The sequence below is a fragment of the Coturnix japonica genome, chromosome 1 (genome assembly GCF_054131305.1).
Source record: "Coturnix japonica strain WE chromosome 1, WE-NBRP24, whole genome shotgun sequence".
In the NCBI taxonomy this organism is placed as follows: domain Eukaryota; kingdom Metazoa; phylum Chordata; class Aves; order Galliformes; family Phasianidae; genus Coturnix; species Coturnix japonica.
The window spans coordinates 3,091,239-3,163,327 of record NC_140663.1 but is presented as its reverse complement, the minus strand read 5'-3'; the positions used below and the strand labels follow the sequence as shown (position 1 = coordinate 3,163,327).

Below are 72,089 nucleotides of genomic sequence, written 5' to 3'. Positions count from 1 at the left end.
TTCTGTTTTCTATGGTGTTTTCTGGCCTATGACTCAGACGCATAATTTCCATTAAATGTAATGTGACTGAAACCCTTCATAGCCCACTGCACCGTGCTTCTCACCTACACTAAGTGCCCTTATTTGTGCTGCACAAAAATATTTACAGAAAAATACTAGGCTAGCTTCATAGGTTACACGTGTCTTTGCTCAGTGAAATTAGAGTCATAGTAAAAGAGGATCTCAGGAGACTCTCTCCTCCATGATCTATCCTAGGGTAGGAAAGGCCCTAACTATTTCAGTTCTGTTACACTGTCAAGCAACCATCAGAAATGTCACGTCTGAGGTCTGCCTTAAACTTCATGTCTCTTTAAGTTGTACACTTCTGGATCTTGTCTAAAAGAGCCAGCATCTAATAGGTTCTAGTAAAGTTCCAAAGTATGCACACACACCCATACATGCGTACACACACATAGTAATTCTTGCTGTCTGAAAGCCAGGTTCAGACATTAAAGTCTTTTCTTTTTTTATTTTCTCTGTCATGGAAAAGATGAGTTTATCACTCATCCTGTGCTTGGGCCTGAATCTGCACTCCCCAAAACTGGCACAATACTGCTATAATCTTAGTGTTTTATTTGGAGTTACACCAGCATGAAAATAGAGAAAATGAGAGAAAAGTAATGCTCCACTAAGCATGAAACAGAAGAGGTTTATTTTAGTTCTCTTCATTCCCAGGCTTTTCAGCTGGGAATATTATTTTTTTCTCTTTACTTCCTGTGGTGCAACATGAGACTGCTTTAAAAACTCCCCTTTTCTTTTGCAAGTTCTGCCTTGCAGCATCCAGAACCCTTGGAGCAGACTCACAGAAAATGCATTCCTCAAGGACTCCTCACAAGAAAGATTGATTTCAGGTTGGTTTTCAACTTCACCATAAATTGTGAGATGGGAATACAAACAACATTGACTTAATCTTGTCACTTAAGGCAGAAAAGATCAAATAAAAGTGAACAATCTGAGTTTACTGTAAGCATCCAAGATTGGTTTTATGGACTCATTGGGCCCATATCCTGCAGGATCTGGGAGCTGTACCTATGTGTCTTTTACATAAACCCAGCTCTGATTTATCCAACCTGTTTGGACCCAATGCAGCTCATGGCAGCTCAGTCTGCCAGCAGATACACAGGGCAGTGCTCAATCAGAGCATTGGTTGGTATACTGTGTGTTAGGAATCCTGAGAATGGCTGCTTTCACCTTCTTCCAACTGCACCCCTTCATCATTGAAGGCTTTGCTAGTGTGGCTGAGCTATACCTATTTTGTGGACCGTATGCAGCAATAGAGGTGACTCAGGCCTAGCAAGTATTAGGCAAACCTTTGCTATTTAGCTGTGAAGACCCTTTCTAGTAATCCTGTTTTGTAGGATTTATTGCTCTTGTGATTATTTTATCATGTTTCACTCTTCTGTGTATTACCCAGCGTAGTCCACTAATGGTTAAAATCCATCTCATCATCTCAAAACAAAAGGACCAGTTGATAGTAGCTGCAAAAGCAAAATAGTAGGAGGAGCTGGAGAGTGACCACATCCAGAGTTGCAAGACAAGCTTAAAGGATAGACAAAATCCAAACCTTTTGAATTTTCACATCTGGCAGTTGTGAATCCAAAGCCTGGTGCTCCTGGGGAGCTCACTACTGGGATGAGCATCTAACACCGGCCAAGGAGATCGGGAACTGCAGCCCTCCCACCTCATTTCAGTTCTAACACACGCAGCGGGCACAGGAAATTGCTGCTCAAGAACACAAACCAAAGCCTACACTGATCTTTAGTTTCATTTTCGTCCCCAAAGGTGGATGATTCTCATTAGAAGAAGGCACCACTGCAGGGAGCTGAGATGGAAGGAGCCCTGGAGGTTATTCTCCCCATCCATTCACAAGGCAGGATCAGCCCTATCCAAGACTGTCACAGTAAATGTTTTGTCTGAATTATTTTGAAAAGAAATGCAATAAAGGAGTTCCCAGCCCTTTTCCATGAGAGTTACACCATATTAACCCTGGCATTAATTAGCTTTTTCAATGTCTAAACGAACAATACAAGATGAAAAGTTGGTTTCTCAGTCAAAAAGCCTACAGATGTTTCTGTGTAAATATTCTCACAAAACATATTACTGTTAGTGCTACTATTATTTTATTAGAAATGTTTCATTTGCAGTACAATATCAACATCTCAGGGTAAGGACAAAACTGAATCAAACCATCAAGTCAAACCACTGGTCAAAGTCATCAGTCTAACCACAGCCATCAGACAAACCTATCATTTAGGGCTTCCTGGAACACCCTAAACAACCAGAGAGAAAAACAGAGAGAGGCTGCTGGGGATCTCTTTCTTAAAGGTCAGTGATTTGGAAGGGGATTAGAAATTAAACCACTGTCTAACCAGATAGCCCCTCCTGAAACTTCAGTCCAAGATGTCTTGTTCTCAACAGACATGGAGAATTATACGCCTCTTCTCTGTCACCACTACTGACGTATTTGAAAGCTCTTGGTGTATCCTGTTTTGATTCTCATTTCTCTAGATCTAGACATCCCTAATTGCTTTCATCTTTTGCCATGGCCGTGTTCTCTACACCCTGATCCTTGTTGCCACCTTCTGGGCCTCCTTCTCAAGAAATCTCAGAGCCCATCTGTCACTGCAGTAAGTGAGAAGATGACCTCTAGTTGGTCCGGCCTTTAAATACAGGCTATTCAAGCTGTACTCAAACAGCATGCCTTCCATTTTAATAGAATCTGTGCTCAGTGGGTCTTGTCTTGTATTTAACCTGCTTGTGCTTTTACTATTGAAGTAACAAATGAAACTTCAGTTAAAAGTACAAAAGTATTCCCTAATAATTTTCTTTCCTCCTTAGTTCCTTTTCCCCTGATTTTGTTTCTATTTTTCTTTTTGTTATTGTTTGTTTGTTTTGTTATAATATCTCAGGATAATTTAGAAAACACATAGGAACACAAGGGGGACAACAGCCACCAGGATTTATTTCCTGCAGTGTCACCCCTTTAATTAGCCCAGAGAATCCAGCTGTGCTTCTCTTGCTGTCTGTTTCTTCCTGTTTCCACCAGAAAAACTCATTCCTGAAGCAGAGTTATAAAAACACACGGTCACTCCTGGCCCTGTGAAATTGATGCTTTTCACCATTTCTGCATATTCTAGCAAATTTTGTAGTGAAACTTGCTGTTTAGCTGTGGGAAAGTGTGGTAAAACCAGAAGGATTCACTTTTAAAATGTTCACAGTTCGGACACGCAGATCTAAACAATGTCAGTATGAGGAAGCCGCTATGTTTTTTGAAGGTGTGAGGTGAAATGGGCTGAGCAAAGCTTGTTAACAAGTCTTAAAATGGAAAACGTCATTGAGATGTAGATAGTCACTCTTCTCTTGAAAAGTAAGTCCACGGGAAGTAGATTAAAATCAAGCCAAAATATATCATCTTGTCAATGAAAAGAATGCATTTTCCCTGCAATTTGTATTGACAAAGCTGTATTGGGGTAATTAGATTAGTACTCAACAATGCTGTAGATCTTATAACCTTTCCTTGAGTTCTCCAGTTGTGGTTGGTTTTTTTTTTTTCCCCTCTTAAAAAAATGAAAGCATAAAGTTAGGGAAGGATGCTATATCTTGTATGACTCCAGATAGCAGCTGGAAAATAGATACATTCCTACTCACAGGAAACCTTTCTTCAGAAAGCCTTTTGAGCTCAACTTCCTTTCCCATATTGGTACAGGGAGGTGGTGGAGTCCCAGGAGGTGTTCAAGAAAAGGGCAGATGTGGCACTGAAGGATGTGGTTAGTGAGCATGGTGAGGATGGGTCAGCGGATTGTCCAGATGATCCTAGTGGTCTTTTTCAACCTTAATGAGTCTATAATTCTGTGATAACTTGGTCTTTTTTTTTCCTCCCCAAACCTAATCACTGCTCAAATAAAACCACTGCGCCTCTCCAAACTTTGTGTTACTCATACCCTCAGGACATCAGGGCTATAGCAACACTCCTATTAAAAAGTCAGCTGAATAATACATTAGGGAGATCTTCTTTGTAAACATATCTTTCATGTCTTGTGTTTATTTGCAAAAAATAAAAAAATAAAATGAAACAGATAGTTTTGCTTTACAGCTCAAGAGAAAAATGCAGAGGAGGATGACAAGGAAGATCAAGAAGTGTGGAACAGCAGCCCGAGGAATACCAAATAAATAAGCTCAGACCCATTTCCAGTCTGAGGAGGTGGCTGATAGAGCATGAGAAAGGTCTATGGCGCTTGTGTCTCTCTTCTAAATGGTTTTCAGTTGGTTGAAATCAAACTGGCAGACAGCAAGGATAGTTCCCATTGCAATTCTCCTGTCTCTGCATATGTTGAAAAATGAAAGTGAGTAAGCTCAAAGGGTGGTCTACTGCCTGCAGGCTTCATGTTCACCAGTATATTCTCATGCCACATTCTAAGGTATAAAATGCTATTCCTCAGGTTCCTGCTTTGAGATATCACTCTAGCAGGCAGAGGGTGGTAAAGACAAACCCAACAGAGCTCTTGTTAGACCTTGGAGAAATTTGCTGTGCTGTTGAAGGGAAGAAGACTACAGCTTTCCTGAGCTGGATGCCATATTACCCACACTGTACTGCTGTGAAACAGCTTCAAGCTGTACCAGCTTCAGCCCTGCTTCATGGAACAGGTAGGTACAGGGAGTGGTTACTGAGAAGTAGTCCCAAAAACCCCTTCAGCAGCTCTTGTCTGCTCTCAGTCTTCTTGTCTACACTCAGTCTGCCAGCATCTGGACAGCCTACAGTTTCCCCAGTCTAAAACAATTCCCCCACCAACATCAAATGCTTCATTTCTTTGAAGGGGAGTGAGGGCAGTCAGTGTTCTGGGGAGACGGGGAAACCAATGTACTTGACTGGAATGTGGGAGGTGGCAAATCGTGAGAGATCACTGGTAGAAATTACTAGAGAAAGCACAAAAGAAGGCAGGATCTTATCACCCCAGACATCCTTAAGAGCATTTAAGAGCAGAGAACGGATCAACAAATTTTTTTGCCTCACAGAATATTTTTGCAGCAGCACTTCAGTTTATATTTGAAAAATAAATCTTACTTCTCACTGCAAGTGGAAGAGGTGTATTAATGTAAGCCTTATTCTGTACTTTCAGTGAGCAGTAGACAGCCTTTCAGTGGGGGAATAGGTATGATTCCCTTGCCAGAGAAGGTCAACTCTGAAAACTAATGATGGCACGGTATCAGAGACTGAAGGCCAGAAGTGTTGAGAAACACCTGGAGGGGAACTACCTGAAAGGAGGTTGCAGTGAGGTGAGGGGTCAGCCTCTTCACTGTCATCGTTTGACACTCAGGTAACAGTGATAAGATGATAAAGAATGGCTTTAAGTTGCCCCAGGGAAGGTTCAGGTTGGATATTAGAAAATAATTATTCTCAGAAATAGTGGTGAGGCATTGGCACAGGCTGCCCAGGAGTCACCATCCTTGAAGGAGTTCAAGAAAAGGACAGATATGGCACTGAGGGACATTGTTAATGGGCACGGTGGGGATGGGTTGACGGTTGACTAGATGATCTTAGCTGTCTTTTCTATTCTTAATTATTCTATGATTTTAATGAAGGACACAGAACATGTTTCTATTTCCTTATTTATTTATTATTTTCAGGGGCATGCTCATAAACCAACCATTAATTGACCAAATACCCCTGGGAAAAAGCAAAGGCTTGTTTTATTTACCTAAACATAGATGGCTGGTACAATCTGAGATACCCAACATACCTGAGACATTCAGATAAAGCTGGCTGTACAGGACTCATGCCTTTTCAGATCTGTGGCCAGAGGCTGAGTGTGATAGTGTGATACTCAGACACATCTAAAATGCCACTAGACACCTACAACAGAGCGACTGCATGGCACCCTCCAAGTCCATGTACCCTGCTACAAAATCAGCTCCGTTTTCTGTAGAGAATGTGACATTTAAGCATTTAAGTGCAATCCAGCAAGTGATAAGCCTGCAAATGCCAAGAGAAGTTAAAGAGCAGTCTGGCACTTCACAGCCAACCAGATAGTCCCCAGAATACCATATTTTACTGACTCTGATTTTAAGTTTTTCTTTAGCAAACGTAGCATGTCTGAATACAGATTATCACAAAGATCAAGATGTTCAGATCTGAAAATACCTCATGGCAACTGTCTGCTTTAACCTTTGCATATTTTGCATTTTTTTTCCCTTATGATCATATTCCACCCACCATAGAATTTAAGCACCAGAAGGCAATACTTCTATAGAAGATATTTTTTAGAACAAAATATCTGCTCTAAAATGTAGTTGGGAATTATTAGAAGGTATCCTGAAATAAATTGTCTTCATTAGAGCCATGCTAATTCAGAAAATCATAACATTTTGAATCAAGGAAGTATGTGCAAATAACATATGTCTCATAACTAGGAGATGAGCCCAAGACTAAAGGCTTGAGTCTGGAGCTGGATCCTACATCTTGCAAAGTGTCAGAAGCTCCAGGCTTGGGATCCTACTGAATAAAACATCAGAAACAAATCAGAATTAAGAAGAACAGCAGCAAAGAAAGATCCCAGCACCGAGGGTCACTCACAAGTCTGCCAGGTGGAGAGACATCGGGAGATGGTGACCATACATTCAGAAGATACAATAATTGTGTGCAGATATAATAGATACAGAACCATTCAGTGGGCCTTTGACTATATACAACTGGCATTTATCTGACAGCTGTTCATAATACCAGTCATATTTACCAGGGACAGTGCAGTACAGTGAGCACAACTCCACGTGAATAGCCACATCTTCACAGGAATGTGTTTATCTGTAAAGTTGAGAGGACATTAAATCCCTCCCCTTTTTTTTCCCTCTATTAGCATGTGGTCAGAACAGATGTTCTTATCTCACATAGATTTGCATACCATAGATTTACACCAGTATGCATCTGTTTGTGAGAGATATTTATACCCAAAGGAAATGGTGCTTTGGGTTGTAGAAATGACAGCGCATGTTGGGGAGGAAAAAAACACAAAAGTGAGTTAAACTTGTTGTAGTTGGTGTCAACTTGGCATCTGCAGCTTACTCTTCAAGAAAAGCTTGGAACAGAAGAGGGTGGAAAGAAAGTTTTCAGAGGCTGAGAAGGCATAATCTACAGCAAAAATTGTACTGAATTGGAGTACTTGAATCTGTGGGGTTTGCTTGTTTTTGTATAATCTGATGCCCCACTGTTCTTGTACTTACAAAGACTGGGCAGTCATCTCTTGCATGATGTCTTCATGACACTTGTGATTTTTTATGACAGGATCAGAAGTCAGAGGTTTCAGTTTCACTGTGAGGGATCCGGGTTGGATATGAAAGAAAAATTATCCTTCAAGTGGTAAACACAATGAGATGTGAGATGTTGAAATATCTTACAGGCTATGTAGATCAAGCTCAGTTTGAGTAAGTGTCAAGAAGGTGAGCAATCAATGATAGTCACAGTGCAAACCATCCTACTTTATAAGAGACATCCTCATTCAGTTAACTAAATTGCATTTTAAACTCACAGACTACTACTAGATCCCCAGCAGCAGTCATGGCGCCTCAACAGACTACACAGAGTAGAGTAACTGAAGTTAGAATAATCCTTCTCACTTGAATCTATCAAGGCAAAGCAGAATTTCCATTATTAGCAAAACTCCAGCAATCATTAGACAATACTGAAAAGCTGTGACAAAGATTTGAGCCTTCAAGTACTTTCTTTTCTGTTGTGTTCTTTGATGCTAAGCACGTATAACCCCAGTTCAATTCCCACAGATTCTTCTGACTAAGCAAACAGTGTAATAAAGCTGCAAGCCAGTAGCTGTACTCTGCCTGGACATGAAATAAAAACGAAGCCACCGTGGTAGGAAAGAATAGCATCACCTGAGTTCCCCTATGCTCAGTGGAGCCCTGTAGCAGATGCTTTCCCCTTCAATAGACTAATTATGTGCTTCTGCTCACTAGGGTGCTCCCTCGTGTCCCAAACTTAAAAGAATTTGAGGATCTGCAGCATGTTTTCTGCCTTACCCACTGTCCTCAGCATCTTTTGTGTTTGAGTGTTGTCCTTCAGACTTGATCCTGAGCCTATGCAAGCCCTCAGAGTCCATGAAGGGACAGACACTGACTTTAGGAGGACCTTAACTTGCTCCAAATGACTTCCACGGTGGCAATGACTATAAAAGGACTTTCTCTTTGGAAGGCATCACTAGATCAGTAAAGACACAACCATCCTCAGCACCAAGGACCTACCTACATTCCCACATCCAAAGAAGTATCCAGGGTCCTAAATTACAACCATATTATCATCCATTAGAAGCAGTGGGAATATGAAACCTCAACAGGAGTTGAATGTCCAGCATCCCTCATGGAGCTGATTCCTCAGTCAGTATCACCACTATGGCTAACTTTGTGTCAGGAGGCTAATTTACCACTTCTCAGTTCCTTCTAGGCATTTTCATTATCCTTACCTCTAATTAGCTAGGAAAGCTAAAATAAAATGTGCAGTAAATTATGGTTTCTCTTAAGACTATGTACTGTAATAATGGCAATTAATTTGAACAGGCTATCTAAAAGCTATTGTATTGAGCTTAGCACAAGCCCAATGGACATGCAAAAGCCTTATATAATTTCGTACTCTTTGCACTATAATCAATTAACTGCTAATTTAACAACAAAGTTCACTTGCAGTGCCCCAGTTAGACATCATTACTGAACATTTTGCCATCGCTTACTGGATTAATGTAACTAATCAAACAATCAATCAAACTAATCAACCATGGCACTTGAAAGGAGCTGTGCAAATCTCTCTATAAATTGTTTGAAATCAAAACCTACCTGTTCAATAGCATTCTTCTACCACATTTGGGTTTTTTTTTCTTCTGTCCTGAGAGATCAAAACCAAAAATCTGTCCACAAATTCCAATAATAAATTACTATCAGAAACACTGGCTTTTTCATACTCAGAGAGAGCTCACTTGCTCAAAGTTGGCAGGGTTTTGGGTGGGTGACAGTTTCACAACAAGGGTTTGTTCAAAAAATCCCCACCAAATTTTCCATCAGTGTTGAAATCTAAATCCCTTTAGCTTCACCTGTACATCTACTTAGAGGACCTCTCTTCATACAGGAGCTCAACTTCATCTATAACTGGGAACTCCAGTTATTAATAGCAATTAGCATTGCTATTTTCTACCTGCAGCAGTTGAGAGTATGAGCTCTACATTTGTGCATAAGCAAAAAAGCTCACTGGGGATATTTAAGATTCCTCCTTGGAGTTGCACCAGGAAGTGTTTGCATGTCCAGTGACCCTGTTGGCTATGTTGACATTCAATCAAATCCATTATGACAAAGAATAAACCCAAATCTATTTCCTTCAACCCTAGAAAGCAGTAAACCAACGGCCTGTAGAAAACCAGATAAGAAAAACATAATTTGACAACACAGCATTAAACAGCATTCTAGATATTCTCATGTCCTAAGTGATTTCCACCAAGGTTCACAGGGTTCAGATTTGTATCCAGATAAGGTGATCACAGTGAAACTGAAACTCTGTATGATATCTAGCTTTTACAAATGTCAACAGTGTTGCCTGAATTATTGAAGTATCTGATACAAATGGCAGAAGCCAACATGCCCATTATCGTGTTTTCCAGGTACAGTCCAAGAATACCCACAAAAAGGCTGACTTACATACTGTCCACCAGGAGGCAGTCATTAAACCTTGATTTTTCATTTCACCCTCCCCGCTGTGTTGAACATTAGTTACTCTACTCATTGGATCATAGAATACTCCAAGTTGCAGAGAACTCATAAGAGTTATCAAGTCCAACCCCCATCTCCACAAAGCAGCATCCAAGAATGCTTCTTAAACTCTGGAAACCTCAGTGCCATGACAACTTCCTCATGACCCTTCCCTACTCTTTTCTTTGTGTCGAATTGAGCGTGTAGGGATTCAAAGTTAAAGCCACACACACATGCAAAGATGATCCCTTTGGCTATTCTGTCATCTCAGTTTGATCTCTGAATTGCCCAGGAAGACTGACTGACACCTGGCTGTGTCTTACTCCAGCAGGTTGGACAGAGTGAACCAGACTGTCCACTTCTATTCTGCTTTGCATTCAGTGCGCTCACCACATAGGTTGTCACTGCCTGAGACCAGATTAACATGGTCATATGTCACAAGAATTAAAATAAAACCTACTTGTGTACAAATGAAGGCACTTCCTGCCTTCTTTTCAGTCTCACATGTATTGCCACCCTCTGCTTATTATAGTGCCCAGTGCCTGGCCACAAGTGATCGCTTCCCCTTTCCTCCTTTATGTTGCTGAGCATTGCTCAAGTGCAGAAAACCAGCCCCCACCCAAATCGATCATATCTGAACAAAGTGGTCACGTGGGTTATTTGAGCAGGGGACGCAAATGCTTGTTAATGGGCTCAGAGCAGCCTGAGGATGAACAGGCAAATAGATCGGCACAGTAATAAATATCCTTTGTTGTTAATAAAACTTAGACTGCAAGAGGAAGGTCAGACTCAGGCCATGGCTAGTGAGTGGACTGTAGCACCAGATAGATGTACAACTCCTCCAATATGTTGGCGACACCTCTTTGTGGTCAGATGGAGACTCAGTGCTGTCTTCTGTCTTCTCCACAGCCCACAGTTCTCAGCAAGAACAACAAAAAACCAAAATTGCATCAGTTATTTTTATGTGACAAACACATGCCTATGCAACATCAATCTGGGCCAGTGCTGTAGTTTCCAAGTTTCTACCTAAAGTGCTCCACTTATTCCAGATTATGTCCTCAAATACACATATCCATCTTCCAAAACCTTGCCTACACTGCAAAGTACTCATAAAATCATAAAATAACTTGCAAAGGAAAGGACTCTAAACAAAAAGATTACCTAGCCCAAATCTTGTGCACTAAACAGGGATACTTACCCTAGATCAGATCACTCAGAGCCCCATACAGCCTGGCCCTGGATGTTTCCAGGGACTGAAGATTCACCACATCTCTGGGCAGCCTGTGTCAGCACCTCACCACCCTCATCATAAAACACCTTTTCCTTATATCCAGTCTAAATCTCCCTTTTATTTTTAGTTTGAAACCATTTCCCCTTGTCCTATCATGCCAGACCTTACTGAAGAGTCTGTCCCTTTCTTTGCTGTAGTCCCTCTTTGGATACCAGAAGGCTGCTCTCAGCTCTCCCCAGAACCTTCTCTTCTCCAGGCTGAAGAGCCCCAGTTCTCTTAGCCAGTCCTCATGGAGGAGGTGTTCTATTTTGTGGCCCTCCTCAGGCCATGCTCCATGTCTCTCAAACAGACACATGTATAAATACTCATACAGGCAGACAGGACACAAAAGTGTTCTGTTGCTGCATCATTCCTTTGTTATCTGGACATCTGTGTTTATATCTCTAAATTGCTGCCACTTCCCGTTTGCCCTGCTGGCCAACTTATTGGACACAGATGCACACACCTAGGGATACATCCTAGTTTTCCTGGGCTTGTTGTTTACATACATCTACTCTTTTGGTATCCTTCATAAATAATGTCCTTACTGTAGCCCAGCATTTCTGCAGATTACGCATATGCAGAGGTGTTTGAATGAATGAATATCTTTGCTTTTGTTTTTTATATACGTTCAGATTAACTCCATGCAGTTTTAGATTTCTGGCTTTTAGAAGGCACACTTTATTCCTCTTAACCTGAGATCTTAGCCTGCATCTTGCTTCTTAATAAACCCAAAGCACAAACCAGTTCATTTAATTTCTGGTTCCAACCTTCTTCTACAATCACGTTCCTGTCCCCAGAGACTCTGAAGCAATAATTCATTTCACTGACATTGAACTAAAAGCATGAAAGCATTTTCATTGATCCAAATGTTTAAAACGATTCAAGGTGTGCCTAACATTGTTTAAATGGGCACAAACCTACTCAAATCAATGAACTCCTTCTGATTTGCAAGGGGTTGTCACTTTAACAGTACCATCTCAACAAAAGGTCTGCAAATTGGACAGGACTCCATTAAAGTCAAACTATGCATGAATTTCAGAAGCCAAGATTAATAGGCTAAAGGGAATGTATTGACTTATCACAGTTATTATTTAGCATTCATCCTACACTAGCATTTTGACATGTACCAAAATGCTAGTGTAAATATCATGCTAAAACTTGTCCACATCTGTAAAGGTAACAGCTGGGGCAGAGGGCACTGGTAGAATGAAATAAGAAGAGCATCTGCATAGTCTTCTATGCTAAGTGTTTTGACGTTATGATGAGTGAGGGCCCTGAATACTGCATGACCTTCCAGTTGCAATAGGGAGCTGATTCCTCATTACGGACACAGAACGGCTTAAAAAATAACCTGAATTGAGAGCTTGTGCAGTGACATTTTTAAACAGGCGCTGACTTTTAGGGAAAGCCCACAGTGAATATTGAACAAGCCCCTGCATTTCCTTGGTTAGGTGTGTAGGACTTGAATTTCCTTTCTCAGACACATGCAGTGACCTTTATGATCGTTTTTAATGCTGGTTCTTAAGCATTATCCATTTGGGGACTTCAAGAGAATTAAATATTATTTGTTGATAATAAATGGAGACCTGGATTGCTTCACCTGGAAAAGGTCTTTTGATGCTACTGTGCATGGAAGAGTGCTCAGCAATTGCAGGAGAATATCTGTGCACAAACTAGTTGCTTTATTCAACTGCTACTTCAGAGATGCTTAGAGCAGCACCTTCATGCCTTACACAGAGCTTGGTTTAAGTCCAAAACTGCAGGGCTGTACTGAAATATAAAACACAAATCCTATTTATTATTACTTAAGTCCCACTTAAGCCCTCAGAATGGACTTCGGGTACAGCTAGAGTGCTGCATTTGCCTCCTATGTGGGAAATCTTCTAAGAGACAGTCATATAATTTCTGGGTATGATTGAGCTTTTCCTTATATATTCTAAGGGGGCACGGTGGATATGTCCCTAAGGGAGCATGATGTGGGCACAGTGGTGATGAGTTGAAGGTTGGGCTAGATGATCTTAGCAGTCTTTTACAACCTTAGTGATTCTAGGATTCAAAAGGAAGTCACAGGCCTTGAAAAACCACTTTGGATCAGATAGCAGAAAAGCAATGGTAGTTTTGCTCTTTCTGTCTTTTGTTCTTCCTTTCATTAGCAAGCACTACCAAGCAGGTTTTCAGCCATCTAATGCTTTGTAAGAACTCTCTCTAAGAAGTGAATGAATCTGTAGGTAAAAAGATTCATTAATAATCATGTCTGGAAAGCAAAGTGTTCAATGTGGCACTGAGTGACATGATTATTGGATATGGTGGTGATGGATTGATGGTTGGATCTCAGAACTCTTTTCCAGCCTTAATGATTCTATGAAATCAACACCACCAGAGACAAAATAGCCCCAGCTATTGTCTTTTCACTCTTCAACTCTTGAAGGCATCATTGTGCTTTTACTTCTATAGGGATAAAGACAACCTATGAAGAAGACTGTGATCTAATGCACAGATGTTGACTTCTTGGTACAAGCAATCAGCATTTCCTCCCCCACATCTCTATTCTCACAGAGCAACTCCTTGAAATAGCTATAAGAGCTGGTTTCAGGTGAATTCAGGTATTTCTTCACTATACTGCAAGGCAGGCAGCATCCCTGGCATCCTTGAAACTAACATCCCCTGTGTTAACATCAACACAAAGCAAGCATCCTTACAATGTGTTGTCCCAAATCACCCCTACCTCAGTGAGCATGCACTATTCCTGTCTCCTCCATCACAGCCCTATCAACTTCTCACACTCAGATGAGTTCCTGAAAGCCATCTACAGCACTACTTTGTCCTTAAATTCTTCCTCCTGTTCTCCTCTGGTGTTCTAACTTGAGAATATTACTGTCTACCCTCTCAGACCCCCTGAGCACATCATTCACAAGGACCACAGAGAGGAATGTTTCTTACAGCTTATTGGAGTCATCTTCAGTCATTCCTAGTCAAAAGCCATTGTGAACAGTGAGTACATATCCAAACCACAGCCATGAAATTCTTGGTAATCTCCTTTCTATTTCTTCCCTCATAAAAAACATATTTTTCTCTTGCTAGAAGTATTGCAGACACTTGGCTATTTAAGAGGGTTAAAAAGAACCACTGAATGTGTCCACTAATAGAAACACGGGATTGTTATTATCAAGTTCCTCCTACTGATCTTATCTGAGATCTTGCTGCCATCTACCTTGGGCAGTTGGTTTTCAAAGGTAGACTGACACCATATGGCCTTGCTCTCTTCCATACTGCATAGAATAGAGTCCATCATGTCTGCTGTCACTGATGGAACAAGTACCCTGGATACTCCTCCAGCGAACTGAGGCTACTGTAAAAAATAATAATAATAATATATTTTTTAAAATCACCATTTTGAGATTTCTTTGGCCCTAACAGAAAGGATGTGACAGCAGTTCCCTTAATCAGAGCCTGACTTGTTTCCATCAGCCACTGCTGATGGTAAATGTGCTCACATTATACAATTTCATTGCACTGAGAAGAAAATGTTTTGACCTTTCACCTTAACCACTAAAAGAAAGCAAGCCAGCAAACCTTCTCTTCACCCAAAACATTCACCACAAGGAGGTCAGGTGTGAGATGTCTCTGTCAGCAGCCTCTGTTCACCCCAACTTACATTAATTGTAGTGGGGAAGACAGCTTTCTGGGAAATTTTGAAGGAGCACGTACACCACAGTGCTCATCATTAGCAACATTTCAACACCAGCTGCTGGCTTTCTTATTATGAATAGGTCAGTTCAAAAGAATTAGCAGGTCCACCCAGCAAGAGAAATGCAGAGTATTTGAAGAAATGAAACAAAGACTTCACAAATCATCTTTTTCTCATATCTGCTCATGCTCAGGCTACAGAAATAAAAAATATAGAAAAGGCTATTTTGTTTTCTTTTTTTCTTAAACCAGACCAGCTATTTCCTTGTCTGTGTCTTCACCATATTGATCTACCTCTGACATTAATTAATATCAAGCCTCGGAAAAGATTCTCCAGTGGGACAAGACTCTGTCTTCTTCCCTACCATGCCTTACTCACCTGTTCTCTCCCCATGTCTTCCAGGAACAAAAGACTCCTTGAGACAAGGTGTTTGGGAACTGATAAAGTTGGGATGTATCTTGCGTATGTTCAAGCCACTCACTTGAAAAAATGACTTTTAGACTCATGTTTGGAAATAGAGTTTTGCTGCTATTTTGCATGAAACACAAACTCTTTAAGGACCAGGTCCTTTTCAGTCTTGAGATCACTGTCAGTGTAAGTAATTAGAGAAAGAGCAATAGCTGAAAATAGCTTCCCACCAACAGGATGATGATCATTGAAGCATAGAATCCTAGAATCGTAGAGCAGCCTGGATTGAAAAGGACCATAATGATCGTCTAGTTTCAACCCCTTCTACATGCAGGGTTGCCAAACACCAGACTGATCCGATCTCTCTCCAGCAGTGTGGAATCTTCATCCACGTCCTTCTCCAAATGAGAACAACTATGCATTGGAAAATTCTCATTGAGAAGCAAAGTTACCAGGCAAAGCCTCTTGGTTCTCATTATTATGAGACAGCATTTTGTTTAAGGCCCAAATCTGTATTAAACTCACAGTGTCTTATTTCTCTTTCAGGTACACCATTGGAATTCATGACTGTCAACTGTAATAGGTAATACAAAAAGAACTTCTGGATTCCTGGAATAAAGGCTCAGTCTGTAATGAATCCAAGAGCACTATTAGATGAAATGCAAGAATCCTTACCTGCTAGGCTGCTGAAGCCCATCCATTTGAAGGAGATAATTATAATTCCAAGGTAAACACCTGCCCCAGCTTAGCAGGCTTCATATAATCTTCTAGATAGGATGCTTATTCCATATTTAATTAATGCTGCACCTAAAATCTTGGTACAGACATCAGCCATAGGAGGACACCATGGAGTTAAACTCCATGATCCTCATGGGTCTCTTCCAACTCAGGATATTCTATATGGTTCTTTGCTTGAGCTGTCAGTAGCACGGCAAAAAAACAGGCTTCCAGGTCTAAGAGTGGGAAAGCTTCTATGCTCAAAACAAGAAGCTTTGCACAGCAACAGCAGAAGACTGATCAGCCTTTCAGTTATCTTCTCTACAGAATATTCTCTAGGAAAGTGTCAATTTCTATGGTAAAAACCAATGCAATATACAAAGATAAATGTTGGGTGTACTTGAAATCCTACTCACTTCTTACATTCTCTGATATGTCTGCATACTAAGTTCTGCTCATTCTGCTGCATTTAAATGAGAACTCCTTTAACTGGGATCACAGTTAATACAGAAGATATATAAATACATTATTTGATTGTTCAGATAGATTGTGAAGTCTCCATCCTCAGGGAAATTCAAAAGCCACACGGGCAACCAGATCTAGGTGGCCCTGCTTGAGCACTGGTCTTGAACAAGATGATTTACAGGGGTCCTTTCCAACCTCAATCATCCTGTGGTTCTGTCACTTTGGAAATGACTACTATTGACTTCTGATTTACACTTGGAATTACTTAATGTTATAAAAGGAGTTCCATAGATTTGTTTTTCTTTTCTTTACAGCTTGTATGGGATAATGCATATCTGCAATCAACTCACGTACAAGGAATAAAACTCAGACTGTACCCACCAGAAAGATTCTCCTATAGTTACCCAACCTTTTCTGGTGAAGCGCCTGGGATGTGCACCGTCACACAGCATTTTGCAAGTGGTTTGATTTGCTCACTGTATTTCCTGTTCTCTTCTGAGGAATCCAGGGAGCTCCCAGGCTGGAAATGTGCGGCAGCAAGGCAGGCAGACCTTGTTTGGGGAGCGGTGGACTGTATGGCAGAAGGGATGAAGTGACCTCTCTTATCCTTTCCAAACCTGTTTCTTAGGACTGTGATAAGTGACTGAAACGTGGACCTCGTGTAATGCACACTTTAAGCACAAATGGAAACAGTGAGTGAGGAAACAAAAAAGATTTATTCTACTTTTCATACTGGAAATGACTTAGCCTTGTATATTTTCTTCCTCTTTTTTTCTTCTTTTTTTTTCCTAGCATAGTACCTCATTAACAAAGTTTCAATGAATTCAAAGCAAAGGAAAAGAGGAACAGTTTGCTCTCTTGCAGCAGTTACTAAACGTGTCCCCTATTTACTTTTTTCCCCACATTTCCTTTAGATTAACAAAGAGCTGTAAATAAACACCCTTACAAGCTAAACAGCAGACGCCAAGTATTTTGAGAATGAAACTCAACAGAAAGGCCCATTCCCTGGGCAAAACACTCAATCAGTTTAATTTTTTGTTCTTACTGAAAATGTGGGTGGTTTTCAAATACAGGAAAGAAAACATGATGGCTTGTGGTGATACTTTCCACCAGAAAGATGCAGCTTTAAGGGCTTTTGGTTTCCAAATACCTACACCCACAGGAGTGGCCTTGTCTGTTGTAGAAGGCCATGCTTGATTAGTTGTACAAGTCAAATTAAATGGCAATAATAGCACACAGCAGTTGATGCGTGTTGCAATGGAAGCTTTGTGTCAGCTGGGTAATTAATATGGCAGCTGCCTCCCAGACTATGGCACTGTGGTTTTTAAATATGCAAAATGCTGCTGTGTAAAAGAAGGGAAAAAAATCTGTTCTCCACATCCCTGGCAGGTAGAGCAAGTAACAGGCTTAAATCACTTCAAGGACGGTTTAGTTTATATGTGAAAATACTGAACTCAACTCTTTACAAGTGTAGATAGTGGCAGGACAAGGGGAAATGGCTTGAAGTTGAAAGAAGGAAGATTTAGGCTGGATATTAGGGTCAAGTTTTTTACTGTAAGAGTGGTGAGGTGCAGAAACAGGCTGCTCAGAGAGGCTGTGGATGCCCTGTCCTTGGAGGTGTTTAAGTCCAGGTAGAATGAGGCCCTGGGCAGCCTGGTCTGGTATTAAATGTAGAGGCTGGTGGTCCTGCCTATGGCAGGAGGGTTGAAGTTTCATGATCCTTGAGGTCCCTTCCAACCCAGATCATTCTGTGATTCTGCGTGAAGGAAATACTTTCTGGCATTGAAGGACATCTCTGGGGTAGACTGTCAGGGTCAGGATGAACAAGATGAGACAATGCAAGCCCATACAAAGAGCATGCTGAGTTTTTCTTGAACCAGAGGATAGATGTCCTATCAAGAAATTTACCTGCCTTTAAGATCTTGTTGCACAGCCAAATGTCTTGCTGGAAGCTAAAGTCTTTTTCTGTCCTTACTTTAGAGATGGGTGGCCCAAACTGTGAGTCTAAATGTCCATAGAATCTCCTGAAATAATGACTCTCATGAAACCAACCGTTGGGTCATCTCAAGTAGGAACCTGGGTAATATCTTCCTTTTCCACCACAGAATTAGCAGAACCATCTCAGCCTTCCAAAGTGAACACTTATAGCTCTGATAACTTAAGGAACATACTGGGCAAAACTCATATCCTCAAGTTCCAAAAGAGATGTACTAAATGAGTACTTTTGGTCTTCAACAAGCACATTTCATCCTCATTTCATCTAAATAACTGGTTCAGTGTTGAGTCTGGAAGAGACACATCTCAAACACCCATGGCCAAGAACATAACAATGGGATAAATGAAGAACCACTGAATCATTTGAGTTGATAGGGACCCTTACAGGTCATCTAGTCCAACTCCACTGCAGTGTACAGGGTCATCTACAGCTAGATCAGGTTGCTCAGAGCCACATCCAGCCTGACCTTGGATGTCTCCAGTTGTGGGACATCCACCACCTCTCTGACCAACCTGTGCCAATGCCCCACCACCCTTATCTTAAAAACTTTTTCCTTATATCATGTCACAGAATCATAGAATAGCCTGGGTGGAAAAGGACCTCAGAGATCTTCTAGTTTCAGCTCCCCTTGCCAGGGGATGGGGCATCCACAACCTCTTAGGCAACCTGTTGCAGTGCATCACCGCCCACTAAATATCCAGTATTAATCTTCCCTCTTTTAGTTTGAAACTATTTCCCTTTGTCCCATCACAACAGACTCTGTTAAAGTCTGCCCCTTTCGTTCTTGTAGCCTCCCTTCAGATACTGAAAGGCCACTCTCAGGTCTCCCCTGACCCTTCTCCAGGCTGCACAGCCCCAACTCTCTCAGCCTGCCCTCATAGGAGAGGTGTTCCATCCTTCAGCTCATTTTGGTGGCATGCCACCTGGTCCATGTCTCCTCTGTGTAGAGGGCTCCACATCTGGATGCAGTACTCCAGGTGAGTAGAGGAGCAGAGGAGCAGCATCACCTCCTTCACCTTGTTGGCCTCATTTCTTTTGATGCAACCCAGGATACGGTTGCCTTTCTGGGCTGTGGTTGCTGCCAATGTAGTTTATGAAAGAGGATCACTTGCAGGGCTAGGCAAAACACTCACCCGGGGATGGAACCCATCGGTGAGCAGCCCAGGAGGAGGCAAAGGGGTGGGGAAGCGGGTGGCTCCGAGGGGGAGGAGGAAGAAGCAGCCAGGGCAGTTCCGGCAGCGGGGCGGGGGCGGCTGCGGCACAACGGAGGTGAACTGCGTTTAAACAGTGCCAAGCCGAACTGAACCGAGCCGGGCTGAACCGAGCTGCTCCGAGCTGTGCCGATCCGATCTGTACGGAGCCGACATTGACTGCGAGGACGGCAGGTATGCGGGGCTGGGTGAGGATGCGGTGTAAGGGATGCTTGCTGCTCGGAGCTCTGTTTCAGCTCTCAGTTCTCATTGTGTCGCAGGGTTTTAAAGCCGTCTTTTGCAAGTGTTTGTGGTTTCAGAATCACATTTTCCTGCCTTTAAAAAAAGTGTTGTTTTCTCCCTGGTGACATCGTTTGATACAAAGAAGAGGGGGGAAAAAAGAAAAACAACGAAAACTGATTGTAACCAGAGTGCTATTCAACATCATGCAAACAATTTGGGGGAAGATAGGGGGGGAAATACTTTCTCCTGCTAGGTTCCTTGATGTATTTAGGTGTTTCATGGCTACAGCAGCACGTAGTAAGATGGAGAGATAGTTCAGTTTTACAGCCATTAATATATCTCATTATCTGGGTAAATCATTTTGGATCAAATCTGTAATATTCAACAGACCAGCACTGAGTTAACTTTGAAAGAAGACTGGAGCAGTAAAGACAAATGAGCCTTCTCCATCCCTCCTCTGCTGCACAGTGCTGTGAGCTTCATTTCCTCCTGAAGGAGGGGGCTCAAAAGCTCAGCCTGGTTGCTCGGCTTTGGTTTTGTTCCCTGCATGGATGCTGAATGATAATGGAGTTAAACTCTTGGGTGTAATCAGATCCTTTTTAATGAAACCTTGTAAATGTGTTGCAGCCAACTTTCCAGCTATACTTTTCCCCAGCCTCCAGTAATGTGATACTTTCAGGAACAGAAAGCTTTTTATGGGCCCTTTTTAAAATCTTCTCCAATGAAGTAATAGTGGCAAAGAAAATGACTCCAGCAGCTGAAAGACTCTTAATTGAGTCATGCTAATAGCAGGTTATTTAGTAAGGTTGCCAGGGCAGGAAGAGATACAGTTTCACTGAACTTGCTATTAAAAAGAAAAAAAGAAGTGTTGGAGAAGGAAGAAGCAGAACTATGTGCAGTGAATAGGGCTATGTTCTGACTTTCATATTTTTAATCAGACAAATCCTTGAGATCCTGAGGCTCCCCTCCCCTCCCATCTCCTCTCTTCTTTCCTACCCTCCCCTTCTCTCCCCTTCTCTCCTCTCCTTTCTTCTTTTTCCTTTCTTTTCTAGAAAAGGACTCCACATCCCAGCTGATCCCATGCAGCATTTTGGGGTTTCCAGGAAATGCATACTAGGGGCCCAATGGAAGGACCAAACAGGATATACCTGTACCAAGGAGTTACCTGTTCCTCCTGTTTGCAGTGGGACAAAGCTGCATTCAGCTGAAGGTGTCTGAGGGCCTCCTAAGGCAGCCTATTGCTGAACACACAACATCACTTAAATCTGGATCTCAGTCTAGGCTTTGGGTTGTCACTCCTGTTACTTTTTTGGTGTCTAGGCTAATCATGAGACTTTGGCATCCACCAGTCCTCACTTTCTCTGAGCTCCTTAAGCCATGCTGCACTCATTGGTTTCCTCTCATGACTTTCTGGCCAACCCCTAGGGCACATGATGAATGAAGCAAGTCATGTTTCTGAACTGAAAGTCTGACCACTTTAAGATGATGCCCCAGTTGCACAGACACAAGCAATGGAAAGCTCTTAAGACTTTCTCCCCTGCTCTACATGCCCTTTGGGATTTTTTTTCCAAAGCCCTACCAAAGATTTAGATCTCCCTCTTGAACCTCCATACTGTATCTCAGCACTCTCCTTTTGCTCAGGCTGTTTCTGTACCCGCTTTGACTGTTACACAGCCAGGGCAAAGATAACTCTTTTTTTTTTTCTTTCTGCCACAACCGTGCTTCCTTTCAAAGAAAGTCACTCAGTTGGCTCTCTGAGCTTCTCACGGATGCACTGTGCACCTCAGCAGCACATCAGATGTACAGGGCCTCAAAAGAAAAGCTTAGGAGGAGAGACGAGCAAGGAGGGGTGGAAGGAAGGAGAGCTTCAACCGCTTAGTTTCCCAGCATGTCGAGTTCTTATTTTTCCTCCTTTGGATCTTTTTCAGGTTAGTCTGTCTATTTTGTTGCAAACAGGGGGATGTGGTGAATATAACTTTTCATGGCAACTTTTTGGTTTCTTCTCTGATTGTCTGGGTTTAATTACAAAGATTAGCCAGCTCTGCAGCAGTCTGGAAAGGAGATGAAATATTAACTGCCTACCAGGATTCTGTCAGAATAGGTGATCTCTCAGAGCTGCTCTCAGCTTCTTGCATATATGTTCCATGGATATAAGTTTAAAAACTTAGCTGAAAATTCTCATTTTGCTTCCCATTTTACTGACCAAGATTTGCATAAGCAGAGTGTTGCTCTTTGCCTAAGACTTCAAAAAGTGATTACTGAAATGAAAAGAAAGTCCATACAGGGGTGTGAAACATCACTTGATGCTGTCTTCCTAAAGGTGTTCAAGGCCAGGTTGAATGGAGCCCTGGGCAACGTGATCTAGTGCCTGATTTAGTGGTTGGAGGTCCTGCATAAGGCAGAGGGTTCAAACTTGATGGCCTTTGAGGTCCCTTCCAACCCAAGCCGATCTATGATTCTTTGATTTTATGACTGTTCTATGAATATCCAAAACCTGTGTCTGTAATACCAGTCAAGACCTCAGTTCTCTGATCACAAGTACATACAGCTTAAAGCGGATTAACAGTTCCTTTGCAGAGCTATTCATGTAGAACTCGAGTTCTCAGATAGAAATGAACCATGTACTCAATGCACAACCGAAGGTAGTCTTGGGTTTGTATCTATTATGCCATGATATTCTCTACACTTCAAGCCTGTGCTTGAATCCAGACCAGAGGGACTCCTGGTAGTACGCATGACTGGAAGGAAGACATTGGCAATTGCATAGTGATTTCTGTATTACTGCTTGTTTGTGTTCATTTTGCTCATTGGATTTATCAGGCCTGTTGGAGGTTTTTAATTTGTTATCAGCTACCAGATTACATCCAACAGGAGAAGCAATTAATTAACATTGATGATGTGTGGGGAATGAACCCAAAATGCTTTTCAAATTAAGCACAGCTGTCTTTGCAGTGGATAATTTCTCTGGTTTTTGCAGTACTTTGCAACAACAACACTGCTTTTGGAACAGCCTCGTGGGGTAGAATTGTGTCATCCCATTTTGAGATAATTTTATGATTTCCAGCTATATGTAAAACTGCTTTCCTCTGTCTTAGTCTTATGGGGAAGAAATGCTGAATGGAAGAAGCATATGGAGGTAAAGGATGTATTCGGGGCTAGATGAATTCACATGGCTGTGCCTTGTCTCTCTCACCCCATAAGTGAGGTGCTGTATGCTGCAGATGTAGGGTTCACTTATCTCCAAAATGAATTTATTTATATTCATCTGAGCTGTAAAGAGCTCTGAGATTTGCAGATGATAAACTCCATGTAATGTTTTCCCAGTTTCTTTTTGTGAATGGTCATTTTCATATTACATTTGACCTGTTTGGGGATGCTTCTCAACCGCCGTATCTATTAGTCTGCATGGCTTTAATTAATAAGAAACGTATTTCCATTTCCTTATCATTATGAAGCACAAATGCCCTGCTTATCTTCAAAAGATACAACAATGTAGTCAGAGCATATGCATAGGAAATAACTAAAAGCCCTAAAAACCTGAAAAGACAAAGAAAATCCAATTGGTAAATCAGTCAGATTTTTTTTTTTTTCTGTAGGAAATATATATTTTATGAAATTATTGCTATACTGAAATCATCTCCTATAGTAAATAAGGCAGTTACAGTGGTGAAAAATTCAGATGTTTTTCATCCAGGGTTGTGAGACCACAAACCATTAAAGGAAAGAATTTGATACGACATCGACAAGAGGTGCCTATAGAGATGATTGGAGCATCCTACACTATGTATTAAAGGCATTCAAGTGTGGTAATGACAAGATTTTTGTATTTAGCAGATCATAACTATCAAGAGACATGACAGGAGAAGGGCTCTCTCCATACTTACTACCAACCTGATTGGGAGATGAAGTTGAGATAGTCAATAGATGAATAAGAAAAGTTATCCTAGTAAGTTTACAATGTGTTTAGAAAAGAGTTATAGCAGAGATAACAAAAATGTTACAGTTTTGGAAGTAGAAACAGTGAAAGAAGTTGATGTATTGAAAAGGGAAGTCTTCCAACTTTGTATTTATGGATAGACCAGGGTTCTTCATGGCATAGTGACAGGCTCCCAAGTAAGATATTAGCAGTCTGGGGTCTAGATTGGAAGCTTCAGTCTTGCAGTTTCAGTTCTTTAGGGGTGGATGTGCTCTTGGGACCAGAGGTACATGTGTGTCCATGCACTGCTGGTTTCAACAGTATTAGCTTCACTTCATATGCTCAGACTGTCCAGCTTGTACTCATTAAGACCTTAATGATCTACAGTGGCCAACCTTGTTGTATCTTTGCCAGAGCAGAAAGAAGATAAGCCCTCACTCTCAGGAGAGAATGTGTCCAGAAAAGGATAACAAAACTGATGCATTTGCTCTTGTGTGGCAAGGGTGGGACCTCAGCTGGGAAAGTGAGAAGAAATGGATCTCACTGGTTACTAGATCCTCACTGATCTTCTGGGCCAGACGGTGTATGTTAATGTTTTTGTTAAACTTTCTTAACAATGACAGCAAGGAAATACTGAATAAAATCTAGAAACACTCCAAAATAGGGAGAAAAATCAGATTTTTCCAACACCAAAAGTGACTCCTCATAACATTGAACCACAAATTCATTCTGCATTTGACTCACTGATGCACACTTATTCAAGATCACTTCAACATGAAAAGTGTGGAATGAGGCATCAGTATCTGAAATTATATTACGTGGCTTTCATTCACCTTAGGCCAAGGAAAGAAGTGAACTTAAGCTTCTCACCATCAATAACAAGTTTGCAGCCACTGTTTATTACAGCTCTTTTTATTTGGCCTTTACCTGTGCTTTAGAAGAAGTATATACCTCCCTGCTAGTAATTTGAGAATAAGTTCTGTAGATAGATAAGTTTAGAAGAAAGTCTTACAGAACTGTGTCTGTATATTGGCTAGATAGCTGACTGCAATGACAGGTGGGACTTCAGATTTATAGTCAGTTCCTAACATTTTGTTCCCATTTGACTGCCTCAGGGTAGCTCCTCTCTGAACAGGATACACAATAGGTTTCCTGTCCAGCACACCGGCCAGTTTGAATATCTTTCTGAATTGTTTGAGTACCACATGCTGTCTTTTTCCCCACTGAATATTTCTGGATGTCATATTCTTCCAAATGGTTCAACGTGATACTGCTGTGCTGTAGTGACAGTATCTAGCACAAGTTCTATCCTGAGGAGATACATCTTGAACACATGAAATCAGAGAAAGTATTTCCCTATGAATAAGGAAATCATCACAGATGTAGTCATTTACTCCCCTGGAAGATGAATGAAAGGAAAATGGGGCATAGAACATGATTCAATTCCTTACTGAATCCTCCATATTGTCAGGGGGATTTTTTTTTATCTGAGTGGTCAGGTGTTGGAACAGATTGCCCAGAGAGGCTGTGGATGCTCCATCCCTGGAGGTGTTTAAGGCTAAGTTGGAGGGGGCCCTGGGCAATCTAATCTAGTATTTGATCAAGCTGTTGGCAAACCTGCCTGTGGCAGGGGCATTGGAACTTGATGATTCTTGAGGTCCTTTCTGACCCAAGCCATTCTATGATTCTATGAACGTGCAGACACAGATCTATCTATAGAGATAGGGCTTTGCATGGAATCCTCTATTTCTCTCCTTGCATGAGGCGTGTGAAAGAAACATAGAATCATTAAGGTTGGATAAGAAGGAATCACATAACTGTAGGGGATGGAAGGGACTATAGCAGACATAACCAAAACTGTAGCTCTAAGTCAAACACAAGCACTATTCTGCCATCACATCTAGATAATTCATTCCAGAGAAGATACCCACCCAGGGCAGGAAGTGCTAGCAGGAAGTCCCCTTTATGTCACTGTACCAGATGTTTTTTTGGAATAAAATAATAAACATAGCTCTTCCCACTAAGCGTAAGGAATGCTTCTCTATTATAAACACACATGATCTGAGAAAATGTACTTAAGGCATTTGTTTCAGGAATGCATGAATCAATAGCAACATATTCTCAAAGCAAACTGTCTGTAGAACTTTTGTTACGTAGTTGTTTTGTGGAGTTATTCTGGTGTTCTGTGGGAGAAGAATCTCTTTAAGAAACGTACCCATAGCATTGGACTTGTAATAATGTTTTTCTTTGGTTTGGTAGATATATGCATTGCCTGTGATATCAGTTTATGCAGCAACTGAACACTTCAGCCCAAATTCTGTCCTCAGGAGCAACCAGACAGCAGATTCATGTGTCTTTCTGACGGTGAAATTTAGCTATTAACCTAAATAAACTGCTCCAATATGTGCCTTAAATTCTGTCTTTTTAATTCTGTTTTTTCAATGTTAGTGGCAGCAGGACTAGTTGCAAACACATGTGTAAGGCTGGAGTAACTTCATGAAGTTGGCAGACATTGCAGTTTTGCTCTGGCTCAAGTGTACTAATAATACATATATAACTTCTATTTTGCTTCAGAAGTAAACTCATGTTTGGGTAATTTTTCACTTGGATAGAAGCCTTTCATTTTGAGGAGGCCTTTGATGTAGTAATTTGAATTTGCTGTGGAGCTTCTATGTGCTGGTGAGCTTGTAGTACACACCAGAACTGCAGTGGGGGAAGAACCCATCTGAGAGAAAAGAGCTGGCATTTTGAGCTTGGTGTGCTGAGAAAAGAAAGAGCAGCTGAGGCTTAGAGGGATTTGTTCTGGCTTGTGAATGGGATTTAGGCAAGGTTGTACCCTGCTTAGCCATGGAAACCACAGAGAAAAATGCCAATGTGAGAGTCACTGTTAGTTGTCTTGAATTGCCGTGCACATGTTAAGAGCTGAATTTAGCTAGATTTCCCCTTCCCACCATCGCTTTCTGCAACAGAGCTGTAAAACTAGGTTTTTTGTTGGTTTGTTTTTTTTTTTTTATGTTTTGATTTATAATGCTGGTGAAATAGTGAAGAACATTCACCCTCTGGCTTCCACTTTCAGCTTCTCAGTCTCCTCCTTCCCTTTATACAAGTGGAAGGTGTTTCTCCAGGCAACTGTAACCCATAAAACCCATAGGAAGTTAAATAAAGACATCAGTGATTTCTGGGGGGGTTGGTGTTTGGTTTTTTCAGCTTATTGCAATTAGATGAAGCTATAGACTTATCATCATCATGTCCTCCTCCATTTACACATTTCTCTTTGCAGAACCATCTCAGGAGCAGAATCCAGCCAATTTGATTTGTCATTTTCTCTCTGCAAGGCCTTTCTACCCTCAAGGGAGTCAACAGCTCCCCCTAATTCAGTGTTATCCACAAAGTTAGTTAGTATACCTTCAAGTCTTACATCGAAATCATTTACGAAAACATCAGGTAGAACTGGCCCTAAAATGGATCCCCACTTCTGATTATTTGTTAAGGGCAAAGAGTAGAGGGAAGGGTAGCTCTAGTGTGTCAGGATCAGTGGATGGACCCACATATATGTAGCCTATGTGACCATAAACTTCTACCTGGGGAATCACAGAAGCATAAAATTATTAAGGTTGGAAAATGCCATTAATATCATCCAATCTGTCCACCTACCACCAACACTGCACACTAAAGCACATTCCGAAGTACCACATCTCTATGTTTCTAGAATACCTCCAGGGATAGACTCCACCACCTCCCTGGGCAGCCTGTTCCTTTACCTGATCATTCTTTCAGAGAAAAAATTTTTCCTAATATCCACCCTGAGACTGGGACCATGTTACTGATGTGAGCCAAATAGATTATTCCTTTTAGGAAATATCTGTATTTCTTTGAAAAAAAATCAGTAATATTGATCAGTTTCTGCCTGCACAACCTCTCTGAAAGGTCTAGTTCTGCAGCCATATATTAAACAAAAGCTATGCTTTCACCTCAGAAAAAGGGTTTATTTTACCTTTTGGACTGTGGGGAGGAAAGGGTGATACCTGATTACTGCCTTTACCACATCTTCTGTCATCTCTGCAGCAAAACACTTCCATGATTTTTCTGGATCTTTGCTGATCATAGTGCAAGGGATCTCTGTTGTATGTTTGCAATTACTGCAATGGCTAATTTATCATACAGAGGTGACATCACTTTTGAGCTAAACTCTTCTGAATTTTGAGGATGTACCAGGACTACCTCTGATTCTTCCCTTGGATATCCAAGTGCATAACTGGAAGTTTTTCTGTCAGGTGAGATGTTGATGGCTTGATGGTTGGACTGGATGTTCTTAGCAGTCTTTTTCAACCTTAAAGATTCTATGATTCTATGTGCAGGAGGAATAGGCATCTTCTTTGCACTCTGCTTGGCTTAACTTGTTTAGGAAACCTCTGCTGAGGCGTGAACACTTCATGGTTCTTAGAGATGATGAGCCACAAGATGTCTAGTGTAAGTTATCTAGTGTAAGACTGAATATTTGTTGGCTGTATGTGAGTTACTGCACTACCTTCTGAGCTCACAAAACACTACAGTCCAGTGCTAATTTGTGCTAACTAACAGGGAAAACATTGAGAGTCTGAAAGAGAAGGGAGATGGTTTCTCTCTTCACATAGCACGAAGCTGAATCCATGAAATTTTGCTTTAGCAGCCAGGACATGATTTATGGAAAAAGAAAGGAAGAAAGAAAGAAAGAAGGAAAAAACAAACCCTCCGATTCTCCACACTTAATGCTAAAATGAATTTTGGCTGACCTTTGTATTGCATTCTTCCACCCACTGCATACCTCCAGTCAGAACACTGCATTCCCCCCAGTCAAGGAAATAACTAAAGAAAGTTATACAGAAAGAAACTGTTGGATCAGAGATGAATAGGGTGGAAAGATATGGAAAGAGATAGAAGGTCTCTCAGGAACACCCATGAGGTTCAGATGATGAGGAAAGGGCATGAAACTATACGTGGAAAGAGAGCTTGCAGCCTAACTGGATTCAGAACTATCTTGTAATATAGAAACAGTTTAAATTGGGCTCTGTTATGACTGAGGATGAGGGGATGTGGCTCTGGGCAGCCTGATCTAATGGTTGGCAGCCCTGCCCACAGCAGGGGGGTTGAAACTAGATGATCTTTAAGGTCCTTTCCAACCCAGGCTATTCTATGAATACTGTGTCAAAGCTTCTATAAAAAGATATCTGGAGTCCCAAGTCATTTAAAATGGGAAAGGCGCAGGGGTTGGTCTTGTAGTTGTCTTGACAAAAGAGGGCATAAATGTGATATCTATAGAGAAGAGTCCTGAGATGGGTGGAAACAAAGGTCTCAGTAGGAGTGATTTCAGTGAAACCTTTGTGGCAGAGATTTATGGAACAGAGAAGGAAGGCAGAAGCTGGAGAGCTTCCATGTAGGAGGCATTTCTGCTTTTGAGGTATTTAGCAGGGTAAACTTGAAAATGCAAGGATGTGGAGAAGGCTGAATGGTTTGAAATACCCATTCTGGTCTAATTGTAAAGTGTGAGCTGTGCTGTGTGCTCAAGGGAGTAATGCTCAAGTTGTTACTATGCCTGAATTTCCTAAATAAACCTCCTAAAAATCCTTTGTGTCACACCCTTGTAAGGTGTGGTTGTTAGACATAGATTCCATTTGCAGTCTGAAATTCCTCTGTGTCTCATTTGGAATATGTGGTAATACCAAGCACAGAGGTAGTTTCATTCCATCAGAGGGCCAGAGAGATACATGGAGGGTGATGTAGACATAGTCTGCCAAGGGGCAGAGAGAGAAGAAAAATGCTCTTTTCCAGCCCAGTATTTCCATGAGTCCAGGTCCAAATGCATTTATAATGTTTCCAGATTAAATAAAAATATTAAATATGTCAACTGCTGATAGTCAACAGTGTTAAGCCTAGGCATGAAACCATGACTGCAGAAGGAACAATATTGGTATGTCCCATTATAGCCCTTCCCCTTCCTCTAAACCTTTTAAAGGTTTATTTTTATCTTAATGGAAAGAAAGTGACAAAGAGGTGCAGGCTGGCAGGAAGTTCAGCTCAGAGCATTAGTGGCCACACTGGAGCAAGATGGTGAAGCATTTGAGGCAAACTCTAATTGTGTCATTTAAAAACATGAAGGAAAAAAAAAAAAAAGAAAAGCAAACAGCAAGAGATCTGTTAACTGGTGTCTCAGAATCTTACACGAACTGCTGGGCAAACAGCAATGAAATGAAAGAGCAAAGATGAGGAGATATTGTACCTACATCTCAGCTCAAGATATCTTCAATTCCTTCGTTACACTAAATAGCTCTTGGCAAGTATTTGGTGTGCACTGTTTGAGAAACTAGGCACTGTTGTTTCTAGTTTGGCCTATAAGTCCTTGAAGACAGTTAAAGCCTGAAAGAGAACATAGAATTTAGAACTGCAAATAAATACAATGGGGATAATTATTTTTCAGGTGTTTCTTTGGAGTCTGTGTGACTCAAATATTGCAGAAATTGAGTGATGCTGGGAATTAAATTAATCAGAAGCTCTCTAGGATAAAAATAAAGCAATGCCAACAATTTGCTTTTAATAATCTCCACCCAAATGAAAAAATAATTCACAAAAAAGGAAAATATGTACCAAAAAGTAAAATGAAGAGTTGTGTCTCTTTCCTGTGGGACAGGTGAGGGGACAAGTCTGCTTTGTTACAAGAGCATATATGATAAACGTTCCCTAACACTGGAGTTAGTGGGTTATGACCTAACTCCGAAGACAGGAGGATATTCCCAATAGAGATCTGGCTTTTTCTTTCTGGCAAGTCTGCTCTATTTCTCTTTCCTGTTTACAGAAATATCAAGGGCTTTAGTTTTTAAAATCTTCACTCTCCAGAGAGAGAAATTCACGTTGTCTCCTGGAGAACAAAAGGTGTTTCTGAAAGAGATTGTCCTTTTGATGGAGGAATCTCAGATCTTTTTATACAATAAATAAATTAGAAAAAATAATGAAAATGTGATCAAGGAGTGTCCCTCTCAATGCTCTTTCCAGTTTTAGTGTTGCTTTCAGAGCAGTGAAAGCCAAGCAGGAAGTGTGGAGTCCCCACCCAGCTATATTTCATTGCTCTCTCAAGCTATCATAGCAGCTAGGCATGAATACACCTGCTCCTAGATTAAGCCCTGAGGTCTGGGTTCTTTTCAGCAGACATCCAAACATCAGCAGTAGGACTTCTCTGATTCTGAGCTTCATTGGGGTAGATGTGCTAGTGGGAATATAATGATACCAGGATGGAGTCAGCCTAACTTATTTTAGATGTCTTCTCCAGGATAGCATGAAGTATGTCTAGTGCCTGATTTAGTGACTGGCAACCTTGCCCATGGCAGGAGAGTTGGAACTAGATTATCTTTCAGGTCCTTTCCAACCCAAGACATTCTACCATTTTATGATGTCCTACAAGTACTTATATCTCTTTAATGGGTAAGATGGGATCTGGAGTGATGAGCACTGCAATTGTCTGCATGTATTCATGTGGATGTAACAGAGAAGCCCAACTTTCCCAGCCTATTTATCCCTATCAACATGCAGTTGCTGTGTGACTTCCCACTATGGCATTCCTAATGGATCCAGCTACAAACTCATTTGTCAAGTACAGAAAAAGAGAAGGGCTGCTTTTAGAGAAACCTGGTCCCTGCACAGATATAGCTGACACAGTGCTAGAGGAAGTTTGAGAATCTGCACTCCGAGATGGGTTGGAAAGCTGTACACAGCCTACATTTAGGTGCATTTACAACAGTTGTTAAGTGGCAACTAACGAAGCACAAACTTCCTGTTTTTAAGGTCCATCTAGATAAGCATCTGCTTCAGGTGTTGTAGATCCCATCCTAGAATCTGAGGATGACCATTGGCTTTATTAGCATCCTCCTGTTTTGTGTGATTTCCACAGAGGGATGAAAACCAACCTTTAAACAGCTACAAATCTGTGCACCCACATTAACTCCACCTTAGCTAAATCACTTCTAAAGTCTGAAAATAGACCTGAGGCTCCTGTCTTGACTTGTGCACAACAAATGCAACAGGAGGAAACCACATGAGCTCAGCAGTGTCCAAACAGCCATTTCTGAATGCTATATATAGGAGACTTGTCACTGATACACTCAGCTTGCTCTAAATACAGCATCACAAGATGGCCCACGGACATTTAAAGGGAAATCCCCTGTTCCCATGCCTGCCATGGGCCCCAGAAAAATCTAGAAGCCTCATTTCTATATGGCAAATGCTTAACCTGGTTTTGCTGCGTCTGCAAACCATGGGGAAGGGCTATTCTGGAGAGTACCACCCCTATGCTGAAGTCAGGTAGTTCCATGAAGTTTTGGGAGGCTTGTTTGTTGCCAGGAGTCTGCTACTGCATCAGCTCCATTAGAGACTGATAGCTCTGCCTTCCCTTACCCTCTCCCTCCACTACCTTTGTGAGCCTGGCTGCAAATGGGGGTCACTGACTCTGAAGAGAGGGGAAATCCAACAGCTACGCAACTTCCCAACACTTTCATCCTCTTCCCCTGACCCACACCATTGTACAAGAAATGTGTGAGAAGCTATGAATGCCACCCAGAGGGTTTCTGAATGCTTTCCTTCGCAAACAGGCTGCTGCTATCTCCACTGAAACAGAAGGTGGTACAGGCACCCAAAACAAAAGTCACATCAAGGACATAGTTTTCTTCTCAGGAAGAGTGATGGTGCATTGGCACAGGCTGCCTATGGAGGTGATGGAGTCACCATCCCTGGAGGTGTTCAAGAGAAGGGCAGATGTGGCACTGAGGGACATGGTTGGTGAGCATGGTGGGCATGGGTTGATGGTTGGATTAGATACTCTTAGCGGTCTTTTCCAACCTTAACGATTCTACATTTCTATATGCCTATTCCTAGCTGCTTACATGAGCTGTGGGATATCTGGAGGCAGGGGACAGAAGCAGAGACCCATAGCCATCTTTGTTGCCATGTACTCATGAGGATGCTTCCTGACAGCTGCAAGAAGACTGAGGTGTGTTGAGTTATGCTGACATTCAGGTCTCCACCATCCACATCCATACACTCCCTTTCCCTTCCCGTTGGTCCTCATTCAGTAAATTGCCATCTATTTCTGCATCATGTGTGCATCAGTTTTCATTCAGTGAAACACAGAAGCATCAGTTCTTCTAGAGGCAAACTGCACTTGTTTTTTTATTGGAGGAGAGGTTGCAGATGGCCCTTTACTAGTAGATGCATTTCATCCTCAATTTTCAGATGCCTTACAATAGTATCCTTTCCACTGAGAAGTTAAGCAGATACTCTCTATACCTATTGCAGCTGCTTCTAGCGTTAAATTAAACTGCTGCTATTACAGTGAGCTGTTTCTGGAGTTGAGTGTGTCATTCCTTAATTGTTTATGGCTGTGGATTTGAGCCAAGTAGCAGTTCTGTAGTAGCAAATGCTGGAGAGATGACCTGTAAAACAGATGTTTGGGCCAAAGCCAAGGTGGTTTCAGGAAAGACAATGAGAGAGAAGCAGGAAGCTGATTATCAGTCTGATTTATTAGACAGAGTGAAGAAATTAACTCCAAAGCAGAGCGCTCACACAAGGTTGGTACGACACTAAATTTGGGGTTTAGGCAGGTTTTAGCCAGCTTTTGCAAGGCTTATACGAGCAGCTGTTGGTTTCCTAGAGCTAGCACTGAGTGAGCCAAACCTACATGCTTTGCAGCTGGGAGGAAATGCTTGCCTGTTTCATGGTGGCTACCGAACATCTCGTGTGGTAGCCTAGTTTGTGTGAAATCCTAGCACACGTCTTGCAGATCTGATATAGTGCAGTGGAATTTCTGAAAGTTATCATGGCTTGGGAAACATGATCAAAAATACATCTCTGCAATGGAAGCGTTACATGTGAACTGATTGTACTCAGTCAGCCCCTTTGCTCTCAGAGAAGGAGATTCAGCATACACAACAGAGCGATCTAAAATGAGACCAGTTCACCACAGGGTGCCGGTTTCTGTCACAGGTTTCTCTCTGTTCCTTTGTCTGGAGCCCAAAAAACTGTTCACATGGAGACACCATTGCCATGGAGATCTAGGATTGAGATCTGTCCCACCTATGGTTTCACAGCATTGCAGATTGTTTGAGACTGGAAAAGAGTTCTGAAGGTCATCTTGTCCAACTCCAGTGCTCAGGCAGGGCCTCCTGGACACTGTAGACCAGAACCATGTCCAAACAACTTTTGAGTATCTCTAAGGTTGGAGGAGAAACCAGAATCTCTTCAAGAAACCTGCTCAAGAGATACAAAGCCAAAATGAAATATAGACATGGGAAGCTGGGTTTCCAGCTTAGCGTTTCTTGGTTTTAAATGTGATTTATGGATCAGATCCACAGATATGAACATGTACTATGTAGCATATCTAAACTTCAGTTTTTGTAGCAATGATATTAGTAGGACAAGGTGTCTTCACAATTTTAACTGTATAATAATAATATTCCTGTTACAGAGATTTTTTTTTTCCTTTGATCAGATTTCTGTGCTTCCGTCAATCCAGGCAGAAATGTGTAATTGTAGAGTCTTGCTCTTGGGAAGAAATAACCATTAGTATCAGTACAGGTTGGGACAGAACCTGCTGGAGAGGAGCTCTGCATAGAAAGACCTGGAGGTCCTGGTGGATGTCAGGTTGGCCATGAGTGAGCAGTGTTCCCTGGTGGCCAAGAAGGTCAAGGGGATCCTGGAGTGCATTAAGGAGTGTGGCCAGCAGGTCAAGGGAGGTGATCCTCCCCCTCTACTCTGCCCTGTTCAGTCCTCACCTTGAGTATTGCATCCAGTTCTGGGCTCCCCAGTAAAAAAAGGCAGGGATCTCCTGAAGAGAGTCCAGCAGAGGGACACAAAGATGATAAAGGGCCTGGAGCATCTCCCCTATGAGGAAAGGCTGAGCAAACTGGGTCTGTTCAGCCTTGAGAAATGAAGACTGAGGGAGGATCTTATTGATGTTCATAAGTATCTTAAGTGAGGGAGACTAAGGGACATGGCCAGTCTCTTTTCAGTAAACTGTGGGTCATGGCAAGGGAAAATGGCCATAAAGTGGAGCATGGGAAGTTCCACACCGATATGCGAAGGAACTTCTTCACGGTGAGGGTGACGGAGCACTGGAACAGGCTGTCCAGGGAGGCTGTGGATTCTCCTTCTCTGGAGATATTCAAGACCTGCCTGTACACCTACCTGTGCAGCCTGCTGTAGGGGCCTGTTTTGCAGGGGGATTGGACTCAGCGATCCCTTCCAGCCCTTACAATTCTGTGATCCTGTGAAATTTCAGCCTTTATGCCAGGGACGACTCATAGTCCATTCGTTGCTCTACTGTGCAGTGTCACAAATGTCTCTCCTCATATAGCTACCTGTACTTGAATATCTAAATATAAGTGGCTTCCAGAGAAGGTTCACAAGGCACCTGGATAACATGTGTCTGCAATACTCTTCAGAGAGATCGCATGGGAAGGAGAGTCTTCATATGTTGTCAGTGCATGGATTGTCTTTATGTAAGTTAAAAAAATGAGGGAATTGGCGACAAAGCCTCCTCTTCTCAAATTGCTATCAAAGAATAACTGCAGTTTGCTGCACAGGCACCTGTTTGCAAAAGTCTTGGAAAGAGTGGCAGTCAGAGTGCTCAACACTTGTGATTATTCAGGACAGGTTAGTTGGTGGTTCAGCCTCAGTACTAACTGTAGCTGTTTGTCTTCATTTCATAAAACAGGAAGAAGGAGAAGATCTCATCATATCCAAGAGGCAAGTGAAACAAAAACCCGCTGTGACTTGGCCATGCACTAACACAGAGTTCACAGAATCATAGAATCGTCTGAGTTCGAAGGGAGCTTTCAGGTCATACAGTTCAACACGCCTTCAATGAACAGGGACATCTATGGCTAGGAGGTTCTGATTTTACTGTTGCCCTGGACTTTTGCACTGGCACTGATGGAAACTCATCACTCCACACTGCTGGGTAAGAGAGAAGGCACTCAAGAACAAGACTACATCTTGTTTTCTCAAGTTTTCCTCTCTCTTTGATGGTCCTGTCTCCTGTTTCCCTGAACAGAGAGTAGAAGATTTAAAGTCAGCCAAGCTAGAAGAACTCTTACCCTCATTCTTACATCTAAGAAAATCCTTTCCATGTTGTCAACAACTGTGATGACCAGAGAACCCTGTCTAGCCAAAGACTGAATTTGTATATCAGGAAAAATCCCTTTACAGGTAAGAAAAAGGCATTCGCAGCAATGAATGTTGGTCGTCTGATATGTGAAACTAGAGAAGTTATCCTTGGGATGGAGCAATTCATATGTAAGAGGAAGAAGAGGCTTGGGTTGTATCCCACCCCACACATTGTTCATATTTTTTACTGTTGTAGTTGAAAAAAATACTCGGCAGATAACAGCTGCTGGTAGTTCATTTAACTTCGATGGTCCAAAGCACAGACAACTACAGTGAAGTTCAGAGTGTCTCTTGTGCTCCATTGTCTGGAAGGGGAGCCAAGAATAGTGTGCTTAGAAGTTTGTACAAAAGTTGGGTGGTAAATGCCAGTCCTTGGGTCCAGATGGCACAAAGATGAGCACCATCTACAGCAGTTAGTAATTGCTGGATTCCCTAAATCTTCTCATTTGAAGCTGTCAAAGAGCCTGCAGGGAAGACCAACCCAAAGGCTTTATGTTTCCTGGCATCTTGCTTTTTTTATGTTTCTGTTTTCAGCTGCCTAAATCCTGAGATCCCCTTTTTATTTTTATTATTATTATTATTTTGCTCCACCCTCTATACAGTATGGTTCATACAGGCTGAATTGTCTCTTTATAGCCTCACTGGTGGATATGGGTCAGCACCCAGTCTGTTGGAAGCCTAAGATTATTTCCATGCTGTATATAAATAGTATGCAGTTATTTCACGGTTTCATGTTCAACTTCCAGGCGTCCAACAGCCTTATATTCTCAAAACCCTTTCTGTTCACATAGCTTACAGCTTCGGGAACACATGACTCAACATAAATTACAGCAAAGGTTGTCCCAGCCTAGAAAGCCCTGATTTGGCTTCTGTGTATTGTTCTCATTTCTGACAGCTGATGTCGAGTCTCAAGTCCTCAGAGCTTCTATCATGGGTCTTTCCTGGCTTGCGATGACTTCAGCTCTGTGCTTAAGCTGACAGCTACGTTACATTACACTGCACACATTCAGCAGCACTCAGTCAGTCCGTCGTCTTGTGGGACACTGGAGGAAGTCAAAGAGCTTCAGCTGGATGGATAACTAACGGCTGGTCTTCTCCTGGCTGGTGAAGATAAGAGGCTGGTTTAAAACCAAGGGAATATTTAGACTCTTCCCAAATATTGCCTTGTCTTTTGTTTGACGCAGGACTTGTCATGTCTCCCTTTCTGCGTATTGGTTTATCCAACTATGACAGTGGCCCTTACCTGCCATCCCAAGGGGAGGTGATTAACCCTTACTGCGCTGTGATGGTTAAAGAAGCCGTGGAGTCAGGTGAGTGGGGAGGTGTTAAATGTGAATGTGAGCTTTTGTAGAAAACATGTTGCTTACTGTGCCACTGCTGTGTGTGTGGGAAGCACGTGGTAGATCTTTATAAGGTTTTATAAAGAGCTTTTTGTGGCTAAACATGGGGCCAGGGTGGATTCAACACCATGTGCAAGAAAATCTGATTTTAAGATGGTGCTTAACGTCTCTGTCTTCAGTGTGAGATTTTTATCAACTGAGTTGTGAGTCCCAGCATGTGACACAGCTGATGAGCTGCGCTGTACTCAGTTTCACTTTTATACAAGCAGCTGTTGTTGTTTTGTCAGTTGGGACTTCAGACAGATAAAATCTGGGTGTCCTAGAAATATCCTGGAAGAGCTGTCTTTGTTTATCACATTTGCTGAGGAACTGACAGATCCAACAACTCCCACCATTAAATAAAAGCTCTCAAACATCCCCGGGCTTTGCAGAGGGAGTTAATGCCTCTGTGTAATTGCTGTACGCTGGGAAACGTTTGAAGCTGAAACCTCATCCTAAGCTATTTTTTTCTGTCTGAATATACAGATTGTTACACACTTTTCATAACTGAGCAGTGCTGGTGTGTCCTCTTTGGGAAAAGACTTCTTACATGTCTTATGCTTGTCTTAGTATTACACATAGCCTTAGTGAGAGGATGAAAAGTTCTTCACAGCCACAGAGATCAAGACCTTCAGTGTAAGGGAATTTCTTATGCTGGCTGTTATTTACCTTAAATCTTTGATAAATTCCTAACTTGACTTCTGTGATCCTTTTATAAGTTAAATCAACTCAGAAATCCCTCCTTATTATATGAAAAGCGCTGTATCTCAAACCTCCAGGGTGTGTGGAAGTAGTTTATAAAAATAAATTTTAGACTTTTTAAATGATTCAGTATTTCCATGTTTTTAAAATTCAGCATTTAGAACACTGAACATTGGCTTTGTTGAAATTACACTTTCAATGGTTCTGGAAGATGTGATGTCTGATAAATTCAGAAGGAAAGAAAATGATGCAAGATAAGATATTGCTAAAATCTCACTTGTTACTGAAAATATGATCTATTTCAGCTCTGTGCTCAGTTTGGCTGTTTGCTTAAATGAGACCTCTGGAGGAGTTGTAACTCAAACTGAAGCCTCAGCCAGTTCAAAAGTGAATAAAGTCAGTTTGGGCAGAACAGACCTATATTAATTTGTCTTAGAGCTGAAGGTGTTTTCTGGCATCTAATGAAAAAAATATACAAACTAATGGATATAATTTCTGTGCTGTGGAGAACATTTAGTAATAGTAGTAGTAATAAAAATAAGAATAATACCCTACCGATGAGAAATGAAGTAGAATGTATTTAGAAGAACTTTCATTCATTCATGAGGACGAAATAGAGGAACAATGACATCATCCTATTAAAAGATTTCTGTTAGTTGAGGTGTAATTGCAATTTTCTGGCAGCTGCTCAGAGCACTCTGGAACAGACAGAGGATTTGACTGCTAGTCCTAATAGAACTGTTAAGGTTGGAAAAGACCACTAAGATCATCTAGACCAACCGCTGACCAGGATACCCACTAAACCAGTTCACTCAGTGCCACCACTCATCACTCATCACAGGAACTTCCCAGGATTAATTCGTCTCAGAATCACCCCTAGGAGGTATTGCTCTTAGTTTGCTGCTGGTAGAGGGTGTCTAAATCATAAAATCATAGTATGGCTTGGGTTGGAAGGAGACTAAAGGATCATCAGGTTCCAACCCCCTGTCACAGGCATGGTTGCCAGCTGCTAGATCAAGTACTAGATCAGATTGCCCAGGGCCTCCTCCAATCATGTTGATGTCTAACCTCATCTTAAGGTGGCTAAGCCAAAGTGAGGCAATGGTGGGATATGTCTCTCCTACTTCCATCCTTCTGCAAGGATATCAGTTCTTGAACAAGTTAGCTACACTCGCATTGTGGCCCAGAGGAGCAAACATGGATTTTGGTGATGGGATTCATCTCTTCTTAAGGCATACAGCTAGAATGGATTTGGTGAATCACACCTTGGAAACTCCCAGTGCTATATGCTGACTCTGGGGGCAGTTCAGTTTGCTCAGAGGTACGTGTCTGATATGCAGTGACATAAGCCCACAATGCTAAATGCCAGAAATTATCTCAACGTGACCATCCCAAGGAATTGCTCCATCAGGCTCAAAGAAGCAAAAGACACTGAGGCTCACAGGACAAATGTAAGCTGAGAAGATCTGAAACAGCTGCCTCCCTGGTTTGTTGGGTATTTTTTTGCTCACTGTTTACTCCCTAGTTCCCTGACTTCACAGCAAATCGGTGGCTCAACAGTGATGAAATTCAAAACATTTGTATTTTGATACTCTGATATGCAAATTTTTGGCAGAAGTGTCATACCCATGGAACAGTAGTGTATCAGCTCCACAGCTTGTAAGACATACAAACAACCCTGACACTGAGCCACGTTCTGTTCTACACGGGCAGTAAAACTCCACAGCAAATTATTGCCACATAACAGAGAGGTCAGAATGCAGGGCACAGCATGCCTAAATGCAGAGCTGAATACATGGAATATAATCACATAATCATGAAGGTTGGAAAAGACCTCTAAGATCATGTAGTCCAACTATCAACCCATCCTCACCATGCCCACTAACCAATGTCTCTCAGAGCTACATCTCCATATTTCTCCAGCAGCTCCCGGAGCAGTGACTGACTCCATCACCGCCCTGGGCATTCTGTGCTAATACCTCACAGGTCTTTCTGAGAAGGAAGTTTTTCTCATATCCAGTCTGAACCCTCCTGATATAACTTAAGACCATCCCCTCTCATCCTAACACTGTTACCAAGGAGAAGAGACTGACCCCCACTTCACCACAGCCTCTTTTTAGGCAGTCATAGAGTGTCATAAGGCCTCCCTTGAACCTTCTCTTCTCCAGAATAAATAATCTCAGTTCCTTCATCATAGATTCAGTCCCAAATTCATGCACTATCTGTCCTGGAACTCTTTTGGTTGATGTTTCTTTTCTGGCTTTTGCAAAGTCCCATTATAAATTGCACTAGGAAAGTAAGAAGAGAGAATGGCTTTTTTTTTGTTTGTTTCTTTGCAAAAGAGAAGTGGTAGATGATAAGTACACCTGGTTCCTAAAAGGGAAAGTTTGGCCCTCATTTCACCAGTTAAGCCTGTGAACAATGAGCTCATCACAGAATCACAAAACTGTAGGAATTGGAAGGGACCTCCAGAGATCATGAAGTCCAACTTCTCTGCCAGAGCAGTTCCCCTAAAGCAGATAAAAGAGGAAGGCAACCAGATGGATCTTCAGTATCTCCAGAGGAGAAGACTCCACAACCTCTTTGGGCAGCCTGCTACAGTGCTCCATCACTCTGACAGTAAAGAAGTTTTTCCTTTCATTAGTACAGAACTTCCTGTGTTCCAGTTTCTGCCTGTAGCCCCTTGGTCTAGTGCCGCACACCACTGAAGAGTCCACCCCCATCAACTTGACTCCGGCACTTAAGATATTTATAAGAGTTATGAGATCTCCCTCTCATCCTTCTCTTCTCCAGACTGAAGAGTCCCAGGTCTCTCAGCCTTTCCTTATACAAATGTTCCGGGCTCTTGATCATCTTTGTTGCCCTTGTCTAAACTGTCATACATGAAAAGTCAACCCCACTTAACAGATGAAGATGGATTCAGCTCAGACTGAGGTTCACTAAAATTTGGAGAAACTGAATTTGAAACTAAGGTTTAGTAGCAGAACCATTCATCATACCAGGCAGGTCAAGGGTGAGAAGTGATTTTCTGCTGTGGGGCTGACTGCTTCTCAGCCTTGTAATGGAAGGCAGTGCCATGGTTAGAGCATCCTGCAGCTCAAACCAAGTTTATGTGGCTAAAAGAAGCATAAGACTGCTGCAGAACAGGCAGATATTGGGTTGTAGAGTGAAATTTCAGCAAGCTGGTATTGCTTGAAGGATCCTGCTTGAAGGATCCTCTTTTCTGCAAAATGCTTTCTCAGATTTATCTCATCAGCATAGTTTACATCAGTATCTGTGGCAGTCATTTTCCTTCCACAGGAAACCAGTGTATAGAGTGGTTTTTGTTATGATCTCACAACCCTGATACTTGTTTCTTCCCTGATAAACGTTCTCCTATTTCCTGAGAAGACTATTGTACAATCAGGAATCACCGTTTCCTTTTTCCTCCTTCTCTTTAGCTTCCAATAACTTTGGAGTTTATTTCCTATTGTAAATCCATCTTGTAGTTGTGGGTATTATACTGTATCATGGGATTTGTCTGACTAGATGTGGATATCTACATGTGGAGTCTACATTCAGTATCTACTCAGTGGAGTCAATGCACACAAAAGTGGAAACTGATTTTCTCTAAAGCAGATGCTTGTATTTGGGCAACTGAATGCACTCTAACTCCACTGATTTATGGTGACTAAATTCCTTTCACTGGCTCTGAAGACAGCCAATATTTAGATAAAATGGATATGGTCATACACATTGTAAAAACCTTAAGTGAGATGAAACCCTTCCCAGGTTTCACTTCACACAGTAATTTCCTAAGATGCTCTAACATAATCCATTAGCCTTCCTGTCTGGAGAAAGACCTTGAAGTAAGTAGATAACATAAATGTGTCTTACGGACTGTAGATTAGTGTCGTTAGTGCAAATGAGAGCAAGCCTACTCAATCCAAACCACTTTTTGCTGACAGAAAATGGCCAAGTGTATGTGCAGAAGAAACCCACCATGTACCCACCCTGGAACAGCACTTTTGATGCCCACATCAATAACGGCAGGGTCATGCACATTGTTGTCAAAGATAAAAGTGCTGAAATGGTTTCAGAGACCACGGTGGAACTCAAGGTGCTGGCGGAGAGGTGCAAAAAGAGCAATGGGAAGACAGAAATATGGGTGAGTTCTGTTATCTCCTCTTGTGGCACGTGATGGGGAGCTGCTGTGGGGTGGGGGAATGCCTTGTGTCTATATGCCAGACAGTCAACCACAGGGCAGAAGGAGATGGCTACCATCTAAGGAATAGTGTTTTGAGCCTGCTTGCATTTGGCTTGAAAGAAAAACTTCCATGTATATCAGCAAAAAGAGCATAACACGTTCATATTATCTGCTGATGTTAGATTGAAATGTGCTCTCTCTTAGCAAGGTCTCTGTTTCACATAGGCTGTGCCCACATATTACTCTTCACTTAGCTAACTCACTGGGGAAAACTGGTAATTGAGTGGCTAAATGTGAATTATTCTATGTACTCTGGGGAAACAGCTTTAAAAATGTAATCTAATGTCAAGGAACTGATTCACAGCTGCCTGAGTTCAGAATTATGGCAGAGTTCCTTCAAAATCACTGGAGTTGTAGTGGAGTAAATTGGAAGTAACAGTCTTCATAAGGATGCTAAATGTAAGGTTGTATTCACTGACAGTCCAAGCAAGAAAACTGTTGATAAAAGTATTATCCTGTTACCATGTCATGAATAACAATAAAGTAGGAAGACATCTGGAGATAAACTGATTTCCTGGAATTGTTTTTTGTTTTGTTTCTCCTACTAGTTCTCAAGCTAAGCTGCTAAGGTTAAACAGACAGCAGAAATGTCAAAAATGCTTTGGCTACTTATAAGACTTAAGGGCAAGATCTGACAGAGAATTGCACTTTTAACACTTATCTTGGAAAGAATTAAGATATTTAGGACTGAAACAGAAAACTGAAATGTCCTGCTCAGGATCACTCCAACCCAAAGATTAATAGATGTGAAAGACTGTAGCTTGGTGAAGAAGAGAAGGGAGAAAATAACAGCTTTCTTACTTTTCTGTGCAATGGCACTGCTTCACCTGTAAGGAGGAGTAGTAACCCAGGTGTGTGGGGAAGGCACTGTTGTGGTTCTCAGGCTGAAGAAATCTCTGAAAGCTTTCTGAAAGGTGGGTCCAGATTTAAAACAGGCAGATATGCGTGAAGATTGGAATAGATGGGTATTTTGAGACTCAATTGGAGGACCGCAAAACACCTGAGAAGGTCTGTAGCATCACTTATATTGCCTGTAATGAATGTTGAAATTGTAGACCCAAGTTTCTAAAGATTTCAGCATTCTTTTAAGCACATGTGTGATGGTACTGGGTTTTCAGAGACTCTTTTACGTTCCCCTTGCACAGTCCATAGGGAATGACAAAGTTGTCTCTGTAGATATGCTGGTCCAGATCTATTGTCTTAAAACTTGCCTGTTTTTTCTGTGTTTTAGTTCCATTTATTGGTATTATCATACGGTTTTGATAAGATGTGATCTAACTTTGTGTCTCTACAGTTGTTTGTACCTCTCCATATATTCTCCCATACCAGTATGAGCAACCAAGCAATTAGCATCCATTCATTAACTGCCCTGGGAAATAGAGGTAGCTTGAGCCATATGAAGTAATTAGTTGCTTATTTGAATAGCTCTGTAATGATCACACTTCTTTTTTTTTTCTTAATTTTTCACTTATCACAACCAGCTAGAACTGAAACCTCAGGGGCGAATGCTGATGAATGCAAGATACTTCCTGGAAATCAGTGGCAAGTGATTTTGTTTGTTAATTGATAAATGTGATTTCTGGCTATGCAGACCATAGTGTATTCACTGTAAGCAATGATGGCTTTATTACTGATATATTCATAGGAACTATCACCGTGTTTTGAAATGAACACTTCAGAAATGTAATTCCTGTTGTACGGTGGGGATGAATATTATTCCTCTTTGATTTGCAAGGCAAATTTCTGGCTGTTTTGCTACTGAAACTGTATGTTTTCTCATTATACAAAGTAAGAATAGATACATAAGAAGCTGGTTCCCTTTGAAATCGTTGTTCATGAACATATGCATAAAGCGTGTACCATGCTGTGCATTCTAATGCAGTCATAAAGGATAGGATTCAACTTACAGTTGACAACACCTAAATAGACATGTAAGTTGTACAGCTAAAATCAAGAGCAGTCAAGGCAAAACAGGAGTCTAGAGAGTGATTCATCTGATCAGATGCACGTGCCTGCTGTACAGTGAGCTCAGCGTACATGTGTGTTTGTGTGCATTTATAGGTGATACAGATAGATAAACCCACGTAACTCATGTTTTTTACTGTTCTTTGGTGCTAAACAAGGTTAGAATATAATATTTAACTGATAATTACCTTTTCTTGGAAAAATTCTGGTCTGTATTTCAAAGAAGCACTAGGAATATTCAAAGGAGCTCAAAATCCCAAGTTGAAAGTAATTTTAGTGCTCCTGTAGGAATGGTAGACAAAAAAAACATCTAAACAAGCCTTATGTAGGTTTCAGATAGAAATATTTCTTAAGAATATTAATTCCCATGAGTGAATCATCAGTTTCAGACATTCAGTATTTTTATCAGTTGTATTTTCTCAAAGTACCTGCTCTGGGCATTGTACCCTAATAAATCTTCTGTTTCCTTTCCCTAGATGCAAAGGACCTAGCTGACTGTGAGAATGAAGCCTTTTTCTCCTTGCATCAGCGCAGGGGAGCCATCAAACAAGCCAAAATCCATAATGTGAAGTGCCATGAGTTCACAGCCACCTTCTTTCCACAACCTACATTCTGCTCTGTCTGTCACGAATTCGTGTGGTAAATGAAAATAGAGCCGTGCATTTTCCCCCTTCAACCTGAGGGAGCAGCTCTGCTCCTTTGTTGAATATCTGTGCTCTTATTGTCAGTAAGGGCAGCAGGACATCATCCTCGGCATCATAAATGCAGGAGTTATTGCATCATTTCAAGGTTGTGGTTCACAGTTGTAATTCCAACTGTGAAAATTCCCTTCATTTTTCTAGTGTATTTTTTATTTTTTTGGTTTTTTGTTTTGACCTGATGTACAGACATCTCTAATCTGTACTTTGCTATTTAGATGTTGCAAAGTTCAGTATGTGAATATGTATGGGAAAGTGTGTGAAAACCACAGCTGGCAATAAGAGTAAATGAAGATATTTAGATTAGAGAAACTCTCTGAAGACTGATAAAAAAACAAGGCTGTTTTATTCTGTTTCTTTCATAAGTGTTTCTCTCTTTTCTTAAGTGGAAGCTTTCAGAAAACTCAGAAGTAATCATTTCTCTGTTTATTGCAGGGGTCTGAATAAACAAGGCTACCAATGCAGACGTAAGATTTTTGTTGTTGCTGTTGATATCATTGTTTACTTGGTCCTTTCTTAAGAGACGTTTGCATTAATGACACAACACGCTTGTTCTTCCAGAATGTAATGCTGCCATTCATAAGAAGTGCATTGATAAAGTAATAGCCAAGTGTACAGGATCAGCAGTAAACAGCAGAGAAACAATGGTATGTATTACTTACCTGGCTGTTTTTAAAACAAGTGTCACTTAGATCTTTCCTACACATCTGTATAAGAGCTTCAGCTGAAGCAAAGTATGTGACTGAACTACAAGCAATGTGATCTGATCTGCATCCTTCGGTTTTTGCATGCTCTGTGGTTCTATTGACTCCTACTTGTGATTTACTCAAATGCAGCCACTGAATAAGCAGTCGTTGAATCAGGCCTGACATTTTTCTAATGTATGAAGTATAGCTCAGAGGGAAGTTATGTGCAAGAGGTGGAGAATTACTTAGAGGGAATTCTTCACTATCCTGGGTTAAGCAGGATATCTCATTGAATTTTTAGAGCAGTACTTTAATATCGCAGTATGTGCCATATGAGATTTTGAAACCAACTAGAGGTAGACCTAGCATCCCCATTATTAATTTATTTTTTCTTATTTCTGTTTGTAATAAAGTTTCTTTTTAACGGGCAAAAGCAGAACTTAAACTCTTGAAAAGACCATTACCTTCTTTCTCCTGTGTTCTGCAGCTTTAGTTTTTCTCCAGTTCCTAATACTTGTTCCTTTTCTACAGTCTTTAGAGATGAGAATCATCTCACCTGTATTCTGATGTCTCTAGTATAGATAATCACATCTAGTTTTTTCATCTACTTTAACTCCCTAAATACAAAAAGAAAAAAATAGGCTTTTTCCAGAGAGTGATTAATGAAAAAAATGTAGACATCTGTTTCAGGATGAGATTAATCAATTTGGGAAGTACTCTTGTTTTTCCATTGAGCATTAGGGGCATCTGGGTGAGTAGCTGAGGTGCAAACAGCTATCTGACTGGATAAACCAAAACCAGGGATTAAATTACCCAGTGAAGAATAAAGCAGTAGTAAATTTTCCACCTAGTGTGGTACAAACTTGAGGACTGTTAGCTTTTCATGTAGAACTGAAGTGGACAGAAGTGATTCACCAACGTGGCTTTGCTGTTGCAGTTCCACAAGGAGAGGTTCAAGATCGACATGCCTCACCGCTTCAAAGTCTACAACTACAAGAGCCCAACGTTTTGTGATCACTGTGGCACGCTGCTCTGGGGCCTTGCACGGCAAGGGCTGAAGTGTGATGGTGAGTTCCTGAGCTGAACATGGAAACAGGCTGTTGTCTTCAGAGGGCTGCAATCTAAAAAGCCAAATCTAGCTTCTCTCTGAGATATGTTTGAGATGATATCGGGGTGGTAAAGGTGTGGTCAAGAGGCCCATCCTTGGAGGAAGCTCTGTAGGAGGGCATGTGGTCCACGAGGCTGATGAGTCAGTTCTCAGAAGTACAGAAGAAAATTCAGTGCCACCTCCTCTTCACGTGGTTGGTCTCTACACTTGGCCAACAGCAGTGTGTGTTCCTACCCAGCCTGATGCTCAACCCTTTACAGCTCAGCAGTCCTCCATTGTCCTGACACCTCTTTTCTTTCTTTCAGCATGCTGCATGAATGTCCATCACAAGTGCCAGACAAAAGTAGCAAACCTTTGTGGAGTTAACCAGAAACTAATGGCAGAAGCTCTGGCATTGATAGGCAGCACTCAGCAGGTAAGTATTTTAAGCCATGGAGATGTGGAGAAAGGAAGATCAATTGACCAACGTTTAGCACAGTGCAAGAATTAAAGACATTATAGGAAACACTGTCGGTAATAAGTTTTCACAGGTTCAGATAGCTACCTCCAGTATTAATGGAAGAGAAATCCACTCAGAATTCATAGAATAGTTCATAGAATCATAGAATGGTTTGGGTTGGAAGGGACCTTAATGTTCCAATACACCTGCCATGGGCAGGGACACCTTTCAGTAGATCACATTGTCCAAAGCCCCATCCAACACAGCCTTGAACACTTCCAGAGATGGAACATCCACTGTTTCTCTGGAAAACATGTTCCAGTTTCTCACCATCTTAACTGTAAAGAATTTCTTTCTAACATCTCATCTAAATTTACACTCTAAATAAGGATTCTTGTGGTGCCTCTTAGCTCTTGAGTATCTTCAAACAGGGATAAAATTTATAGGTACCCTACCCATCATATTTTGGTTCCTCAGATATCCTAAGGCAACAACTTTTCACATACAGTAGATGTTTTTCCATCTGTAACTTCCTGAGAGTGTGTGTATCAGATTTAACTCTATATGGTCCTAATCTTTGTGCAATGAGTTGACAAACTTCCAAGTAGGATTTTCTTTTTTTGTGCTTTAGCTTCTTTATTTTCTGTCTGCTGGCTCTCTGCAGCTCCTTGCCCTGTACCTTTGAGTCACCACTGAGAGGTGAAGAAGGCAAACACTATGTACTTTCCCTAAAATACTCCTTAGTTCCAGAAATTTAGGTCATAGGAGCTTCTTGAGGGATAGCTGGAGATTTAGTAGTTGAATAACCTTCAGTACTTTTCCGTTTCTTGCTTCTGTTTCATCACTCCTGAATCCAGGCAAACTCTTACCCTCTATAGCATCCCAGGACAAGGAGTTTCTCAAAGTGACATTCAATCAGTGTACAGGGATAAGCTTGCAGCACATTCCAGCCTCCAGTGTTTTGCCAGGTTTCCCTTCATAAGGAGCTATTAGGAAGGGAGACGCTAAAATGGCCTTTCTGTGGTTAATTATGGACACAGACCACTCTACAGAATGAGGTATTTCTATATTAGCTTTACAAGCACCTGTTAGCATCCACACATACAAGAAGCTTTGGTGAAGCTTGTAGTCATCAAACCCCTAAACAGTACAGAGATGCTCTTTTCATAAGCAAAGACCTCTTCCAGATCTTGGCTTCTATGACAGTCACACTCAAGAGGAAACTGTACAGGAACTCAGAACATAACATTTAGCTCAAAAGTCATTTGCTCTTTTCTGTCATCCAGGCTCGCTGTCAGCGTGATTCTGAACAGATATCCAGGGATGGACCTCTCGAAATTGGGTTCCCAGTTCTAGTGAGGGAGGTGACGCCTCTTCAGGCAGTGCCAGCATCTACAACAGGAAAAAAAGGTAATTTACCCTAGTGGTACAGTAGGGCAGCCTTTATTCCAAAGCAGACCATGGACAAAGCTACTGAGGGCTCAGTGGCCTGTAAGGAAAGTTAAAGTCCTGGAAAGACTCCTTATTTGTCTGCTTTGTGCTCAAATCAGAGAACTCTGGATTTTAAGATCAGAAATGTCACCATCTTTCATTAAATCTATGTGTCCCATACAAAAGTTCATTTCAGAAGTTCTCATGGTTTGTGGGGCGCTGTTCTGAAACTAACTTTTTTTGCAGACTCCCACAAGCTTTTAAAATACATCTACCAGAAAGAGGAGGGAAAAAAAGAGAGGTACAACTGAATTAATATTTAAACCAAGTAAGGGATGCAACAGTAGATCTTTAGACATTGATTCAGCCACCTCCCTGGGCAGCCCATTCCAGCACTAGAGCACTCCTTCAGAGAAGGGATTTTTCCTAATATCCAACCTGAGATTTTGGTGCTGTCTATTCCATTTCCCCCTTTAGAGAAAAATCAATGGTGCCTTCATCTGTGTTCATTTTCTGAGGGCTACAAGTAGAACAGAATGTACCAGTCTGTACTGGTAAAGCCCGAATTATTTACATCTGGTTAACATGTGAGTCAATCTGATGATTAGTGTTCTTGCTAAGCAGCTTAGGACAGCACAGCAAGTACAGCAAGTACATACATTTGAGTGAGTGGGATAAATCCAGTAAGGGACAAGAATTTCATGAACATCCAAGGGAATGAAGTATTGAAGAAACTGTTAGTAATTCCTCTCCAGCACAGCTGGAATATTTCATTAAGTCTCCATAACCAGAGCATGGAGCCAATACGAAGATGATGTCCCATTTGTTTCACACACTAGTTTTGCCAAGGGTCTTGAAGAGGTCTCAGAAGAAATGGGATCCTATCAAAACAGCAACCAGCAAGAAGGAATGAAGAACAAAGGCTGCCAGAAATGAAAGATTTGGTTGTGTTTTCTACCATGAAGCGGGACAGATGAAGGACTTCATAAAGTGGGAATAATGCCACTGAAGAAAATGGAGCTATGGTGGAGCAAAATTTCCTCTGGAGAGAAAGCTGTATGCAAGCAGAGACAATCTATTCACTTGATCTGTCCACATTTTCATATATCTGAAAAGACCTTTCTAGAACTATTCAAAATACCTCATAAGCATTATGGGGATTTTCTCCTTACTTCCCAGTATTTATTTGAATTCTTTGATGTGTGTTGCAGAGCCACAGGGCATCTCCTGGGAGACTCCAGTGGAGGGCACGACAAAGAGAGAGTCTCTAATAGAAACAGACCTAGGAGGAAAACAGCTCCTGGAGCAGCAAGAGGACCAAGTGCAACTAAAACTAACCATTGAAGATTTTGTCCTGCACAAGATGTTGGGAAAGGGCAGCTTTGGCAAGGTAAGTATTAGGAGGCTGAGATCTCTTTGCTGTTCCTCTTCATGCAGCTATGCCTATCAGGTTGGCTTAGCCATCTTGGCAGGGGCAGAATCTTTAGATGGGAAAGTGAATATGAATCACCACCCTTCTCCAGAGTTAGCAAGTGCTAACTGCTTTTTTCCCATCTCTGATCTGTGCTGGAACGTAAAGCAGATTTCACAACAAGCCAAGAATTTGTACTTTTGAAACAAGGTCCACCTGTTTTCAGTATATTCATTAATCTTGATGGATGGTCAGTTGTTCCTCCTTCATGCAGATGTCTCCTGGAAGTGGACTCGTGTTATCTCAGTGCATGAAGTAATTTCAGACCACCTCTCCCTTTTGTTTTCACAGCCAGTAGGGAGAATGAGTATAATTATGTATCACGTTGCTTAGATCTCAGTCTTTTCCAAGGTGGAAACTGCCTGGAAGAAAGCCTGTTTTTTGCTAAGGGAGCTAGAGCAGTTGCTGCAACCAAATCTTAAACTGGGGAAATATCTATTGTGTTGACTTTTTGCATACATGAAAGCATTTGGCATGTCTGCATTTCGTATGTGAAGCAGAGCTGAGATGTGTAAGTTAAAACTAAGCCACGAAACTCCAAACTTCACAACCCAGACTAACCTGGTCTCAATATAGATGTCATAGAAGAATTCATAATCAAAGGAAGGGTTTTCCAGAGATCATCTAATACAACTCCTGCACAAAACAGGTCTCACCAGATGGGGCTTGTCAAGTTGAGAAGCCAAGAATCTGCATTTCTCTGCCATGCATTATGTGAGCATGGAGGGGAAGGGCTAGTTTGTGCCTTTCTGCAGCAAACTTCTCCCACAAGTTTCCATGTAGGTATCACTCCAGGTGCTGTCATCTATTTGTTGTAACATTCACTTGTCCACAAAGAGAACAAGATATGCAGATCTCCATGCTTGGAAGACTTCTCCACTTCTGGGTGGACCTGGAGAGACTCTGAGGGCTACAGCCATGAGGAATCTCCCCCTGCATCAAGTCCAACATTGCCTACCTGTGCCTTGAGAGTCACAGCATAAGTCACACTTATATTGTATTCTCTGATTTCCTTGGAAAAGCAATGCCTTGCACAGAACCACGAGTTAAAAGGGTCCCTTCAGCATCAACACTGTTAGCATTACTGGTCATTCACTGCAGAGACAGAAGGAGTCTCTAGGCTCTGTGTAGTGCTAACTACTACTGTCTAACTACTAACTACAGTCTAACTACTACTGGTGGACATCAGTTTATACATACCGGTGCAAGGCATTTGCATTTCACATGCTGACAAAGCAATATTATGTGATTTGTTACTTTAGTCAGAAAACAGGAAATGTGTCTCATGAGCATTTGCATGATGTTGGTTTCTGTTGTCAGAAGTGCTCAGCTCTCATACATGTCCTGTCCATATGAACATGTAGCTCGTGTTCTTGCAATTACCAGTTAACCATCTTTCCTCAGAGTTCAGCCTCATAGAATTATTCTTGATGTGGGGAGCGGATTCAAAGTCTACACAGTCTTCATGACAGAATCAGAACTTAAATAGCAACTTTTAAGGTCTACACTTATGAATTCCTCAGAGCCATTTTCCCATGCAGAATTATCTGCTTAGTGATGCATTTCAGATCATCTTGCTCAGCTTCCATGGCTGTTGTTGCCAGCTCAGAGAGAAGAGCATTGGCTTTTCTGAGCAACCATTTCCATTCTAGGTGTTCCTTGCTGAGCTGAAGAACACTGACCAGTATTTCGCTGTGAAAGCCCTGAAGAAGGATGTGGTTCTTATGGATGATGATGTTGAATGTACAATGGTGGAGAAGAGAGTCCTCTCTTTAGCTTGGGAGCACCCGTTCCTGACTCATGTCTTCTGTACATTTCAAACCAAGGTAAGACAAGGATTTGTCACCTTCCTCCATGGGCTGAGGGCACTTTACAGAGATCGTATGCCAAACCAAAACTCAAATAGCATTGAATATTGAAATCTGTCTGACCCTAAATGGCAATGAAGCCTGTAGCGCTGCCTGGAGTTGTAGTGGTCAAAGTGCAGGACCCAGCACATGATCTTGTTGAACTTCATCTTACTGGCCTCAGTCCAGCTATACAGACTGTCCAGATCCCCCTGTAGGACCTTCATTCCCCCAGGCAGATTGACACTTTCTGCCAGTTTGGTGTCATCTACAAACACACTGAGGGTGCATTCAATACCCTCATCCAGGTCATCAGAAAAGTTAGAGAACAGAACAAGCCCCAGGTCTCACCCCTGTGAAACAGCAATCATGACTGATGACCTAGTTGTAGGGAATGACTGACATATTGATCTCCTCAAGATGGTGCCAGCTGCCTTGGGACGGTGTCTGTTGTGGCATGTAGGAATGCCCTGCCATTCTTCCTTGAACTCTGTAGTTATAAATGATGGCCTCACATTCTTCAGTAAGAACAGGTTTGTTCTATTACGTGGCTCTGGAAGAATGACCAGAAGTTTGGTCTGATTGTTCCACAACATGGAGATAATCTCAAGCACGATCAGCAATTTGTCTGTGGTCGGTCTACCAAGAAGCCAGACAGTGTGAAAGTGGGGTGCTGTTCAGATCTACCTAGATCTCCACATGACAGAAAGCATTCCTATTTGTTTGCTTAACAGTTCTGACCTGAGGCCATCACAGGGTTAACTGCATGGTAAATTCTTGCCATCCCAGATGCCACTTCTTGAGAAATACCCACTCATCACACTCTTGTCTACTGCAGACACTGGCAGGCTTCAGAGCTTTGTGGCAGCAGACTCTTCAGAAGAGTCAACAGATAAATGTCCCAGGACAAGAGGAAGCGTGGGTTGGATCCTGTCTGCAGACATCCTCTGTGCCATTCTAACCCTTTGCCCTCTGGCAAGCTGTTGAATTTTCACTGGTTTCAAGCATGCTTTTTGCCACTTCTCATTTTTATGCTGTTCTGTAGCTTCATAGTTCTTGATATAGGGAAGTGTCTCCAATAATTGCTGCTTGTGCTTCTAGACTGCTTCTTGCTAATCATAATTACACATATAGGGCTGATCTCCAGCAGTTTTCCTCCATGGGCCATACCAGACAACTAGTCTTAGTAAGAAGTAAGTGAAACCCCTTATTTCAGGGCAGAGAACTCAGAGGGGTGCCATCTTTCTTTTCAGTAGTATTTATGTACTATTCCATAGCACTCAGTAGGCCATGAATTTCAAGTAGTAATTAAATCTAAGTCAGGTTTGTAGTCTTAGCTTCATAACTGCAGGCAACTTGGTGGCCATGCTTATATAATGGTCTTTGGAAGCAAATTAATCTGAGAGGCTGTTCACTTTTTGTTTTCCAACTGGGTAGAAGGATGCTATAAGAGTCCCCAGTTCAACTAAATGTCTGCATTAGATGGCCACTCAAATCCGTGAGCAAGCAGAACACGGCTGTTTGTTGTACTGAGTAAGTGTGCACTTCAATATATGCTTAAAGATGAATGATAAGGTGAAGTCAGTGAACTTCCCAGTTAAACCCAGGGTTCTTCCCCTTCCCAGAGCACTAATGTTCTATCTGGCCCATTCAAAAACCCATAAGATTTCTCCTGTACCAGTATGATACACATGGCTGTTGGTCCTCATCATCACCTTGTTGTTTCCTTTTTAATATCCAGCTCTTGGTTTTCTTCTAGAGATACTTACATTGGATTTTATAAATAAAAATCTTCATTCAAGTGTTAAAAGTATAAGTCAGAAGAACTACCTGGACACTGGATGATGGACACTAGACAACATAAGGAGGATATTCATACTTTTGTATAGCTTGGAGATAACTGACTTCACATGTTTAATGAACAGAGAAAATGCCACATCCGTTTTATTTTGTTCATGCATTTATACACAGAAGCTGACATTACTGAAACAGAAGTTTAAACTGGGAGCATAACTCATTGCACAGATACACTCTTTTCAGGAAACAGAGATCTTCCTGCTCTATAGGTGTACTTAGGAGGACATAGGAGACCTGGGATTTGCTTCTTCCTCTTCCATCAGTCTCCCAGGAAGCTTGTCTATCTGTCCTTCCATTATACAGGTGCTGAAACGTTACTTATCCCCTCCTAGTAATCCTTGAGCTCTATTAGTAAAAAACAACGGCACCAGTTGATTATAATGTGGCTTCACAATGTTTGTTAATGCTGTTTATAGAAATTAAAGTAATGAGGCAGAGTACATGCTTAGAGAAGAAGGAGCAGAAATTAAGAACTTGGAAGATAATCTGCTTTCTTCCGAAAACCCTGACATTAATATTTTCCTTCTTATAATTTTAATTTCCTTTTTCTCACCCCTATTATTTGTCTTATCTCATTCTCTAGGAAAATCTCTTTTTTGTGATGGAATATCTCAATGGAGGAGACCTCATGTTCCATATCCAGAGCTGTCATAAATTTGACCTTCCCAGAGCAACGTAAGATGTTATGATTACCTTTTGGCACACGCTAGAAACAAAAGAGGAAGATGAGAGCACTAGGGCTCTTAGCTTTCTAGCTCTACCACTGTCCTTTGATGGTAACCTTGGGCACAGCCCTTGACTTCTCTATGACTTACTTATTCTGCAAAGTGCTCTTAGCTGGCTTTTTAGCATGAAAGCAGAACCACTCTCAGTTCCCACTCTCTCCAAAACGAACACAACAGATACGCAGGTCATCACCCCATCTCAGTGACAGACTTGGACCTAGTCACTTCCTCTCCCAGTCGTCTTTCCCTCCCATAAAAAGCTTTTTAGAGCACATCCACGCAATTCATTTCAGTCAGATGTGAACTTGCTTTGCATTCTTGGTCAACTAGGGTAGCTATTTCTGTCTGAAAGCATTACAGATGGTGCTACACCCTCGTCAGCACTGCATCAGCCTGCAGTCTTGTCCTTCAGTTTACAGATGAGAGGCTTCCTCACATCCTGTGACCCAGCTGTCATATTTGTGTTAACCTCAAGAATAGTCCTTCAGACATTTAAATAGTCCCTCAAACATCGAATAGTCCCTCAGTCCCAGAGCCAAGAGTTGGATAGAAGCTGTGCCACAGGCTGCTTTATTTCCTGAATTAGTCCACTTAACAGAGAGGAGCTCTTTGCCTGAGATCTTACCTCTAAAAGTGTCTGCAAATAGCACTGAGAATGCCTAAAATCTGAAACATCTGAAAGTAAGTAGGAGAATTAGACTAAATGAAAAGTGTTCAGATCCTTCTGTGAAGTAAATAATATTTCAAAAGTCAACATTGAGGAATTAAATTTTATTTATTAATTAGAAAAAAAATATATACTGAAAAACTTTATTTAAATCTGTGTTCACTTTACTGGTTTCCTTATTTTTTACAAAACTATTTGAATGTTCATAACTAAGCCCTGAGGTCAGTGCAATGAAAATGACAGAGCAAAACTTTACAACAACACGGAGAGAATGTGAGATGGTGGTTACATTCCTCCTTTCTGGGCAGAGCGCCTTCATTCTGCAGTTTTGGCAGAAACTTGTTCAGAACAAAGATCTAAAACTCAGAAAGTCTCCACAGAAAGACCACCAGGCTGCTACCTATTTCACATCTTGGGTAAAACTTTGGAAACAAGTCATTAATCCAGGCAATAAAGAGATCTGCTTGACAAGCTGAGGAATCTCTGTGTTGTTCCCAAACTGAGATGTCCTCCAACCTGGCATACTTAAGGAGACATGCATATGGACAGTTACACCCCAGAAGTTTACAGGTAGCCATGTATTGTGGTTACCAAAGCCCTGAAGATGACTACACATCAAATCCTTGCCACTTCCCAAAGTAGTTTCGGTGGAAGATGGACTGCTTGCTATGTGGAATGCTTTTGGGAATCTCACATTGTCAGTCCTGTAATATCCAGCCTTCTGGAGACACTCCAGGCCTTCAAGGCTCACTGACATTTTGGCTCCTATGAAGGCAAACTTCCATCTTTTGGGGGTCTAGCTGAAAACAGCTTTGGGGAAACACGTATTCTGACTTGTTCTTTCTATCATGCAGGTTTTATGCTGCTGAAATCATAAGTGGGCTGCAGTTTCTCCATTCTAAAGGCATAATATACAGGTAATTTTACTCCTTACTGCCTGATATGTTAAACTTCTGTGCTTTCCCTGGATGTACTGATTGTAACAGAGAGACTTTCTTGGAGATATTTGCTGGCATTACACTTCTATGTAGATTTCCTTCAAAAATGACTGGCTGTTTTCTTTTGAAGAGGTTAGTTCATAAAAGGCAGATTGAAGCCCTTCCTCAGAATTCAGTCCTTTTCCAATTAATATTGAAGCAGGCTAATTGAGTCATTTACAGCAAGTCATTCATATAGCACTCAGCATAAGCCTCAGTTTAAGTTTTCCGTGTATTGAGATGGATAAGTTCAACCAAACCATGAGAAATTTGGAATATCTACTGTGCTGCTTGTTTGCTTCCTTAAGAGCTTGGATGTAATGCATAGGTGTTTTGATCTGACACACAAGGGTTGTACTTGGTACCTATAAAAAAAGATGGGGGCAAGATGGAAGCAAGAGGAACTGCAAAAATCAGGAAATGGTTGAAAGGAGAAATTGAATTTCTGGGGGGCTCTCATCTAACTTGTCTTCTTGGAAAAACTTTGTTATTACACTGAAGGCTTTTGTAAAAGTAGGAAGTAAATAGCTTGTGACAAGCAAATGAGAAAGATCACTGAATCAGTGGTGTTTCCTGAAGCCAAAATGAGCTTATTTCAATGTTTGTCACATAGTGTGAGCATTAGGAAGATGTAAAAGTGAATGGCTTATTTACAATTCACTCCCATTAAAATCAAACCTTCATTCATATAAAATCTTATTATTCATTATTAGTAATCACTGTGATAGCTGTGTATTGACTGATGATGGCGGTTGCACAAGCATGAGATCCGTTTCAATAGCATCAAGCCAGGATGATTCCTTGAGTCTCAGTGGTTCCCATACACCATGTTGGAAAGTGTGGGCAAAATGTTGGTTAGACATTAGGTAACATGTTGGTGTGAATAAGAAGCTCAGGAATCAGTGTGGCTTTGCTTTGGGAATCAGGCTTTGATAGAAAAGATTTGACCAGTCCTGCTTCTTTTTCCTTTTTTCACTGGAGACAATGAAAAGAAGGTCTGCTGAGAACTCGCAGCCATCAGTATCTCAGTCAGAGCTAACTAAGCACTTAGGAAAATGGATAGAAATCATTTCTGAAACTACACAACTTGTGATGTAGTAAAAATAATGAATCCAGCTGTTCTGTGTCCTGCACCCATGTCTGGAAATGTTGGCTTATATTTTAATGAATGAGCAGAGGCATTTTTGGCAGAAACTCCAATCTCTGAAGCCAGTGAGTTTGAGACTCATCAAAATTGCAAAAGCAAATTGTAGGTGATGGACTTTTTGTTTTACTTCAGACTACTAGATGAATAAAAGCAGTGCTGGCAGGCAGAGATTGATCTCAATGGTGTAACTAAAATAAGTCACTCCAGCTGGAAGTTGTGACAACATGAATGTCTGCCACTGAAAGCAAATGTCTTGGTTGTCTCCGTATTTCTTTTTGATTGATGACTCCTACTATTTCTTTGTCTGTTTTCTAGCAACAGCAAATAATTGCCCCATGACAACAGTTCAGTGTGTAGGCACTGCAAAGGAGTTTTGTAGGAGAATGAAGAGCCATCTTTCCTGCATTTGTAGATAACCATCTCAGTAACACAGTGCATTAGAAGTGACCTTCTTTGAGAGAGTCAACTAGTCAGTGTCATTTCTGATAAAAATAAAAATAAATTGAAAAACAGTGCATGGGTTAAGTCATTGCCAGCAAACAGGTCTGTGCTTGGACAGGGGAAACGAGGAAGAAGGATATTGAAGTTCAAGGGACAAGCAGGTCCTCTTTCAGTATGTAGGCACTACACAGAGGAAGATAACAAATTGAAGGGTGTACACTGCTAAAACTGCATGGCTCTATAACAGTTTAAAAATATGTGTTCCCTTCTCCTCCTCCATAGAGACCTGAAGCTAGACAACGTCCTCTTGGACAGTGAAGGGCACATCAAAATTGCCGACTTTGGGATGTGTAAGGAGAACATGTTTGGAGATGCAAAGACAAGTACTTTCTGTGGGACTCCTGACTATATTGCTCCTGAGGTAGGTGTGGTGCTAAGAGATCTTGAAATCCACCGTGGGACAGAGAATGCATCTTGAGACATGACTATTGGTCAGTGGTGATGAAGGCTGCAAAATGCTATAGCCTACATTTGAACAGTCCCGGGCTAAAAACTGTATTTCAGTTTAACTCTACAAGCTGCATCTAGGTGAAGGAGACCCTAAAACCAGCGATGATGTGGCTGTGTCCAGTCCTGAATGCTAACAAGGGCAGGGTAGAGCTCATAGGTTTTGTTAATGCTGATTAGCCTGATGTCACTGCTGGGAGATTTTGACTGATTAGGTGGCAAAATGAGGCCAAAGAAGACATTTTTCATCTCAGAGAAGAATCTAAGACTCATCCATGTGTCATGTCCAACATCACTCTGAAATCCATTTATTACCCTTTCAGAATCCCATTTTGTTATTTTAGTGTTTTCACGATGGATATCGGTGCTTTCCAAATTGCTCTTAAAGCTTTTTGTTGTTTTTTTCTTTCCCTCTACTATAATTCATTGATCATTTACTCTCTACCAAGACCTCAGTTCTGATCTAAATTGCTCCACTGCAGACACAAGGACAAGTCTCTTCAATAACTGGATTTCTGTTGCCTGAGAACAGGTGTAAGTGTGCTCTGCCATCAAAATGAAATTGTCGTTTATTTCATTTCAATATGCTTTCATTTTAAAAAAGAAAGTACATTTTTTTGATCCTAAAGGAGAGCCAAATGATAATCCATTACCTATGATCTTACTTCATGAAAGAGAGAGTCAGAAATAGCTCATAGGTTTTATTTCTACGCTATCATTTATTTTAGGGATCCAACATGTGCATATAAAACATTTTACTGGCAAATTGAAAGCACTGCTAGAGCTTATGGATCAATTCTCCTGCCAGAGGTTCATAGAATCATAGAATCTTGAAGGTCATCTAGTCCACCTCCCCTGCAATGAACAGGGACATGGTCAGCTAGATCAGGTTGTGAAGGGCCTGATCCAGCCTTCCTTTGAAAGTCTCCACATCTCTGGGCAACCTGTTCCAGGGCCTCACCAACATCATTGTAAATTATTTTTTCCTTATATCCAACGTAAATCTACCCTCCTTAATCTTGAGGCCATTTCCCCTTGTCCTGTCACAACAGACCTTCCTAAAGAGGCTGTCCCCTTCTTTCCTGTAGCTCCCTTTTAGATACTGAAAGGCCACTATCAGGTCACCTCACAGCCTTCTCTTCTACAGGCAGAATAGCCCCAACTCTCTCAGCTTGTTCCCATAGGAAAGGAATTCCATCACTTGCATCATTTTGGTGTTCCTCCTCTGGATGCACTCCAACAGGTCCATGTCTCTCCTGTATTGAGGACTCCGCATTTAGAAATCATAATCATCTTTATAAGATTTTTAGACGTTTCATTAGATATATGTAATGTAATTACCTATATATCATAGAGTCATAGAAAGGTTTGGGTTTGAAGTGGCCTTTAAGATCATCTAGTTCCAACCCCCTACTATAGGCAAGGACACCTCCCACCAGACTAGGTTGCTCAAAGCCCTATCCAGCCTGGCTTTGAATATGAGCATGTTGTCTAGACTTCTTGATAACTTCTGTGATTAGGAGCTTCTTGAACCACAGCACCTGTACCAGTGACAGGTTCATGCTTCAGGTAGGAAAAATACCTCTGCTGTCACCTTCAGAGCAAAGCAGCTATTGAAGGACGAGAGCCTGGCCACATCTCTGAAGCTGAAATATTTGTCTCCTGTCTTTGGGCAGATATTGCTGGGGCAGAAATACAACAGCTCCGTTGACTGGTGGTCATTTGGTGTCCTCCTGTATGAGATGCTTATTGGCCAATCTCCTTTCCATGGCCAAGATGAAGAGGAGCTTTTCCAGTCTATCCGTATGGATAACCCATTCTACCCTCGCTGGCTTGACAAGGATGCAAAGGACATTTTGGTAAAGGTAAGAATTACCATAGATCAGATGAAAGTATTTTTGCCCCATGTTGTCTAGATTTTTGTCCCTTTTCTCCTACACAGTAATGTGTAGCGTCCACTATGGTTGAAGCACTCTTCTGCCTCCCTCTAATGGCCATTCTCTTAGCCTTTTTGGTTCCCTACCATCAATGCACATTATTATTCACTGCCTTATTCTCAGTATTATGCCAGGTAGCACTGTAACCTTTCTGGCTTGGGATGGAAATTCTTCTTGTGTTAGTTACAAGATAAAAGCTTAGAAACATCATAATTGACTTTAACAAGTTACTTTCCCTCAGTCAGGTTTTGGGCTGACTATGAACATGTTTTAAGCTAAGGCATCATACCTCATGACTCAGCATGGTAAGAAAGCATGTATAAAGGGCTATATGATTCAGCTAATGTAAGTAAACTTGTTCATCACTAACTTTTGGTCACATTTGACCCACAGTCCATACCTTTTCTTTTGTACTTACAAAGCGACAGGGCAATATACAGCATTCCACTGCAAGATAATGGAGAATAAGAGATTGTTTTAGCTTCTGTTCTGTGAGCAGTGGGACTCACTATAAAGAATATAATATATATAATTAATGCATTCAAAAAGCACTTGCTTCAGGAAGGCACAGATATTCTGCACCTAAATTGATTCTTTTTTCTTCATTGGAAATGAGGAGTCAAATAAAGACACTCAAATGATCCAAAGATATGGGAGGTGAATGCAACCCCACATAACTCAGACCAATATTTACACAGATTGTGCTTATATTTCAGCTGTAAGTATTTGCCTGATATAAAGAAATAGCCTAGACACAAGCTTTCAAGTGTGATATAGAGATTTCACCTATATAATTGTGTGCTTGCACTCTCAGACACATATGTTATCATCAGCATAGCAAATTCATCTTCTTTCTCTTACAAAGATAAAATGTGGTTAGGTCTTGGCCATCACTTTTTGGCATGTTAGACTAGGATTCAAACTGGTTATCCAACCAGAAACTGAATAAGGTAGAAGAGTCTTCACGCTCTCACCAATGTTGCTTGAGTTTGAAGTGTGAGATCCTATCTGATAGGATCCCAGTGAGTACTCTGTTATTAATAAATAATAAATAGTAAAAGACATTTGTTTTTCCTCAAAATTTTAGCTTTTTGTGAGAGAACCTGAGAGAAGACTAGGAGCAAGAGGGAATATCCGCCAGCATGCCTTTTTCAGGGAAATAAACTGGGAAGCTTTAGAAGAAAGAAGGATGGAGCCTCCTTTCAAACCAAGAGTGGTAAGGCTACATCTTCTTTCATTTCCCCGCATCTCATGCCATTCTCTCCTAAATCATTCTTCCCCCAAATATTTATACCTCCAAGAACAAGCAAGCAATAAACCAAAGCCAGAACCAACAGTTATGTTTTTATCTACTTCATTTAAGGATGAAAAGTTTTCAGACATGGGTCTTGGACATCAGATATCTCAAATTTTGTTTAGATTCATGGAGTCAGCACTGTGAAGGTGAATGTGTTTTGACTTCATATTTAAACTAGCAGCTGAAGGCACCGAGGCAAAGGCTGTCTGTTGTGCACATTAGATATGTATATAAGGTAGATGGCTGAAACCACCTACCATTTTTATCTGCATAGCCTCACTCATTGTACAGTCATTAGAGAATTACAAGCTATATCCAAGTACTGGCTAGGCTGCCTACCTTTGTCATTGGTACTACTCCTTTCCAATGGCTAAAAGAAGCCCAGACCTGACATGTGCACACCCGGGGAACAATAAAGTGAGGAACTTATCCCTGTTCCAGTTAGCACAGGACAGGTCTGAATGCCACTTAGAATGCCTTTCCTTATCCACATAAGTACAGCCCATTCTGTGGGACTTATCTGTTATTTCAGTGCAGAGGATAAAGAAGGAAAATCAGTTTCAGTAACCAGGTGGTCAGTTAAGTTAGAATAGAATCAGTACTATTAATAACAATAAAATAATTTACTTTGATATGTGCATCAGAATTCTATTTTTCCGTCTTTCACAAGCATTTTTTAATCAGCAGGTCCAGTTTGCTGTTGTATAGTGTTGTAACATCCCTGCATAGCAGAATACATGGATCACAGGCTCAGTGTTCCTTATGTAAAATGTATTCCCATTAGTACTGCAATAGGACAGTAATAAGAAAGTGATTAGCACTGATTGCAAGATATTAAAAGTTCAGATGGCACTTCAATGCAGCCTTGCAAGTTCCTGTGCATTATTTGGGGTCTAATAGTTAACTACAGAGGAAGAAGGCAGAGACAAACAGACTGTAGGTTCCTTGGTGAAACTGAGTCTACAGGAATCATCCTGATAGGACCAGTAGCATTACAATGAATGTGAGAGTATTAGTGATTTGACAGTGTTTTATTTTTTCTTTTCTTGAAGAAATCTCCAAGTGACTGCAGCAACTTCGACAAGGAATTTCTAAGTGAAAAGCCTAGACTGTCTTGTGCTGACAGGGCACTGATTAACAGCATGGACCAAAATATGTTCCGCAACTTTTCTTTTGTGAACCCTAAAATGGAGAATATATTTTCCTGAGATCTACCTTACTGATGGAATTCCCCATATGATTTGAGTAACATTTTGTCATCTGAAGACTGTGCATGGTTATTTTAATCAAGAACCCACCAGAAAAAACACATCAGTGAAACTTTGTGCCATGCCTGAAGGCTTTCAGCTTGTTCCAGCCTGGAGCAGATGCCAGCCATACTTGACTAATGATGAAGTCTCATCATGGTACCTCTTGGCCTCTTTATTTTCCCAATATTCTTGAAGTTTCAAACATTTGACAAGGAGAAGGTGCCAAAATGTTTTCCTCTGTACTTGTACACAGAATCAATGGGTTTCTCCATAAGAAGCATCAAGTACTGCTGATGTTTTCAGTGCCTATTTCTGCAATTCTTACCTGGACACGGAAAAATGAGAGTTGAGCTCAGGTCCTGAGGGCATCTGGGAAGACTTCAGGTTGGGCACCTTTTCAGTTTCCATTTGAACACGTGCAGAATTGTGCCTATGTGCACAGGAGTGCTGAAGAAGACAATTATATCGCCTCATCCCTAAATAAGTATCTTCGCAGGTATTAGGATTCCTTTTTATGCCACGAGGTCCACTGGGATAAAGCAATTTTGTTGGTGCGCTTTTCAGCATTAATATATCTCAGCCAATGTCTCAAACATAAAAGAAGAGCATTGCAATTGCAAGTATCAATATGAGTATAGAAACCCAGTGGCTTTACTCTCAGTACTTGAACAGAAAAGATGGGAGGTAGCAGTCCAGAAGAAAACATGGATAATCCCTGTTCTAAAGCTTTAATTGGCTGCAAACATACCAGACTCATTGCAAAGTCTGGACTGGATATTCTGGAGTTTTTTTCTGAAACTGAATCAGATATATGGAAGAGTTTTCCTCAAACCGTTCTTTAAACGTCATAAAATCAATCTTCCGATGTTTGCTGTATTTCACTGGCATGTTAGTAAACAGTCCTTATAAAGGCTGACATACTTCCTATTGCTCTAAATGGTGCCCCGACACTTTCTGTTGCAGACAGAAACATCACAGTGTGGGATTGCACTCTAGTTGAGAGTGACCCTCTCTCCTTTTATCCTCTAGTAGGCTGTGAAATGTAGAGAGGCAATAATAATCTCATCCCTTCCCCATTCATGACAGGATTGTTTTAAATAAAGTTGTGCTGTTTTCAGAAGTGTGCGAAGCTCATAATCTGCCAACTACAGATTTTTACACCAGTAAGTACTGCATCAAAATTAAGCCAAATTCTAAAGAGAGGATTCTTTAAGTCACCCCAGCTGGCATTTGGCTCTAACTGGCACGTGTTAATTTGGAGCTTTGTTGCATGAAGAGAAGTTTTAGAAGGTGAATCATCTCAAAATCAGAGGTGGTAGTGCCTTATTGGCTCCACTGGAACAGACTGTTAACCTGGAGCTCTCAACAGGACGAATGCAGCCTTGCAGACTGTGCAGCCACTGCTGGGATATTGCTGACAGTGACTGCAGGCACTGAATCCTGCAAGGCTGGTAGTAAAGGTGCCTAACAAAGCAGATTTCAGCCCTATGACTTCTTGTGAAATTCTTGTTTGTGCTGTATAAAGTACGGGGGGGATCCATGCTTGCGGTTTGTGCAGTTGGTTTTCATGTTTAATTTGAACGGTTAAAGTGGATTTCTGAAATGCCAGGGCTGTTTGTACAGTTTAATAAAACGTTGTATACTGATGAAAAATGGGTGTGAATGTGATTAAATGTTGGGGGGGAAAAAATGTCTCTATGCTTTCTGAGGGATATTCAGACCGTAAATACACGGAATCATAAGGCATTCGGGCAATTGTAACTCTTGTGTGACTGCACAAGCAATTCAAAAGCCAAATGCAACCTTCGTTTTCTGCTGATGCCACGAAATACACAGCATGGTCAATTTGTCCCTGGATGCGAATGTGTTTATTTCTACTGAAGAGCTCGTAGCAATCATCAGTAACGGGTGAGCACCTAAAGCAGGATTTCATGCTGTGCGGAAGAATCCAAGAAATAAAATGTTCCTTTTTGCCTTCAGGGGGTGAGACAGCACCCAGGATCTATAGGGTTGCAGAGTTGGATGTGAGGAGATGGTCAGTGTTTGAGGGCGATGTTGGCCATCTTCAGGTTTGGTATTAGGATAACATTAATCTCTGGAAGAATGGTGGTGAGCCATTGGCACAGGTAGCCCAAGGAGGTGGTGGAGTCATCGTTCCTGGAGGTGTTCAAGATAAGGGTAGATGTGACACTGAGGGGCATGGTTTAAGGGCATGATGAGGATGAGTTGATGGTTGAACTAGATGATCTTAGAGGCCCTTTTCCAACCTTCTATTCTATGATTCCATGGTCTTAAACGCCTCAGTGGGGACTGATCTTGGAGTGACTGAAAGTCCACATGCTATGGAAGGAGTCTAGACAGCCTGACTCAGCCCAGATACTGAATTTCTGTGCATTTAAAGACAGTTGAGCAACACGCCATTTTAAATGTGTCATAGAGATGTTTTCTTGCAAGGGTACAGTGGTTAACACTTGGCAGTAATGCAAGGAGAGCCCAAGTACACAGCCTGAGAAAGGAAGGTGCTGAATCACCTCTTGTGGTTGAGTAACTGAAGAGCAGAAGGGTTTAACACCTCTCTGACCAGAGACAGGGTTTTCCACGCCCCAGCTGTAGTCCTTGTGTAGCAAAAGCAGCCAAACATGAGAGTGACTTCTGAGGAAGTGCATGTTTGGTTAACTGCTAGAGCAGATGCGGAGGTAAGCTTACTGCAGGGCTTTTGGTGCAAACCACAAGAAAGAAGTGGCTGCTTCTCTCTGCAGAGCATCTTTGGTTTAAAAAACAAGCCCACTGAGGATGGGGGGAGGGAGGCAAGAGGGCTGGGTATGTGCCACCACACCTGCTGCATTTCTCACCAGGCACACAGCCTGAAAACCCGTCCAGCTGTGTCTGTGGTATGCTAGGAGAGATGTGGCAAGCAGCAAGTGTGTTCTTGTGGTGAGAGAGATAGGAGCTGGCATGGGCTGAAAGCCAAACACCCACACGGAAATGAACAGGAGCCCTAGCAGTCACAGAAATGTTCTTTTGCTTTAGCTTAGTATGATACCTCCATAAACTATCTCCCCTCCCCTCCCCTCTGTTTCCATCCTCTCCTCTCCTTCCCTTTTTCCTTTTTTTTTTTTTCCTTTGTTTTTTTTCTACTTTCTTCTCCAAATAATATAATTGACATGGCAGAGCTTTCCAGGTCTTGCTATGTTTGATTATTCATTTGCTAAAAGTCCAGTACTGTTCCAGAACCCTGTGGGGTCGCAGCACTGATGGAGGAGCTTAGTGCCTGTAAATATCAGAGTCCAACCTCCAGATCTACTTGCTTCAACTACAGCTTCAGAAGCTGCTTCATTGGATATATACACAAACTCCTGCAGGTGGCATTCATTAAACTACACCTCAGGCTAATAAATAGATGGGGAGTCGATGGGAGTCAAACCAATTGAGTTACCAAGCTCATTTGCAGCTTCTATGTAGGGTTTCCTGACTCATTGGGAAGACTGAGCTCCATTCTGCATCCTACCAAGCCTTTCAGTGCTCATGCCAAGGTGAAAGGCAGCTTTGCCTAGTGGATCTAGAAGTCTCTGTGTCATTACAGCTCCAGAAAGTGTGTACTTCAGGAAGGTATACTATTCCCTTTACAGCTGTATGTTATAAACTTAAAAACCAAGAGATCACTGCTGCAATCTGAATTGATCTCTCCCTCCAAGAGGTGTCAAATCAGCTAATGAGATCATGATATGTGCCCAAATTGTGCCTTGCAGTGTCATGAAGCTGCTGTAGTTCTCATTGAAGATCACAGGAAGTTTTTATACCTTTCCTGCTTACAAAAAAGTTTTAGCTTTGTGGTATCACAGCAACCAAGTCAGGGCATGTAAAGCTGGTGAAACAAGGAACTAATGTACTTCTGGCTCTTCTGTACCTGGAACTGGTTGCAAGCCAGTGGTCTTACACAGCTCAGCCACTGTGACTGAGTGTGCTGGAGTCTTGCTTACTGTTGGTAACAGCTATGGTGGAGTCCTTTATCATCTGTATCAACTAAATATTTACATATATACAAAGATATAAACTAATAGGAAAATGAAAAGGAAAGGGGAAAGAAAAAGTGATAGCTTTGTGTTGTGGAGGATACAGGATGGTATAACTTCATGCAACACTTCCCTTCATTCGTTGTTTTCAACTACAACTGCACTGCTTTTATTTCTACTTTTCAAAGCCATTAGTATCTTCCCAAAGCTGTTTTTGTAGATGAAGCACAGGATTTCTGGAGGTTTCAGGTATGAGACTAAAACAGAGGAAAATCTCTAATGTGTCCTCCTGGATCCAGCCATGTCTACTCTTACATTCCCTTCAGAAATGAATATTTCTGACATGAGTCTGGGTTCAGATCTCAATATAAACACGTGAATTCATCTCTCTATAGCACAGAAATGCAGTTCACCTTTAATTATGAACCTTCACTGAGACCCTCAGGTATCCTGAAGGACTTCCCTTCATCCCTCTAGTGAACAGGAGTGTCTTTTATTACCTGGGATGCATCCCCAAGCCCAAAGCATCTCTGAGAGCAGTTGGATGCCTCTATGTAAGAATGAGTGTTGTGGAAAGTGGACTAGATCTGCACCCATTCAGTGACTGCTCATGGGACATTTGCCAGCACCAAAGTACTGAAACAGACTGACCTAAAGACTGGAAATGTCATCATGCTTTGTCCCTGTCAAGGAAGAACTTGCATCAAAAATGAGTCATAAGTGCACTGCGGTTGTTAGAGAAACTTCAGAAAGGAAATTCTCAATCATCGTGGCTCTCAGTCACCCTCATTAAGGGGAACCAGAGGACACAATATCCCCATTCCCATTGAGGAGCCTCTCTTATTCTCATCCACTTCCAAGAAGATCTTGTAGAAACTCATTGCAAACTCTTAACACCTCTTGAGATCTTCTCAAGAGGCCAACAAGGCCTAGCTGATCGATGACTGTGTTTAGGCTGGAGCAAAACTGTACAATAACAACATGCAACACAGCTTTGCACTGTAACATGACTCAGGGCAAAGATGATCTTGTGGTTAAGGTGCTATTGAGTATCTTTAGACCTAGATTTGTTTCACAGTTCTGCTATATATACGTCCTTTGACCTGATGCAATATGTCTTTCAAAGCTTTAACTTTTCTGCCTCTGAATGGAAGTAGTTTATACTCTGTTGCTCTGAATTGTTCTGTTGACTTGGAATGGGGCTCAGACTCAACTACAGCAAAATTACCTAAGAGCCTGTTACCTTTTAAAGTTTATTAAAATGTATTTAATTGCATCCAAGTTAATCATCTAGGCTTCCTCTATTGTCAAAGTAAAGAGTCTTAGAGTGTAATTCATCCCATTCTAAGACAGACACCTTGAGTGGTCCACTGAACTTTCTCTTCTAGAAAGGGGAGTGAGTCCTACTCACTCTGTGTTTGTCTGTCACCTTGTGCATCACCTTGTGGTTCAGTATAGCCTCAGTCTCTGATAGATACAGCATTGCCATAGTACAGAACTGCCCCAGATGAGTGTGAATGGTACTTCTCCCAAGACTGGTGCTGAATGAATGTGTTGTGAGTAACATGGAATACTGAGGTCTTTGTTGTGATGCTCTTGTTTGATAACTACATCTAGGAATAAACAAGGAGCTGGTTCATCTCACGATCTACTTTCCTATTTTAAACTTCATCTGTTTGACCATAAGGCTGTTATGGACTGTGTTGAAAGCTTTGAAGTCAAGACATCAAGTGCTCTCCTCTTCAAGGTCATCTAGTTCCATCCCCTCTACCCTGTCTAGCACAGGGGCGCTAGAACTAGGCAATCATTAAGGTCCCTTACAACTTAAGCCATTCTGTGATTCTGTGATTCACTGAGCTGACCATTTCTTCATGCCTGTGCAAACCATATTAAGTTTAACAAGCCCAAGTTCAAGGCCCTGTACATGGGTCAGGGAAGTTCCAAGCACAAACGAAGCCTGGATAGGGCGTGGATTGAGAGCAACCTTGAGGAGAAGGACTTGGGGGTGTTCATTGATGAGAAAATCAATCAATATGTGCTTGAAACCCAGTAAGTTATTGTTTGTATCCTGTACAGTATCAAAAGCAGTGTAATCAGCAGGGTGAGGGAAGCGGTTGTCCCCTTCTGCCCTCATGAGACCCCACCTGCAATGCTGCATTTAGCTCTAAGCCCCCAATACAAGAAGGGAATGAATCTGTTAGAGTGGATCCAGATAGGATGACCAGAGGGATGGAGCACCTCTCTTCCTGAGACAGGTTGAGAGAGCTGGAGTTGTTCAGCCTGAAGAAAAGTAAGCTCCAGGAAGACCTCATTGCAGCCTTCTAGTTCCTAATGGGACCTTACAGGGAAGCTGTACATTTTATCAGGGAATCTAACTCTACATTTCTTAATGAGTAAGGGCTTTAAATTAAATGATGGTAAGTTTAGATTAGATTTAAGAAAGAATTCATTACTATGAGGGTGGTGAGACACTGGAACAGATTGCCCGGAGAAGCTGTGGAATCCCCATCCCTAGAGGAGCTCCAGGCCAGGTTGGATGGGACTCTGGGCAACTTGAGTGCCTATGGTGGGTGGGGGGGGAGGGAAGGGTGAAATCTTTAAGGTCCTTTCCAATTCAAGCCATTCTATGATTCTATGTGAAAGTCCTGCCAATAAATGGCAATTGGAGAGGTGAACCGTGATCGTAACAATCACCTATAAGAAAACATGTTGTTTAGTGGAGAGAAAATAAAAATTAAGCATTGCATCCAATTTATGATGTGGCCCTTTATTTTAAAGGAAGCTAAACAGAAAATATTCAGACATCAAAGAAAGAATCTCAGCTTTCACTTCAATATTCTTTTTTTATTATAGCTGTTAGCCTCCCAGTAGCAAAGGAAATGAGTTCTCTGGTAATCATTTCCATTTAATTTTCAGCTCCTTTCTGTTGATAGCATTGTGTATAACCTTTTTTTATAACAGCTACTTTAAATTGCGTACTTTGATATTCCATTCATCTGGTAAGAAAAGAAAAATAAGTTCTAAAAAAACATTTTATCTCTGCTGTACATGAGCTCAGCAGGGTAATGTGATATCTCAGAGAGTATATTTATTTTAAATCACTGGTATTTTCCACTAGGGTGAAATTCTCAAGATTGCCTCCTTCCTTCATCCCCAAAATGTCACAGGGCCAAAGTACTGGAGAAATAGGGACAAAATAGCAACGCTCTTTCAAAAGAAACAATAACACGTCCAGCAAATCAAGCCAATTCTGGTCATAGTAGGCATAATAAGAGTAAAAAACGAACAAAATGGGGAAAATGGAATATACTGTTATCATAAGGATAATAAATCCCATACCTCAGTGGCATTTGTGAGATAGTGAGGTGGGAGTCAGCAGTGACATAAAGTGACTTTTCTTGAAAAAGATGATGTCAAAACTTAATAATGCATATTAGTTCTCCTGGAGGTCCAGTGACACTGGAATTCAGACGGGAAAGTGGGCATTAGCTGTTTCTTTGGGCTGACCTGTCTCCACATCAAATCATACACTGGCTTGTCTTGCTTTTGGAAAAGAAAGGAACAAATAGAAAACATCTACAAAAGGCAAGAGCAGATCTGACTGAAAATCAGCCACATCTGATCCAAAAACAAGGCCAGGGCCTGCTATTACAAGCTGTTAAATTCATTTTTAAGCAGATACCCATATAATTCATACCCTAAACTTCATGAATGGTTTTGAGTAGGTGCCCAGTGTCTATCACAAGATCAGGTGAGCTGCGGCCTATTTAAGAATCTAAAGTGAGATGAATCTCCTTCCAGGTGAAATCAAGTCTGGCTGTATTAATTAAATCATAAGCTAATTGAGTCAGCAGAGTGGTAGCATGGACTTTATAATCCCTGTGGCTCAACTAAGCCTTCCACCACAGTGCTAAGTATCTGTTGGCCAAATAGCAACCACCAACAATGCCATCTGGTCAATTTATTCTTCAATATCCATACTATCTTTTGCTCTGTTTCTGGTGATAACTCCAACGGGCTGAAGTTATCACCTCATTCCTTCAATCCCTTGGCCAGCAGTATTGGAATGAGGTGAAATCAACCCATCTTGAGGTGGCCTTATCCAAAACCTAGTATCACTTAGCCTCTATCATTTCAGGTAACCTCTGAGGCCCTGAAAATGGCAGATAGAAATGTATTGGGAACTCTGAATGCCTGTACACCTTTAAACCTGGAGCTTTCATTCATGCCAATCTATTTCAGCTTCTTCTTCTCTAATTCACTCATTGAGTTTAAATTATTCCTTCCTTTTTACTCAGCGGAGAAGTGAAATTTGCTGATGTCAGGATCTCTGAACAGATGGGAGAGCAGTATTGATTATGCAGTTGAGGGTAGGACATAAATAGCTTGTTAAAAGTAAATAAAAATGGCTTAAATGCTGTGTACAAACCATTATAAAACCTACTGAAGCAAATCAAATAATCCTTCCAGAAATCTATCTGAGTTTTTAACAAGGTGATGAAATTCAAGAGTCTTTTTCACTTACTGATGTTAGTGCTGATATAAGAGCTGATTGAATTAACAGTCTGGAACTGCTCGAGATGAGCACATCTCCACCAAATGAGATGTTTGCAGCTGATGTGTGAAAGGGAAAAGGGAATTAATGAGGGAGAGAGCTGTGGGAGGACAGGGGCTTCAGAGTATGAGCCCATTCTGTTCAGAGCAGAGGGGGAAATCTATTTTTTGTTCAGAGTTCAGAGTCTGAGCCTGGGCACACCATGCTATGCATGACACTCAGATTGGTGTCTAAGGCCAATTAGTGTCAAAGGTCATTACACCGTAGGGTAAAACCACATATGAAATGTGTCCTATTTGATTTGGGTTCAGCTTTATTATGTGTATAGTCCTTCAGAACTGAGAGCATCGTGTAGTCCTCAAAATCCATCCGTCCCTCCACCCACTAAACTCACAGCACCTGCCTGCCCCTAACAGCTGTGCTAAGCAGAAATAACTATTTTAAACTACATTTTAGAATAATTAACATTTTAGGGTTAGGCAATAAAGAGATTTGGAGACATAAAATCATTTTGAGTTCGGGGTGCAACTGTTCCATCCCAACAAGATGATCCAGCAGCACATCCACATTTGCAGACACTCAAACAGGCACACGAGCCATGCAGAGTGTACCCTTACTGTTGGCAGCTTTGGTCCTTACCCCCAATGCTGATGCTCTGAAGGTGCCTCCTCCGGAAGGACATTGACTCCCTCAAGTGTTCATCTCTGCGGCTGCAGAAGGAAACTTGCTGCGACTGTACTGCCTTGAGATACACCTGAGCAGGGATTCAAACCAGGCAGATAACCCCTAATTGCTAAAGGATCTCAGCCCTCTGTCCTTTCCTCTTTCTCCTTTGTCCCAGGCCCTGATATTGAGCCACAGTGCTATGGTTGAGTGCTGTGATGGAGGGGA

At 41.4% G+C, this 72,089-nt stretch overlaps 1 protein-coding gene across 3 annotated transcripts; it reads left to right on the top strand.

Moving 5' to 3' along the window:
- The first annotated feature begins 19,481 nt into the window (after positions 1–19,481).
- On the top strand, positions 19,482–64,283 carry PRKCQ (protein kinase C theta). Of its 3 annotated transcripts, none has more exons than XM_032441329.2 (20): positions 19,482–19,703; positions 35,402–35,647; positions 35,741–35,895; positions 37,038–37,163; positions 41,882–42,081; positions 43,662–43,722; positions 44,622–44,784; positions 45,279–45,310; positions 45,405–45,490; positions 46,467–46,596; positions 46,943–47,052; positions 48,363–48,486; positions 49,719–49,897; positions 51,631–51,804; positions 54,266–54,357; positions 55,929–55,991; positions 57,922–58,060; positions 59,823–60,011; positions 61,171–61,299; positions 62,433–64,283. In XM_032441329.2, the coding sequence occupies exons 4-20, from the start codon at positions 37,046–37,048 to the stop codon at positions 62,586–62,588; spliced, it is 2,145 nt and encodes a 714-aa protein (XP_032297220.2). In that variant the 5' UTR covers positions 19,482–19,703; positions 35,402–35,647; positions 35,741–35,895; positions 37,038–37,045; the 3' UTR covers positions 62,589–64,283. The 3 variants fall into 3 exon arrangements, 2 of the variants coding, with proteins under 2 accessions (XP_032297220.2, XP_015721109.2); XM_015865623.3 differs by having other exon boundaries at positions 19,521–19,703; positions 36,749–37,163; XR_014946987.1 differs by lacking the exons at positions 54,266–54,357; positions 61,171–61,299; positions 62,433–64,283 and having other exon boundaries at positions 19,520–19,703; positions 35,402–35,895; positions 36,749–37,163; positions 59,823–60,005.
- Positions 64,284–72,089: the final 7,806 nt, after the last annotated feature.

Excerpts from the sequence above, each read along its gene's own strand:
- PRKCQ (XM_032441329.2), top strand. The coding sequence starts at position 37,046 with ATGTCTCCCTTTCTGCGTATTGGTTTATCCAACTATGACAGTGGCCCT. Across the intron at positions 51,805-54,265 it reads TCTGTACATTTCAAACCAAG|GAAAATCTCTTTTTTGTGAT; the intron begins GTAAGACAAGGA and ends CTCATTCTCTAG. Across the intron at positions 55,992-57,921 it reads TCTAAAGGCATAATATACAG|AGACCTGAAGCTAGACAACG; the intron begins GTAATTTTACTC and ends CCTCCTCCATAG.